Source organism: Lolium rigidum, chromosome 4, assembly GCF_022539505.1.
Source record: "Lolium rigidum isolate FL_2022 chromosome 4, APGP_CSIRO_Lrig_0.1, whole genome shotgun sequence".
In the NCBI taxonomy this organism is placed as follows: domain Eukaryota; kingdom Viridiplantae; phylum Streptophyta; class Magnoliopsida; order Poales; family Poaceae; genus Lolium; species Lolium rigidum.
The window spans coordinates 251,614,645-251,686,733 of NC_061511.1; the positions used below are offsets into that span (position 1 = coordinate 251,614,645).

The 72,089-nt window shown below is 41.4% G+C and overlaps 1 protein-coding gene, 2 long non-coding RNA genes and 1 pseudogene across 7 annotated transcripts in view; 2 read left to right on the forward strand and 2 right to left on the reverse strand.

Annotated features, from left to right (window-relative positions):
- The window catches only part of LOC124650235, a 3,041-nt gene extending 1,547 nt beyond the window's left edge, over positions 1–1,494 (forward strand). Inside the window, exons 4-5 of one of the 2 annotated variants that reach the window (XR_006986922.1) lie at positions 19–155; positions 1,102–1,494. This is a non-coding gene — a long non-coding RNA (uncharacterized LOC124650235). Of the gene's footprint in view, positions 1–18; positions 156–700; positions 735–1,101 lie in introns of those variants that run through there. The other variant, XR_006986923.1, reaches the window with a different exon arrangement.
- Positions 1,495–19,216: 17,722 nt separating this feature from the next.
- Positions 19,217–22,819, reverse strand: LOC124707504 (annotated as a pseudogene).
- Positions 22,820–24,515: 1,696 nt separating this feature from the next.
- Positions 24,516–28,120, forward strand: LOC124707506 (40S ribosomal protein S8-like). Its single transcript, XM_047239164.1, has 5 exons — positions 24,516–24,588; positions 24,681–24,753; positions 25,696–26,032; positions 27,120–27,292; positions 27,850–28,120. Exons 1-5 carry the CDS (start codon positions 24,585–24,587, stop codon positions 27,926–27,928), a joined length of 666 nt encoding a protein of 221 aa, XP_047095120.1. The 5' UTR covers positions 24,516–24,584; the 3' UTR covers positions 27,929–28,120.
- A 17,967-nt stretch (positions 28,121–46,087) lies between these two features.
- LOC124650237 lies at positions 46,088–59,419 on the reverse strand. 4 transcript variants are annotated; one of them, XR_006986927.1, is made up of 7 exons: positions 58,899–59,419; positions 58,654–58,720; positions 48,981–49,390; positions 48,726–48,781; positions 48,131–48,227; positions 47,145–47,281; positions 46,354–46,599 (listed from the first exon to the last, which is right to left on the reverse strand). It is a non-coding gene; the product is annotated as an uncharacterized LOC124650237 (long non-coding RNA). The 4 variants fall into 4 exon arrangements; XR_006986926.1 differs by having other exon boundaries at positions 48,981–49,095; positions 49,272–49,390; positions 58,654–59,419; XR_006986925.1 differs by lacking the exon at positions 46,354–46,599 and adding an exon at positions 46,088–46,197 and having other exon boundaries at positions 58,654–59,419.
- Between the last annotated feature and the right edge of the window lie 12,670 nt (positions 59,420–72,089).

Sequence of the window (72,089 nt, forward strand, 5' to 3'; positions counted from 1 at the left end):
ATTATGTGTACATTGTAGGATCTTCGGTGTATCTTCTATCTTTAGTTAGTGCTGATAAGTATTTGGAGATTTTGCATTTTGTCCCGGTTCATGAAATTGCTGAATTCAGTAAACCTTTTCCTTCTTCTAGCAGAAGCATTTTCAGGCGAGAAGAGGTATCCATCTAACTTATGTGTGAGACTCTACTCATTAGGATTACAAGTTCTCTTGATAACATTCCAAATTTGATCTTTCAGTCTGCACTTCCTTTTTCATATCTTCTCATTCCCTAAAATATCTCGAAAGAGATTCAGACCATTGAACACCTATAGGAGGATAAGAAAATAAAGGGATGTATTGGCATGGATTCTTGGCTAGATGAGATGAAACCCTTCCATGTAGAGCGAAATATGCGAGCTGTATCATAACTCACAAGTTCAAGAATAAAGAAGTAAGAATTGCTACCTTAGGAATTCCACATGTGGGGACAAACTGTTGGGAGCATGACTGAATATAATAATAGGATGCATTGTTTCCTATTAAGATTTTTTGGGTCTATTGGCGATGATGCAAGTATTGTCTTTAGAAATTCATGATAGAGTTCGTTAGGATGGTCATATAGGTCTTTATTTTGCTGTTACAAGTCGTGTGCGCTTTGGATGAAATATGTTACTGCCATATTCATTGGACAAGTGTTCTAACGTGTGTGTATTATCTCCAGGGAACCATAACATGTGATTGTTGTTGTTTATTTTTCCTTCGCTATGGCCAAAAGTGTATCGCAATCAAAGCCTTCCTTGGTGCTTTTAACGCACACAATTCGGAAAAAAAGTTATAGCAAATAATGCTATAGAAACATGTATGACAACAGGCGCGGCGTGCCGCCGCGCCATGGCTTACTAGTATTTATGTATGAATGCTAACATTAGCGGTGATTCTTCTTAAAGCAGCTATGCATTCTGTGGATCGAGCATCGCGTATCGTATAGGGTAGTGACCATGTGATATCTAACTTCATATTTTTTTGAGGAATGATCTGACTTTATTAATCAATTAACTAAAGTATCAGATTGAATAACATAAATACATGTCAATGATAAAGTGCATCTTGATGTTCAATCAGGAACCAGGAGAAAATGTCGCGGAATATCAGACCTGCATGGGTTGTATTAACGTCCGAGATTTTGAAATCCCTCTTAAGTTGCCCACCCAAACAGGTGATCATACCAGATGTTTACATTTTATACCTCCATTTTACAGATGCATTATTCTAAAGGACTTCGAATAAAACAGATAACCATGTTATTTTCCTACAAAACTGTACTTTTTCAATAGTAGAACTATTCCACTACATAAATAGCTAATATGATGTGCAATTATTGATAAATGTGAACCACGTCCATTTGTATGAAGTTAATTTGACAAAGAAATCCAATAGTAAATACGGTTTTCTCATCATGGTTACATCAACATTTCAGTTTTTATATTATTAGATTAATAATTTCTTACCATATATCTTTGAAGCCTAGCTCGTGGCTCGGAGCATGGGTTGAGGACTAGTCAAATATAATTTCTCTTCACATGGGATTCAACTTGGCATGACATCCCTACATATAGGGTTTTTATTCATACTATGCTACAAATTCTAAATAAGACGGGTCAACACTTTGTCGCGGCAGATAGGGCAGCTGGTTCGTAACAAACCAGGAGAGGATGCACTTTCTATGGAACGGATGTTTCCATCCCCGGAGACGCACCGTTGTGCGCTGCGATAGCCCCTGCAAGCTTATGCTGCAGTGGACATCCTCCGGCGCAACTAGGACCCAAGCTGTCTTGCAGGCGCCGACAAGTTGACGGTGAGCCGGTGGTCCACCCTAAGGGTGAGGTCGAAGTGGAGGCCATCGACCCGATGACACGCCTGCTGCCACATCCAGTGCAGAACATCGTAAGGCATGATGACGTCCCACTCCTCCACCGTGAGGTGCAAGTTTTTGAGCAGCCATGCATGGCCAAGAATCTTGCGCATAGTTCGCACGACATTGCCCCCACTACGCAGCTCCCTCGGAGGCAAGTCGAGATCCAGCACCACCTCTTCGCAGCGTGTAGTAGAGACATTGTCCTCATCCAGTGAGGCAGGGAGGGGCCGGCCATCCTCCTGAGTGCGTACATCCTCGAGAAGAATATCGGCACTGTCATAGTGTACGGGGATGCCTCGCCCATGGCCGGCGGCTCGCCGACGGAGAAGTCGGTCATGCTTACCGATACACGGCAGGCACAAAAGACATGAGGGTCAGACTCGATGATGCGCTCGTGTGAGGAGCGCTCTATTACGAGCGTCGCCGCCATTAGAGATTCGTCGGAGGGGTGTAGACTGGAGGCTAGTCGACTGTGAGGTGGTTGGTGTGGGTTCTCTGGGATGAGGCCTGGGGAAGTGGGCGAAGTGCTCGAGACTAGGGGCTGCCCTCAACTTTTTGCAGTAGTAATAGTTGGTGGACGAGGGAGACTAGTCTGGAGACTACCCAAAGTTGAGTAGTAGTAAATCATGTTCGAGGGAAAATTCCCAAGCTTTATTATCAAAATTCAAGTAAATTTCACATATTTAAATAAATACAGTGCCAATTTCCTGAAAGTAGGTCGAATTTAAACTATAAGTGTGTTCTTTCTTCAAAAATAAGGATATGTAATCATTTGATTTAAGATAGTACCAATTAGTCATTATATTGCAGAACTTAAGAGTCTTGAGAGATTCAACTCGTTGCTACTCCATAAGAATGTTCATGTCGACAAATTTGATTCCATATTGAAAACAGCCAGAAACATTTCTAAAACTTGAGCATGGAAGAGGCCAGCGGTAAGTGTCCCAAGGCCAGCCGAGCCGATCCAGAGCGAGACATGCAGACTCTGACATCGTAGGTGCCATGTCGAGGCTGATGTGCTCGTCGCCGATATCTATCTCCACGTAATATGTGCCTTTGGGCCGTACCGCGAGCTCGACCCGCGACGAGGCATGGTGGTGGCGGCAGAAGGTCTGTTGCTGACAAACATATTAGGCGCAAATGGGCATCCTTCAGTAACCCGTGTTCCACTTTTTTTGTCAGGATAACCCCATGTACCACCTTCCCAATAGAAAAAAGTATTGTTCAACCTTCCCCTGTTGGGCCCAATATTTCACTTTTGGGTTGTCAACGGCCATCTACATGGTAATTGCTATTGGGCTACTTACTCCGACGATCGAAGTCCAATAACTACAAATGGGCCTTTCTACTCATGCAGTTTCGGCCCTTTTGCTAATGAAACACAGATCCTATGATTGGCAAAAAAAAATTCATTTAATCCTTGTTCTTGAAAGAGCTGAATTTCTAATGCATCTTTGCTTGATATTATTTATGAGAGAGATCTACTAAGAGTTTTGAAGAACACATCATAAGGAAGAGAAATCTGAAGCCATCTATAAGAGGTATGTCTTATGTATCCCACTTTTGAAGTTTGAATTTTTATGCTAGTCAATAGATTTGTTAAGATATTGTACCAGTGGGAGTGATTTGAAACAATAGGAGAAGAGCTTTATTTGTATGCTTAGTTAATTGTGAAAGTTCTTACTCTAGTTCATCTAGTTAACCGAGTCTTGCCTTGTAAATAATATTGCCAAACAAGTACAACAAGAAAAAGTCTTAAAATTATCACTTGTATGATGAAAAATTGTCTTAAGGGTTTAACTTTGAAGATACTTAACTCCATAGATATTGTGATAGACTTGATAGCACTCTTGATAGGATTTGTTTGATGGAATTGAAGTCTAGTGGTAGTTGAGTTCATGCCAAGATGTAAGGTTGTATATAAATATGAGATATTGCTTTATCGTCGTCAACATATGCTTTAGTGTCTGATATTGCTTGATCGGGTCAACACGACCGTTGCGCAAACTCTTGGGATACTAGCACCACTAACCCCATGATTATCACAATACTATAAAGTCATTCATGATTTTTTACTTGGAAACTGTCAAAGGAATCCAAAAGATATCAATTCCCAAGTTTTGGCATGGACTCGTTACTGTTGGATGACTATATTCTTGAAAGGCAATGAATGGAGAGTAAGTGTTTTGATAGCCTTGATCGATTGATGTGGGCGTAATTAATATACTTCATTGCTTATACCTCTTTAGACATGAATGCTCATACTTAATTTGATGATAATGGACTTCCGGTGTTCCTTGGCAAACTGAGGGTTAACTATTTAAACTAGAGTGATTGTTTCTACAACTAGTTATTCATACTTGTAATCTTTATTGTGATTGTCTCGAGTTACCAATGTTTGTATCATATTCTTGGCACTTCTCTAACTATGCTAAGCTTTCAAATGGAAGAAGTGCTGGACTCACAAGGCTACCACGTGTAAGTGACTTTGCCTTCTCATTGTATTGGTTTAAACGCCAAGTTCCTTATGATTCTTTGTTTCTTGCTCGAGGACGATCAAGTTTAAGCTTGGGGAAGTTAATGGCTGTGAAATACGCCATATTTTCTCGCGTTTAAACCCCTAGCTAAGTCAAGAAATTGACTAAGTTTGCCTCTCATCTCAACTTGCCACTAATGCCTAATCAATGCAAAGATGTGCAATCTCTTCTATTTTTGGATGATGTGCAGGATATCACGTCATAATGGCAAATGGACCTGCAATTACTGAAGAAAACCGCGTCAGGAGCATGGCAAAGTTGCCGCTCGAAAAGGCGGTTCCAGGGGCTTTAACGGGGATCGGTACGGGCAAGCCCCGTCCGTACCGTCTGCCGTTGCGTTCCCCAAGGTCAAACACTATAAAACTTGTGAAGGGACCAATGCTAAAAAGAGATCCATTCGTCTCCAAACAGATCCGCCATCCACCACATCCATCTACAACACACCGAAGGAGATCCATCCCCATAGTTCATCCATTCACCAGATCCATATGTATCGGGTTGGTGTGTGTGTGTGTGTGAGTGAGTTCGTTGTGTTCATCGAGTTCGTCGTGTTCTTCGTGTGTTTCCTCTTTCCCCTCCTCCTCTTTCGGGTCAATTCGTGAGATTGGGCAACCCCTTGACCTTAGGTCACATCATTGTATCCCTCCATTAGCTAGAACTTGAAGAAAACTTATGGGGAAATCGGAGGTGGTATATATGTTAACCTCTCCACCGATGTGCCACCACCTTTTGCTGCTTTAACTGTTGTTGCATCATTAGCTAGGAACCGTTGATGAACTCGATGCGTTTGAAGATGATGAACAGGTGCTTTTTGTGTCCATCATGGTTATGATCATGTACTTGTTGATGATGATGAACTGTTGCTTTTTCATGATGATGAACTGTTGTCTAATTTAGATTTACTACCATGTGCTTCCTTTTCAATTGTTGTTATTTGTGGTTGTGGTGGTAAGGTCACCACTTGGGAGAAGTGATTACATGGGCCATATGCACCAAACACACAAGTTTGTATCACACATGTCAAAAGTATTTCCATGCAACCACCAAATGGGATGCACGATGTGTCCCAACTCATGCTTCACTGAGCTACCAAACGGGCTGCGTAATATGGTCCAGATGCATGTTACTCGTTGTACTCCGTATAAGTTCGAATCATTGGTCAATAAAGGGATAGTTGAATCATTTGTTGTTGTCTTTAGTTTCTCTCTTGATTACCTTTAACACGTTAGCAGCGACGCTTCCGTCGAGAGCGGATTTTAGAAGATTGAGAGCACAAGATGTTATGTCATACTTTCTTTTTTCCCCACCAAGGTTTTTTAGGAAAGTATACACGACATACATTGTTCTCTAAACTCTATGGGTTTTCCCCTTTTACAAGGTTTTTCTCATATCGAGTTAACAAAGAGACAACACCAATTATATGATGAATCATTTCTCCTTATTTTTCCACTAGGTTTGATGGAGTTTTAACATCATATCCTATACCACTTCTCACATTTTTCCCACAAGGTTTTTGGGGGAGATTTAATCAAGATGATGAACTTTAATACAATCAACCAGTGATTAGTGGGGGTGTTAAAATAAATAACCTTTTTTTTTGAACAAGGTGAGGCGCCGGAGGCGCCAAAATATATTCAACTCATAGGCAGTTTACAGCATGTATTACAACATTCCTTGTATTCATCTGTTGAACTGCATAAATAACAGGGCATAGAGAGTTTCTATGAGCTGAACTAGTGCAGATATAGGTAGGATGAGACAAATTATGTCCTAAAGCCTGACAAGCACAATTGTGAGCAACTCTACTAAGATCACTTTTGATGTGGTATGTCGTTGTGGTAGAAGAGTCTGAGAATTGGATGTACTCAGCTATGTATCTTCTGATCTCCCAAGGGACATGTACTTGTGAAGCAGATGTAGCTGATGTAGCTTTGGCTAGAGTGTTGTTATCCGTAAGAAAAGTTGGTTGTTCTAGTTGAAGAGTTGTTGCAAATCTGATTGCAAAAAGAAGAGCTTCGCTCAGCCTTGCGTAACGTAGGAGTCTTCAATGTGGACGCTTGAATCATAACTGTAGCGGTATAATTGTCCTCTTTAATCTGACAATGGACTCCAATTCCTGTAACTGCTTCTATCTCCAAACCTGGCGTATCCTTTGTCTTCCAGGTCGCATCGGTGAAGATCTTGGTTCCCTAAATCAGGTTGTTTGTCTTGAGCGTTTCTCCCAGTTTTGGAAGGCATTTAAGATCACCTTGTCGTGCTCCACCTTGCCCTTCCATGCCCGGTTTCAGCTCGTTGTACTCGTAAAACATCCACCATCTCCGGATTTTGTTTGATTGCATTCGCCATATGGTGAACTTGACTCGGATGCCCCCGTTTCCTGTCAAATAAATTGTTGTTGCGCGACTTCCAACTGCACCACATGAAGGTTAAAATATTTGGTAGAGTGGCATGCGAATGGTTCATATTTAGCAGTTTGAAAAATATTTGTGTAAGAGAGGTTGTGCTCGAAATAAGGATGTCAGATCTAATGTACCGTGGTTCACTAAACCAAGCTGCCCTTGCCAAGTTACATGTGAAAAATAGATGAATGTCGTCCTCTTCTGTACCACATCTCGAGCATAGTTTGATAATATGTTTAGTGTACTTACCTGCTCGAGCACCAGTGTGAATTGCCTTCCTTAGTAACCTCCAACCAAATGCTTGTACTCTTGGTGTTACCTGTTTATTTTTCCAAAAAATTTCCAGCAATTGAATTGTCTCTGGGTGTACATCTCTTGGCTTTGGCTCTCCATTTTCCTGCAAAGTTTGAAGGCAAGCATGGTAGGCACTTTTGGTACTAAACTTACCCGCAGGAGTTAGTTTCCAACAAAGAATGTCTTCATCTTGAGACCATAAGATTGGCGTATTTTTTATTGTGGCAGCCATGTAAGGTTGAAAAAGAGAGTCTATAAGCTGATTGTTCCAAGCTTTTTGATTGGGCATCCACAAATCTTTCACTTTGGCTAGGTAAGAGAAGTTATTGGGTTGAATGATAAGAGCATCATATATGTGAGCCCAATCATTGCACCACGGGGTGCTCCAAAGAGAGATTTGTCCTTGAGTTATTTGGTAGAAGGAGTGTGTCTTGAGAATAGGACGGATTTTTATTATTGATGCCCAGAAGGCTGATTTCGGAGCATTTGAGTTCCGCCGCCAAATGGAAGAATCTGGGAAGTATTTGGATTTGAGAACAGCATGGAGAAAGTCATTAGGTTGATCAGCAATCCTCCAAGCCGCTTTGATTCATGGCTTGGAGATTTCGATTCCTAAACCGCCTTCACTTTTTGGCGCACGAGATGTCCTTCCAAGCTCTCAAGCACATGCTTCTAGTATTTGCTTCCTCTCTAATTCCTGTCCACCAAAAGTTTCTAATGATGGCAGTGAGCTTTGCAATGAATTTTTTAGCTAAAAGGATATTGGACATGTAGTAAAGAGGGATGGAGGAAAAAATATATTTTATGAGTTCAAGTCTTGCAGCATGAGAAAGCTTATCAGCCTTGTAGGTTGTAAGTTTTGATTTGAATTTTTCTAACACAAAGTCATAAGCTGATGTTCTATCTTTACCGCGCAAGAGAAGAGGATGACCGAGATGAATGAAGTTCTTGTCAATATTTGGCACTGGGAATATTTGCTTGATGGATTGGCAAGTAGTGAGAGGGACATGCTTACTGAATATTATACCAGATTTGGCCCAATTCGGAGTCTGGCCCGAGCGGCAACAGAAGTCATGCAGAATTTTTAACTTTGACCTTCATTAGCGAGCTACTAGCATACAAGCGCAGCCTTGCAATATATAAAACCAGGCGGGCTAAGACAACTACTTGAGGCCTAAAGATAGGACTTGCCCGAGGTGGCGACCGTGGCGATTTGCCGATTATCGGCGTGATGCCGTTCCGATCTCCCCGGCTCCTTCTCAAGCTATCTTGATTACTATCCCCGCTTCCTTTCCTCCCCGATTATCCCCTCGCTCCGCAAAATCCCCAATTTCAAGGTTCGTAAACTCACAAGGAAAGAGGAAAAATTAGATAAGCAAGTCAGCTCATTCTCCGCCGCCTTTCATCGTCGTCTCCGATCTTGCCACTCCACCTCTGAATCGCCTTGATCCGCTCCATCCTTCACCTATCAACAACTTCAGCTCCACTCGCTCACCATCTGCCGCTGCGCCCGCAACAACGCCCTCTTTATACTCCTTGCCATTCCTGGACTCTACTCCACCCACTGATTCGGTTCTGATCTTTGGCGTATTCTACCAAATTAGCTCCCATCTCCATCTAATATGTACTAGGCAAAGTTTCCTAACGAAATCTAATTGCGGAACATCCTGTAAGCCGAATTAGGAAAAGAACTCAAATCTCAAATCAGTCTGGGTCGGAACCGTCGAATCTGAACTTGGAGAGTTGAGTTGTCACTAGAAAAGGAGGTCCTCCCCGTGGCGCCAGAACAGAGGAAGGCAAGTAGTTGGTTTTCTCCTTGCTTGCCATGGGCTGTAGCCGAGATCCATGAAGGCGCTCGGATGGAATTGCCAAGGTATGGGTAGAAGCCTTCGCAGTGAGAAGATGACCCATGTTACCAACATGATCCATTCCACGAAACCTTAGGTAATTTTTGTCTTTGAGATCAAATCTTCTAAATTCAAATCATCTGATCTAGTTATTAGATTTAATATGGCCGATGTTGTTGTAGTTCCCTCTCGACGTCGCTCGGGTGGGCTATGGCTAATGTGGAATGATGATTTGCAAGTTCATGTTCATAGTACTAGCTTTCATGTCATCTTAGTGACCGCTATGAATTGTAATACTAGTCAAAAGTTTGGCCTTGCTTGTATATATGGTGACTGATACGTCTCCGACGTATCGATAATTTCTTATGTTCCATGCTACATTATTGATGATATCTACATGTTTTATACACATTATATGTCGTATTTATGCATTTTCCGGCACTAACCTATTAACAAGATGCCGAAGAGCCAGTTGCTGTTTTCTACTGTTTTTGGTTTCAGAAATCCTACAAAGGAAATATTCTCGGAATTGGACGAAATCAACGCCCAGGGTCCTATTTTTGCACGAAGCTTCCAGAAGACCGAGGGGAAAGGAAGTGGGGCCACGAGGCGCCGCCACAACAGCGGCGGCGCGGCCCAGCCCTAGGCCGCGCGGCCCTAGCGTGTGGGGCCCTCGTGTGGCCCCCGCGTTGCCCTTCCGCCTACTTAAAGCCTTCGTCGCGAAACCCCCGAGCACCGAGAGCCACGATACGGAAAACCTTACCGAGACGCCGCCGCCGCCAATCCCATCTCGGGGATTCGGAGATCACCTCCGGCACCCTGCCGGAGAGGGGAATCATCTCCCGGAGGACTCTTCATCGCCATGATCGCCTCCGGAGTGATGAGTGAGTAGTTCACCCCTGGACTATGGGTCCATAGCAGTAGCTAGATGGTCGTCTTCTCCTTATGTGCTTCATTGTTGGATCTTGTGAGCTGCCTAACATGATCAAGATCATCTATCTGTAATACTATATGTTGTGTTTGTCGGGATCCGATGGATAGAGAATACTATGTTATGTTAATTATCAATCTATTACCTATGTGTTGTTTATGATCTTGCATGCTCTCCGTTATTAGTAGAGGCTCTGGCCAAGTTTTTGCTCTTAACTCCAAGAGGGAGTATTTATGCTCGATAGTGGGTTCATGCCTCCATTAAATCGGGACGAGTGACGGAAAGTTCTAAGGTTGTGGATGTGTTGTTGCCACTAGGGATAAAACATTGATGCTATGTCTAAGGATGTAGTTATTGATTACATTACGCACCATACTTAATGCAATTGTCTGTTGTTTGCAACTTAATACCGGAAGGGGTTCGGATGATAACACTGAAGGTGGACTTTTTAGGCATAGATGCATGCTGGATAGCGGTCTATGTACTTTGTCGTAATGCCCAATTAAATCTCACTATATTTATCATATCATGTATGTGCATTGTCATGCCCTCTCTATTTGTCAATTGCCCGACTGTAATTTGTTCACCCAACATGCTATTTATCTTATGGGAGAGACACCTCTAGTGAACTGTGGATCCCGGTCCTATTCTTTACATCGCATACAATCTACTGCAATTGTTCTTTACTGTTTTCTTGCAAACAATCATCTTCCACACAATACGGTTAATCCTTTGTTACAGCAAGCCGGTGAGATTGACAACCTCACTGTTACGTTGGGGCAAAGTACTTTGGTTGTGTTGTGCAGGTTCCACGTTGGCGCCGGAATCCCTGGTGTTGCGCCGCATTACATTCCGCCACCATCAACCTTCAACGTGCTTCTTGGCTCCTCCTGGTTCGATAAACCTTGGTTTCTTTCTGAGGAAAACTTGCTACTGTTCCGCATCACACCTTCCTCTTGGGGTTCCCAACGGACGTGTGTCAACCGCACGCATCAAGCTACTTTTCACGGCGCCGTTGCCGGGGAGATCAAGACACGCTGCAAGGGGAGTCTCCACAATCCAATCTCTTTACTTTGTTTTTGTCTTGCTTTATTTTATTTACTACTTTGTTGCTGCACCTAAACAAAGCACAAAAAAATTAGTTGCTAGCTTTACTTTATTTACTGTCTTGCTTTCTATATCAAAAACACACAAAAAATTAGTTACTTGCATTTACTTTATCTAGTTTGCTTTATTTACTACTGCTAAAATGAATACTCCTGAAAACACTAAGTTGTGTGACTTCACAACCACAAATAATAATGATTTCCTATGCACACCTATTGCTCCACTTGCTACTACGAGCAGAATTCTTTGAAATTAAACCCGCTTTACTCGAATCTTGTCATGAGAGAGCAATTTTCTCGGTATTAGTTACGATGATGCTCGCTGCCCATCTTAATAATTTTGTTGAACTATGTGAAATGCAAAAGTATAAGGATGTAGATGGTGATATTATTAAATTGAAATTGTTTCCTTTCTCATTAAGAGGAAGAGCTAAAGATTGGTTGCTATCTTTGCCTAAGAATAGTATTGATTCATGGACTAAATGTAAGGATGCTTTTATTGGTAGATATTATCCTCCCGCTAAAATTATATCTTTGAGAAGTAGCATAATGAATTTTAAGCAATTAGATAATGAACATGTTGCTCAAGCATGGGAAAGAATGAAATCTTTGGTTAAAAATTTCCCAACCCATGGACTGACTACTTGGATGATCATCCAAACCTTCTATGCAGGACTAAATTTTTCTTCGCGGAATTTATTGGATTCAGCTGCTGGAGGTACCTTTATGTCCATCACTCTTGGGGACGGCTACAAAGCTTCTTGATAATATGATGATAAATTACTACTGAATGGCACACGGAAAGAGCTCCACAAGGTAAGAAGGTAAATTACGTCGAAGAAACCTCCTCCTTGAGTGATAAGATTGATGTGATTATGTCTATGCTTGTGAATGGTAGGATCTAATGTTGATCCAAATAATGTTCCTTTAGCTTCATTGGTTGCTCAAGAAGAAAATGTTGATGTGAATTTCATTAAAAATAATAATTTCAACAACAATGCTTATAGGAACAATTCTAGTAATAACTATAGGCCATATCCTTATGCTAATGGTAATGGTTATGGTAATTCTTATGGGAATTCTTACAACAATAATAGGAGTGTACCCCCTGGTCTTGAAGCTATGCTTAAAGAATTTATTAGTACACAAACTGCTTTTAACAAATCTGTTGAGGAAAAGCTTGATAAAATTGATATTCTTGCTTCTAGAGTTGATAGACTTGCCTCCGATGTTGATCTTTTAAAATTGAAAGTTATGCCTAATAAGGATATTGATAATAAAATTATTACTACAGCAAATGCCATCCAAGTTAGAATTAATGAGAATATAAGATTAATGGCTGAATTACGTACTAGGTGGGATAGAGAAGAAAATGAAAAACTAGCTAAAAAGAATAATGTAGCTAAAGTTTGGACTATTACCACCACAAGTAATGTTGATTCCTCACATGTTGCTGCACCTCCTACTATCAATGGTAAAATAATTGGTGTTGGCAATGTTTCTACTCCTAGTGCAAAGCGTACAAAACTGCCTGAAATTGCTAAAACTGCTGAAACTGCTCGTGATAAAGCTGCTGAAATTTTTTCCAACATTGGGGATGATGATCCCATTGCTGTAGCTCATAATGATTTAGATTTTGATGATTGTCACATCTCTGAAGTTATAAAGTTCTTACAAAAACTTGCTAAGAGTCCTAATGCTAGTGCTATAAATTTGGCTTTCACAAAACATATTACAAATGCTCTCATAAAAGCTAGAGAAGAGAAACTAAAACTTGAAACTTCTATTCCTAGGAAGCTAGAAGATGGTTGGGAGCCCATCATTAAGATGAGGGTCAATGATTTTGATTGTAATGCTTTATGTGATCTTGGTGCAAGTATTTACGTTATGCCTAAGAAAGTCTATGATATGCTTGACTTGCCACCATTGAAGAATTGTTATTTGGATGTTAATCTCGCTGATAATGCTAAAAAGAAACCTTTGGGGAGAGTTGATAATGTTCGTATTATGGTTAACAATAACCTTGTCCCCGTTGATTTTGTTGTCTTGGATATTGAATGCAATGCATCTTGCCCCATTATATTGGGAAGACCTTTTCTTCGAACCGTTGGTGCTACTATTGATATGAAGGAAGGTAATATTAAATATCAATTTCCTCTCAAGAAAGGTATGGAACACTTCCCTAGAAAGAGAATGAAGTTACCTTATGATTCTATTATTAGAACAAATTATGATGTCGATGCTTCATCTCTTGATAATACTTGATTCACACTTTACGCGCCTAGCTGAAAGGCGTTAAAGAAAAGCGCTTATGGGAGACAACCCATGTTTTTACTACAGTATTTTGTTTTATATTTGAGTCTTGGAAGTTGTTTACTACTGTAGCAACCTCTCCTTATCTTAGTTTTATGTTTTGTTGTGCCAAGTAAAGTCTTTGATAGTAAGGTTCATACTAGATTTGGATTACTGCGCAGTTACAGATTTCTTTGCTGTCACGAATTTCGATCTGCCTCTCTGTAGGTAGCTCAGAAAAATATGCCAATTTACGTGCGTGATCCTCAGATATGTACGCAACTTTCATTCAATTTGGGCATTTTCATTTGAGCAAGTCTGGTGCCTCTTTAAAATTCGTCTTTACTGAACGTTACTGCTGTTTGAAAGATTCTGCCTTTTATTTTGCATTGCCTCTTTTGCTATGTTGGATGAATTTCTTTGATCCATTAATGTCCAGTAGCTTTATGCAATGTCCAGAAGTGTTAAGAATGATTATGTCACCTCTGAACATGTAAACTTTTATTGTGCACTAACCCTCTAATGAGTTGTTTTGAGTTTGGTGTGGAGGAAGTTTTCAAGGATCAAGAGAGGAGTATGATACAATATGATCAAGAGGAGTGAAAGCTCTAAGCTTGGGGATGCCCCGTGGTTCACCCCTGCATATTTTAAGAAGACTCAAGCGTCTAAGCTTGGGGATGCCCAAGGCATCCCCTTCTTCATCGACAACATCATCAGGTTCCTCCCTGAAACTATATTTTTATTCAGTCACATCTTATGTACTTTGCTTGGAGCGTCGGTTTGTTTTCGTTTTTGTTTTTGTTTGAATAAAATGGATCCTAGCATTCACTGTGTGGGAGAGAGACACGCTCCGCTGTTGCATATGGACAAATATGTCCTTAGGCTTTACTCATAATGTTCATGGCGAAGGTTGAATCTTCTTCGTTAAATTGTTATATGGTTGGAATCGGGAAATGCTACATGTAGTAATTCTAAAATGTCTTGGATAATTTGATACTTGGCAATTGTTGTGCTCATGTTTAAGCTCTTGCATCATATACTTTGCACCCATTAATGAAGAAATACATAGAGCTTGCTAAAATTTGGTTTGCATATTTGGTCTCTCTAAAGTCTAGATAATTTCTAGTATTGAGTTTTGAACAACAAGGAAGACGGTGTAGAGTCTTATAATGTTTACAATATGTCTTTTATGTGAGTTTTGCTGCACCGGTTCATCCTTGTGTTTGTTTCAAATAACCTTGCTAGCCTAAACCTTGTATCGAGAGGGAATACTTCTCATGCATCCAAAATCCTTGAGCCAACCACTATGCCATTTGTGTCCACCATACCTACCTACTACATGGTATTTCTCCGCCATTCCAAAGTAAATTGCTTGAGTGCTACCTTTAAATTTCCATCATTCGCCTTTGCAATATATAGCTCATGGGACAAAATAGCCTTAAAAACTATTGTGGTATTGAATATGTACTTATGCACTTTATCTCTTATTAAGTTGCTTGTTGTGCGATAACCATGTTCATGGGGACGCCATCAACTACTCTTTGTTGAATATCATGTGAGTTGCTATGCATGTCCGTCTTGTCTGAAGTAAGAGAGATCTACCACTTTAATGGTTAGAGCATGCATATTGTTAGAGAAGAACATTGGGCCGCTAACTAAAGCCATGAATCATGGTGGAAGTTTCAGTTTTGGACATATATCCTCAATCTCATATGAGAACACTAATTGTTGCTACATGCTTATGCATTAAAGAGGAGTCCATTATCTGTTGTCCATGTTGTCCCGGTATGGATGTCTAAGTTGAGAATAATCAAAAGCGAGAAATCCAAAATGCGAGCTTTCTCCTTAGACCTTTGTACAGGCGGCATGGAGGTACCCCTTTGTGACACTTGGTTAAAACATGTGTATTGCGATGATCCGAGTAGTCCAAGCTAATTAGGACAAGGTGCGGGCACTATTAGTATACTATGCATGAGGCTTGCAACTTGTAAGATATAATTTACATAACTCATATGCTTTATTACTACCGTTGACAAAATTGTTTCATGTTTTCAAAATAAAAGCTCTAGCACAAATATAGCAATCGATGCTTTCCTCTTTGAAGGACCTTTCCTTTACTTTTATGTTGAGTCAGTTCACCTATCTCTCTCCACCTCAAGAAGCAAACACTTGTGTGAACTGTGCATTGATTCCTACATACTTGCATATTGCACTTGTTATATTACTTTACATTGACAATATCCATGAGATATACATGTTATAAGTTGAAAGCAACCGCTGAAACTTAGTCTTCCTTTGTGTTGCTTCAATACCTTTACTTTGATTTATTGCTTTATGAGTTAACTCTTATGCAAGACTTATTGATGCTTGTCTTAAAGTACTATTCATGAAAAGTCTTTGCTTTATGATTCATTTGTTTACTCATGTCATTACCATTGTTTTGATCGCTGCATTCATTACATATGCTTACAATAGTATGATCAAGTTTATGATGGCATGTCACTCCAGAAATTATCTTTGTTATCGTTTTACCTGCTCGGGACGAGCAGAACTAAGCTTGGGGATGCTGATACGTCTCCGACGTATCGATAATTTCTTATGTTCCATGCTACATTATTGATGATATCTACATGTTTTATACACATTATATGTCGTATTTATGCATTTTCCGGCACTAACCTATTAACAAGATGCCGAAGAGCCGATTCTGTCGTTTTCTACTGTTTTTGGTTTCAGAAATCCTACAAAGGAAATATTCTCGGAATTGGACGAAATCAACGCCCGGGGTCCTATTTTTGCACGAAGCTTCCGGAAGACCGAGGGGGAAAGGAAGTGGGGCCACGAGGCGCCGCCACAACAGAGGCGGCGCGGCCCAGCCCTAGGCCGCGCGGCCCTGGCGTGTGGGGCCCTCGTGTGGCCCCCGCGTTGCCCTTCCGCCTACTTAAAGCCTTCGTCGCGAAACCCCCAGTACCGAGAGCCACGATACGGAAAACCTTACTGAGACGCCGCCGCCGCCAATCCCATCTCGGGGGATTCGGGAGATCACCTCCGGCACCCTGCCGGAGAGGGGAATCATCTCCCGGAGGACTCTTCATCGCCATGATCGCCTCCGGAGTGATGAGTGAGTAGTTCACCCCTGGACTATGGGTCCATAGCAGTAGCTAGATGGTCGTCTTCTCCTTATGTGCTTCATTGTTGGATCTTGTGAGCTGCCTAACATGATCAAGATCATCTATCCGTAATACTATATGTTGTGTTTGTCGGGATCCGATGGATAGAGAATACTATGTTATGTTAATTATCAATCTATTACCTATGTGTTGTTTATGATCTTGCATGCTCTCCGTTATTAGTAGAGGCTCGGCCAAGTTTTTGCTCTTAACTCCAAGAGGGAGTATTTATGCTCGATAGTGGGTTCATGCCTCCATTAAATGCGGGACGAGTGACGAAAAGTTCTAAGGTTGTGGATGTCTTGTTGCCACTAGGGATAAAACATTGATGCTATGTCTAAGGATGTAGTTATTGATTACATTACGCACCATACTTAATGCAATTGTCTCGTTGTTTGCAACTTAATACTCGGAAGGGGTTCGGATGATAACTCGAAGGTGGACTTTTTAGGCATAGATGCATGTCTGGATAGCGGTCTATGTACTTTGTCGTAATGCCCAATTAAATCTCACTATATTTATCATATCATGTATGTGCATTGTCATGCCCTCTCTATTTGTCAATTGCCCGACTGTAATTTGTTCACCCAACATGCTATTTATCTTATGGGAGAGACACCTCTAGTGAGCTGTGGATCCCGGTCCTATTCTTTACATCGCATACAATCTACTGCAATTGTTCTTTATCTGTTTTCTCGCAAACAATCATCTTCCACACAATACGGTTAATCCTTTGTTACGGCAAGCCGGTGAGATTGACAACCTCAGCTGTTACGTTGGGGCAAAGTACTTTGGTTGTGTTGTGCGGGTTCCACGTTGGCGCCGGAATCCCTGGTGTTGCGCCGCATTACATTCCGCCACCATCAACCTTCAACGTGCTTCTTGGCTCCTCCTGGTTCGATAAACCTTGGTTTCTTTCCGAGGGAAAACTTGCTACTCGTCTCGCATCACACCTTCCTCTTGGGGTTCCCAACGGACGTGTGTCAACCGCACGCATCGATGACCCTTACCATCGCCAAACCAGTATAATATGGAATCAAGTGTCATCTTTTGTGAACAATAATTCCAATTTACCTATATTATGCATAGGGGATATGAATGAGCTTTTGTATGACATAGATAAAAATGCCCCTAATATAAATCGATCCCGTATGAATACTTTTTCGCTCTCTTATCAAACAATGTGGTCTTTTCGACTTGGGTTTTAGTGGACCCGCTTACACCTGGACAAACAAAAGTTTTTCCTCAAAACCCACTTATGAGAGGCTAGATAGATGCTTGGTTAATGCTGAATGGTGTGTGGATTATGCTGGTTCAAATGTTTACAACATGCCGCTTATTTACAACTTTAGTGACCATGCTGCAATCTTACTTTCAAATGAAGGTCCGGTTCATAGATTTAAACGCTCTTTTAAATTTGAAAATTGGTGGCTTAAGGAGCAAGATTTTCAAGGGCATGCCAAAATGGCTTGAGTATCTACAACAAATAAATCTTTTTCGGCCAGAACTAACCAACTTGCAGGTGCACTCAAGATCTGGTGTAAAAAGAAGAAACCTTTGCAACAGGAGTTGAACAATTTGGAAGAGTAGATTAAACAAATTCAAATGCAGCCAATGCAAAACCAGGACCACTCATTGGAAGCCTCGCTAGTCACAAGGTATGAACAAACAATGACAAAACTAACTGATTCTCATGTGCAGCGAGCAAACAAACAGTGGGCGAAGGATGGGGACCGAAATACCTCTTTTTTTTACCATGTCATTGTCAAACGCAGAAGAAGAAATACAATCATTTCCATTAAAGACGAAAATAATGTTACGCAGTTCATGCCTGACCAAATCAGCAATACTTTTGTTAATTACTTCAGGTCAATATTTGCTTCTCCAAATGCTAACAATGGCGAGGCCTTTTCTTCACACACAAGTCCCGAAGAAAGTCAAGATTATACATACTCTATACCAGATTTTGGAAACTCTTAAGGAAATGAAGAGGAATGCATCACCAGGACCGGATGGATTCAATGTCGAATTCTACATTGCTACTTGGGGATGGATTATTAGGGATAATCCCCGCTCTCCTTTTCTCACATGGTCGTGACGGTTCCATGTAGAGGCACCTTATCAAACCATGACATCTCTGTCACGCCTGTTACCATTGTAGTGCATATAAGTTCGAATCATTGATCAACAAAGAGATAGTTGAATCATTTATTGTTGTCTTTATTTTCTCTCTCGATTACTTTTAACAGTTAGCCCTATAGCACCTTGCAGCCAGGGTGCTGCAGGTTGAGTGTGCCCCAGCCGCACTTGGGGTGAAGCTTTTCTTTTCAAGTCAGTATGGGGTGCCCAGAGCAGTCGCAGGTTGAGCCACACTTTGGGTGAAGCTTTTTTTTCAAGACATTAGTATCCCACACCACAAGGTGCCCGGAGCAGCGGCAGGTTGAGCCACGGCTTATGCCGAAGCTCCTCGCCGCTGCTCCCCCAGATCAGGCCGCCTGCAGCCGCTACACCCCTTGTTCAAACGATTTCAGCCGCTTCGCCCTCCACCACACGCTGGAGCCATGCTACACCGGCTACCAGGCCTGCCTGTTTCTAAGGAGCTGACCTTATGCAAGCAGATGTAGAGGAGCCAGATTGCAATATTAAGATTGAACAATCGAGCAAGTGCACTGTTTCCACAAAAAGAGAAGACAAATACATTCTAAGTGCAAAAGATTGCTCATCTGGGAGCAAAACAATTGGCACATGGTGTCAGAATCACATATATAAACTGATAGTTTTACAGTAAATAAACCATATTCAGCTTTTCATGCTTGACAAAGCTCCGTTTGGAGTTTAGACAACCATCCATGAGTCCACAAATACACAAACATAACAAAAGATCCAAAACAGCTAACAATAACCAGCGAGAAAGGAGGAATTCTGAGATGGGCATCCTCTATGCTGCGGCACCCTTGCCCTTCTTCTTCTGAAGTTTTCTCATGTAGAACTCCAACTCCTTGCCCTCAAGGATATAACTGTAGTGAGAAATCAAAAGTTAGAACTTTATGGCTGCTCAGCATAATTCTTCATATGATGCAGTCATGTATTCCAGGAGGCACTAGATGTCAACCATTAACTCGCAATCAAAAACATTAAGTTAATTATTTCATAAGTCAAATAAATATATAAGGTTCCCTCTGTCAATTATTAGAGGGGCACTCTACATTAGGCACTAGTACTTACCAATAGCAATAGATCTCTTAGAATTATAAATAATGTAATACAGAGTAACAATAGAACTTTTTCCTACCCAGTCAACAATATAGTACTAGAAGCTAAATTCGAGCACCCAGTTTAGGTAGAGATTTATTTAGATGCAGAAATAATAGTGTGCTAAGCAATTGTTTAAGAAAACTGTCCATGTCAATACTTAATTACAATTTAAATATTCACAAAATACAAAATAGCAAAGGACTGTAGGTTATGACAAAAAATGCAATTAGGCTAAAACTTAATTTCCTCAACAAAATCTGTCTACGAGCATGGTACTCTACAGTTAAGCAGAAGAATACAAGATAACAAATATTCTTACCCATCAGCTCGTCCACACTGCCCAGGGCGGGAAGAAATGCAGGCTAACAATCTCCCACTGCTGAACTGCTCTTCGATGTGAGAGTCTAGGGTGCGGCCCTGCTGGCGCCTCTCCAACTTCCTCTGAACATTGTTGCTTTTCCTGGTTTCCTCTGCAGGAGAAGCATCACCCTCCTGCCCGTATAGAACAGGTGAAAGATATTATGTTGCAGAGTCACATAGCATGGACGCACAGATACAATGGAAACTTTCTTCACAGTCAAGACATGAGAAAATGGACATGCAACAAAACATAAAGCTCACTAACAATAAATAAAACTAGAAACAATGCACTGCCCATGAGTAAAGTTTTTTATATGCAAGCAAGCCATTCTAAGAATATTAGAATAGTTAGTATAAATAAGATGACTACCCCATGTGATCTCCTGGAAAAGAGATCTTTAACCTAAATAGCCCTTAACCAAAAAAAAAAAAAACAGTTTTGGTCTTTGGAAAAAAAATAACCATTTCCCTTCTGGTGACGCCAATTGGTCTGGGCTTATTTTTGCCACTGCAAACGCCGGTTGGCTGGCTGAACTCAAATTACTTAGCTGTTTTGGCCCGAAAACAACAGCTAGGGCCTTGTAGCTTGGCTAGTTTTCAAATATCTTGCCTCTGCAAATGATATCGTATTCTCTGGGTAAAAAAAAGTAGTCTGGTCACGTCATTTGGTATGGCTGGACTGTCTTAGTCATTTTCCACTGACCTTGAAAACACAAATGGGCATGTATTGTATTTCAGATAAGTCAACAGGGCATGACTATAAGGAGCCTTAGCTGGTTGAATGTTTGCTGAAAGGCCAGAGATGTTTAAAAGTTTGCTTAAGGGCCATTTAGGGCAAATAACTCTTTGAAAAAAGACCATGTAGGCCGCTGATGCCTTGGCATTATTACTAGTAGCAGAGCGTCATTACTAGTACCAGAGGAATTCATCTCAAAAAGAAGTACCAGAGGAATTAAGAAACACATCCATCGGCAGAAATTGTCCAAGCGAAAATCACAAGGACAGCCAAATAATTGTTGTTATCAATATAAAATAGCACAAACATATATATAAGAAAAAGGGGACAGTGGACAGAGACATCAATTCAACAATAAAATATTAATATCTGGCATCAGACCAGAAGATGAACAATATACATTTAGAAAACCTGGTAATGAACAAGACGTTTTGATAATTACACAAAGAATATAACATTCATCAGAAAGAGAAAGAGCTCTACCTCCGTAGCATCCTTCTTGGCAGCAGCAGGGGGCTTCTTCTTCCTACCAATATCCACTCCATAATGAGTGAGATACCACTGTTTGAAGGGGCAGCATCCACTTGCACGATGGCATTTTTCACAAGAGTCTGTGTCCTAACAAGCTCATTATTTGAAGAGTTGTAAACCACATCAAGGAGGCGAGTCTTGCGAGTGACAGCCTCGCTTCCCCAGGAGTAGTTGCCTGTGTCCAAGCGGAGGGCTCTCCACTTCACATTGCCTCCACGGACACGAACCCTCCTTACAGTCTTGTTGCTTGAGAGCTTGGTGTTGGCAGGCTGGCGGCCGAGCTCATACCTTAAGGACAAATGGTAGTGTTAATTAACATCTACTCCCTCCGTCCACAAATAAGTGGACGCGCGAGTTTCCAAGAGACCTTAAGCTTTTTGTTAAAAATTCCTCATTCCTTCAATCAATATGCTCATTAATCAAGAAGATGCTTTGATTTATGCGCTAATAAATGTTGTGCATGCTAGTAACCTATAAAATAACATTGAGAAACCAAAAATGATTAATGGGGGCTGAAATCAAGGCATGCACTAGGGGTCTAAACGTAAAAAATATACCAAGAAGTCTAGATGTACACTTATTTGTGGATTTCTTAGAAGGCTAGATGTGCACTTATTTGTGGATGGAGGGAGTACAGGACAAAAACATTCAGTACATGCTTGCCAACCTCCCTCAAAAAAATACATATTTGCCAACGAAAATAAACTGGTCATCCAAACTACACATTAATTGTTAATAAAAATGCTTCAACAAAATAAGATTTCCCGATCTCATAAACTACTCGTAGCAACAAATAATAAGCATCGAAAGGAAAACGCACTATCCAAATAACATAGTGCAGTTGACTTATTTCAAAACTCATGTGCCTTGCAAAGGCAAGGACAATCAAATCAGCTCGCTACCATACACGCATCACTTATGTTTGCATAATCTAAGTTTGAATCTGAGTGGTAATTTCAAACAACATATGCAACTAAATATTAAGAATGTAGAAATCGGTAAATAGCTGGTTCATTTCTTGCAGCTGAATCCTGGTACGACAAGACTACTAACCGACGGATTTTGACATGAGACTACCGGTGTGTCAATGATGCATCTTTCAAATCTGCACTCACTACTTCACTAGCGCTCTAATAAGATGGGGACACATTAAAAAAACATCCCTCACGCGATCTAGAGAGGTGTGGCCGGGGAGCGGAAGAGATAGGGAGGTCTGGTTGGTCACTCACTTCCTCTTCTTCCTCCAGGCCTTCATCTTGCCGCCAGTGGCGCGGCGCTTGTGCATGGAGTCCCGAGAGATACCTGCGAGGAGTGTAACATCGAACCGATTAGCAGCCAACGACGAAGACAGAGAGAATAATTGGCGGAAGCAGCAGATGTTAAACGGAGCTTACCCATGGCTACGGCCTCCTCGCCAACTCCTGCTGTGGTTTGCTGCGCCGCCGGCTTGCACTGCCTCGCTAAGGTACGCGCGCTTAGGCGTTGAGGTTATATAGGTGCCTCCACTGGCTAGGGTTTATAACCACATCGAACGGCTGCGATGCATCAGCCTGTAATCGGGCCGTTATCTGATCCAAGGGGGCTAATTGGCAACGAGGTGCTCTTATGCGCTTGATTCGGCCCACTACCCAGCTCTCTTAATCTATCTACACTATTTAAAAAGAACGAGCCACTACGACTTCACTTTCGTCGTCAGCTCGTGCCTTTCCTCGCCCACCTCACCGTCGTTCGTCAATTGCCTCGGCTTTTATGGGCCTGGCCCAATTAAACAGGCTCGGTTATCGTTTCTTTATCTCCCCCTAACGAGCAAACAACGAACATAATGGAACCTCCTATACACCGACCGGATCGGTGCGGACGCGGTGCCGCACAACCCTCAACCCAGCGGTTATGTAGTGGGCCGCGGCCCATCAGGTAAGGTCGTTTTTATTTTTCTAATTATTTTTCTTTTTCATTTCTGTTTACATATTTTTGTTTTTTAAAAATAATAATTTTTTAGTCCGTTTTTTAAATTTGGAAGTTTACTTTTTTTGTCTTTTCAAAAATATTTTTTTTCACAAAAAAAAAATTTAGAATATTATTTTTCAAAATTTGAATATTTTTTAGATTGAACATTTTTTAAAAATTCAATTTTTCCCATAATTTGAAATTTTTTGAAAATGAACATATTTTAAATTTGAACATTTTTCGATTATGAACATTTTTCAGATACGAACAATTTTTAGCTTTGAACATTTTTCGTTTGAACACTTTTAAAATTTGAATGTTTTTAGAATTTGAACTATTTTAAATTTTGAACTTTTCAAATTTGAAAATTTTCAAATTTGAAAAGTTCAAAATTTAAAATAGTTCAAATTCTAAAAACATTCAAATTTTAAAAGTGTTCAAACGAAAAATGTTCAAAGCTAAAAATTGTTCGTATCTGAAAAATGTTCAAATTTAAAATATGTTCATTTTCAAAAAATTTCAAATTATGGGAAAAATTGAATTTTAAAAAAAAGTTCAATCTAAAAAATATTCAAATTTTGAAAAATAATATTCTAAAAATTTTTTTTTGTGAAAAAAAATATTTTTGAAAAGACAAAAAAAAGTAAACTTCCAAATTTAAAAAACGGACTAAAAAATTATTATTTTTAAAAAACAAAAATATGTAAACAGAAATGAAAAAGAAAAATAATTAGAAAAATAAAAACGACCTTACCTGATGGGCCGCGGCCACTACATAACCGCTGGGTCGAGGGTTGTGCGGCACCGCGTCCGCACCGATCCGGTCGGTGTATAGAAGGTTCCATTATGTTCGTTGTTTGCTCGTTAGGGGGAGATAAAGAAACGATAACCGAGCCTGTTTAATTGGGCCAGGCCCATAAAAGCCAAGGCAATTGACGAACGACGGCGAGGTGGGCGAGGAAAGGCACGAGCTGACGACGAAAGTGAAGTCGTAGTGGCAGAATAGGGAACACCTTCGTTCTTTTTAAATAGTGTAGATAGATTAAGAGAGCTGGGTAGTGGGCCGAATCAAGCGCATAAGAGCACCTCGTTGCCAATTAGCCCCCTTGGATCAGATAACGGCCCGATTACAGGCTGATGCATCGCAGCCGTTCGATGTGGTTATAAACCCTAGCCAGTGGAGGCACCTATATAACCTCAACGCCTAAGCGCGCGTACCTTAGCGAGGCAGTGCAAGCCGGCGGCGCAGCAAACCACAGCAGGAGTTGGCGAGGAGGCCGTAGCCATGGGTAAGCTCCGTTTAACATCTGCTGCTTCCGCCAATTATTCTCTCTGTCTTCGTCGTTGGCTGCTAATCGGTTCGATGTTACACTCCTCGCAGGTATCTCTCGGGACTCCATGCACAAGCGCCGCGCCACTGGCGGCAAGATGAAGGCCTGGAGGAAGAAGAGGAAGTGAGTGACCAACCAGACCTCCCTATCTCTTCCGCTCCCCCGGCCACACCTCTCTAGATCGCGTGAGGGATGTTTTTTTAATGTGTCCCCATCTTATTAGAGCGCTAGTGAAGTAGTGAGTGCAGATTTGAAAGATGCATCATTGACACACCGGTAGTCTCATGTCAAAATCCGTCGGTTAGTAGTCTTGTCGTACCAGGATTCAGCTGCAAGAAATGAACCAGCTATTTACCGATTTCTACATTCTTAATATTTAGTTGCATATGTTGTTTGAAATTACCACTCAGATTCAAACTTAGATTATGCAAACATAAGTGATGCGTGTATGGTAGCGAGCTGATTTGATTGTCCTTGCCTTTGCAAGGCACATGAGTTTTGAAATAAGTCAACTGCACTATGTTATTTGGATAGTGCGTTTTCCTTTCGATGCTTATTATTTGTTGCTACGAGTAGTTTATGAGATCGGGAAATCTTATTTTGTTGAAGCATTTTTATTAACAATTAATGTGTAGTTTGGATGACCAGTTTATTTTCGTTGGCAAATATGTATTTTTTTGAGGGAGGTTGGCAAGCATGTACTGAATGTTTTTGTCCTGTACTCCCTCCATCCACAAATAAGTGCACATCTAGCCTTCTAAGAAATCCACAAATAAGTGTACATCTAGACTTCTTGGTATATTTTTACGTTTAGACCCCTAGTGCATGCCTTGATTTCAGCCCCCATTAATCATTTTTGGTTTCTCAATGTTATTTTATAGGTTACTAGCATGCACAACATTTATTAGCGCATAAATCAAAGCATCTTCTTGATTAATGAGCATATTGATTGAAGGAATGAGGAATTTTTAACAAAAAGCTTAAGGTCTCTTGGAAACCGCGCGCGTCCACTTATTTGTGGACGGAGGGAGTAGATGTTAATTAACACTACCATTTGTCCTTAAGGTATGAGCTCGGCCGCCAGCCTGCCAACACCAAGCTCTCAAGCAACAAGACTGTAAGGAGGGTTCGTGTCCGTGGAGGCAATGTGAAGTGGAGGGCCCTCCGCTTGGACACAGGCAACTACTCCTGGGGAAGCGAGGCTGTCACTCGCAAGACTCGCCTCCTTGATGTGGTTTACAACTCTTCAAATAATGAGCTTGTTAGGACACAGACTCTTGTGAAAAATGCCATCGTGCAAGTGGATGCTGCCCCCTTCAAACAGTGGTATCTCACTCATTATGGAGTGGATATTGGTAGGAAGAAGAAGCCCCCTGCTGCTGCCAAGAAGGATGCTACGGAGGTAGAGCTCTTTCTCTTTCTGATGAATGTTATATTCTTTGTGTAATTATCAAAACGTCTTGTTCATTACCAGGTTTTCTAAATGTATATTGTTCATCTTCTGGTCTGATGCCAGATATTAATATTTTATTGTTGAATTGATGTCTCTGTCTACTGTCCCCTTTTTCTTATATATATGTTTGTGCTATTTTATATTGATAACAACAATTATTTGGCTGTCCTTGTGATTTTCGCTTGGACAATTTCTGCCGATGGATGTGTTTCTTAATTCCTCTGGTACTTCTTTTGAGATGAATTCCTCTGGTACTAGTAATGACGCTCTGCTACTAGTAATAATGCCAAGGCATCAGCGGCCTACATGGTCTTTTTTCAAAGAGTTATTTGCCCTAAATGGCCCTTAAGCAAACTTTTAAACATCTCTGGCCTTTCAGCAAACATTCAACCAGCTAAGGCTCCTTATAGTCATGCCCTGTTGACTTATCTGAAATACAATACATGCCCATTTGTGTTTTCAAGGTCAGTGGAAAATGACTAAGACAGTCCAGCCATACCAAATGACGTGACCAGACTACTTTTTTTTTTACCCAGAGAATACGATATCATTTGCAGAGGCAAGATATTTGAAAACTAGCCAAGCTACAAGGCCCTAGCTGTTGTTTTCGGGCCAAAACAGCTAAGTAATTTGAGTTCAGCCAGCCAACCGGCGTTTGCAGTGGCAAAAATAAGCCCAGACCAATTGGCGTCACCAGAAGGGAAATGGTTATTTTTTTTCCAAAGACCAAAACTGTTTTTTTTTTTTTGGTTAAGGGCTATTTAGGTTAAAGATCTCTTTTCCAGGAGATCACATGGGGTAGTCATCTTATTTATACTAACTATTCTAATATTCTTAGAATGGCTTGCTTGCATATAAAAAACTTTACTCATGGGCAGTGCATTGTTTCTAGTTTTATTTATTGTTAGTGAGCTTTATGTTTTGTTGCATGTCCATTTTCTCATGTCTTGACTGTGAAGAAAGTTTCCATTGTATCTGTGCGTCCATGCTATGTGACTCTGCAACATAATATCTTTCACCTGTTCTATACGGGCAGGAGGGTGATGCTTCTCCTGCAGAGGAAACCAGGAAAAGCAACAATGTTCAGAGGAAGTTGGAGAGGCGCCAGCAGGGCCGCACCCTAGACTCTCACATCGAAGAGCAGTTCAGCAGTGGGAGATTGTTAGCCTGCATTTCTTCCCGCCCTGGGCAGTGTGGACGAGCTGATGGGTAAGAATATTTGTTATCTTGTATTCTTCTGCTTAACTGTAGAGTACCATGCTCGTAGACAGATTTTGTTGAGGAAATTAAGTTTTAGCCTAATTGCATTTTTTGTCATAACCTACAGTCCTTTGCTATTTTGTATTTTGTGAATATTTAAATTGTAATTAAGTATTGACATGGACAGTTTTCTTAAACAATTGCTTAGCACACTATTATTTCTGCATCTAAATAAATCTCTACCTAAACTGGGTGCTCGAATTTAGCTTCTAGTACTATATTGTTGACTGGGTAGGAAAAAGTTCTATTGTTACTCTGTATTACATTATTTATAATTCTAAGAGATCTATTGCTATTGGTAAGTACTAGTGCCTAATGTAGAGTGCCCCTCTAATAATTGACAGAGGGAACCTTATATATTTATTTGACTTATGAAATAATTAACTTAATGTTTTTGATTGCGAGTTAATGGTTGACATCTAGTGCCTCCTGGAATACATGACTGCATCATATGAAGAATTATGCTGAGCAGCCATAAAGTTCTAACTTTTGATTTCTCACTACAGTTATATCCTTGAGGGCAAGGAGTTGGAGTTCTACATGAGAAAACTTCAGAAGAAGAAGGGCAAGGGTGCCGCAGCATAGAGGATGCCCATCTCAGAATTCCTCCTTTCTCGCTGGTTATTGTTAGCTGTTTTGGATCTTTTGTTATGTTTGTGTATTTGTGGACTCATGGATGGTTGTCTAAACTCCAAACGGAGCTTTGTCAAGCATGAAAAGCTGAATATGGTTTATTTACTGTAAAACTATCAGTTTATATATGTGATTCTGACACCATGTGCCAATTGTTTTGCTCCCAGATGAGCAATCTTTTGCACTTAGAATGTATTTGTCTTCTCTTTTTGTGGAAACAGTGCACTTGCTCGATTGTTCAATCTTAATATTGCAATCTGGCTCCTCTACATCTGCTTGCATAAGGTCAGCTCCTTAGAAACAGGCAGGCCTGGTAGCCGGTGTAGCATGGCTCCAGCGTGTGGTGGAGGGCGAAGCGGCTGAAATCGTTTGAACAAGGGGTGTAGCGGCTGCAGGCGGCCTGATCTGGGGGAGCAGCGGCGAGGAGCTTCGGCATAAGCCGTGGCTCAACCTGCCGCTGCTCCGGGCACCTTGTGGTGTGGGATACTAATGTCTTGAAAAAAAAAGCTTCACCCAAAGTGTGGCTCAACCTGCGACTGCTCTGGGCACCCCATACTGACTTGAAAAGAAAAGCTTCACCCCAAGTGCGGCTGGGGCACACTCAACCTGCAGCACCCTGGCTGCAAGGTGCTATAGGGCTAACTGTTAAAAGTAATCGAGAGAGAAAATAAAGACAACAATAAATGATTCAACTATCTCTTTGTTGATCAATGATTCGAACTTATATGCACTACAATGGTAACAGGCGTGACAGAGATGTCATGGTTTGATAAGGTGCCTCTACATGGAACCGTCACGACCATGTGAGAAAAGGAGAGCGGGGATTATCCCTAATAATCCATCCCCAAGTAGCAATGTAGAATTCGACATTGAATCCATCCGGTCCTGGTGATGCATTCCTCTTCATTTCCTTAAGAGTTTCCAAAATCTGGTATAGAGTATGTATAATCTTGACTTTCTTCTGGGACTTGTGTGTGAAGAAAAGGCCTGCCATTGTTAGCATTTGGAGAAGCAAATATTGACCTGAAGTAATTAACAAAAGTATTGCTGATTTGGTCAGGCATGAACTGCGTAACATTATTTTCGTCTTTAATGGAAATGATTGTATTTCTTCTTCTGCGTTTGACAATGACATGGTAAAAAAAAAGGTATTTCGGTCCCCATCCTTCGCCCACTGTTTGTTTGCTCGCTGCACATAAGAATCAGTTAGTTTTGTCATTGTTTGTTCATACCTTGTGACTAGCGAGGCTTCCAATGAGTGGTCCTGGTTTTGCATTGGCTGCATTTGAATTTGTTTAATCTACTCTTCCAAATTGTTCAACTCCTGTTGCAAAGGTTTCTTCTTTTTACACCAGATCTTGAGTGCACCTGCAAGTTGGTTAGTTCTGGCCGAAAAAGATTTATTTGTTGTAGATACCCAAGCCATTTTGGCATGCGCCTGAAAATCTTGCTCCTTAAGCCACCAATTTTCAAATTTAAAAGAGCGTTTAAATCTACGAACCGGACCTTCATTTGAAAGTAAGATTGCAGCATGGTCACTAAAGTTGTAAATAAGCGGCATGTTGTAAACATTTGAACCAGGATAATCCACACACCATTCAGCATTAACCAAGCATCTATCTAGCCTCTCATAAGTGGGTTTTGAGGAAAAACTTTTGTTTGTCCAGGTGTAAGCGGGTCCACTAAAACCCAAGTCGAAAAGACCACATTGTTTGATAAGAGAGCGAAAAAGTATTCATACGGGATCGATTTATATTAGGGGCATTTTTATCTATGTCATACAAAAGCTCATTCATATCCCCTATGCATAATATAGGTAAATTGGAATTATTGTTCACAAAAGATGACACTTGATTCCATATTATACTGGTTTGGCGATGGTAAGGGTCACTGATGCGTGCAGTTGACACACGTCCGTTGGGAACCCCAAGAGGAAGGTGTGATGCAGACAGTAGCAAGTTTTCCCTCAGAAAGAAACCAAGGTTTATCGAACCAGGAGGAGCCAAGAAGCACGTTGAAGGTTGATGGTGGCGGAATGTAATGCGGCGCAACACCAGGGATTCCGCGCCAACGTGGAACCCTGCACAACACAACCAAAGTACTTTGCCCCAACGTAACGAGTGAGGTTGTCAATCTCACCGGCTTGCTGTAACAAAGGATTAACCGTATTGTGTGGAAGATGATTGTTTGCGAGAAAACAGTAAAGAACAATTGCGATAGATTGTATGCGATGTAAAGAATAGGACCGGGATCCACAGTTCACTAGAGGTGTCTCTCCCATAAGATAAATAGCATGTTGGGTGAACAAATTACAGTCGGGCAATTGACAAATAGAGAGGGCATGACAATGCACATACATGATATGATAAATATAGTGAGATTTAATTGGGCATTACGACAAAGTACATAGACCGCTATCCAAGCATGCATCTATGCCTAAAAAGTCCACCTTCAAGGTTATCATCCGAACCCCTTCCGAGTATTAAGTTGCAAACAACGAGACAATTACATTAAGTATGGTGCGTAATGTAATCAATAACTACATCCTTAGACATAGCATCAATGTTTTATCCCTAGTGGCAACAACGACATCCACAACCTTAGAACTTTCCGTCACCGTCCCGCATTTAATGGAGGCATGAACCCACTATCGAGCATAAATACTCCCTCTTGGAGTTAAGAGCAAAAACTTGGCCGAGCCTCTACTAATAACGGAGAGCATGCAAGATCATAAACAACACATAGGTAATAGATTGATAATTAACATAACATAGTATTCTCTATCCATCGGATCCCGACAAACACAACATATAGTATTACAGATAGATGATCTTGATCATGTTAGGCAGCTAACAAGATCCAACAATGAAGCACATAAGGAGAAGACGACCATCTAGCTACTGCTATGGACCCATAGTCCAGGGGTGAACTACTCACTCATCACTCCGGAGGCGATCATGGCGATGAAGAGTCCTCCGGGAGATGATTCCCCTCTCCGGCAGGTGCCGGAGGTGATCTCCGAATCCCCCGAGATGGGATTGGCGGCGGCGGCGTCTCGGTAAGGTTTTCCGTATCGTGGCTCTCGGTGCGGGGGTTTCGCGACGAAGGCTTTAAGTAGGCGGAAGGGCAACGCGGGGGGCCACACGAGGGCCCCACACGCCGAGGCCGCGCGGCCTAGGGCTGGGCCGCGCCGCCGCCTGTTGTGGCGGCGCCTCGTGGCCCCACTTCCTTTCCCCCTCGGTCTTCCGGAAGCTTCGTGCAAAAATAGGACCCCGGGCGTTGATTTCGTCCAATTCCGAGAATATTTCCTTTGTAGGATTTCTGAAACCAAAAACGATAGAAAACAGCAACTGGCTCTTCGGCATCTTGTTAATAGGTTAGTGCCGGAAAATGCATAAATACGACATATAATGTGTATAAAACATGTAGATATCATCAATAATGTAGCATGGAACATAAGAAATTATCGATACGTCGGAGACGTATCGGCATCCCCAAGCTTAGTTCCGCTCGTCCCGAAGCGGTAAACGATAACAAAGATAATTTCTAGAGTGACATGCCATCATAAACTTGATCATACTATTGTAAGCATATGTAATGAATGCAGCGATCAAAACAATGGTAATGACATGAGTAAACAAATGAATCATAAAGCAAAGACTTTTCATGAATAGTACTTTAATACAAGCATCAATAAGTCTTGCATAAGAGTTAACTCATAAAGCAATAAATCAAAGTAAAGGTATTGAAGCAACACAAAAGAAGACTAAGTTTCAGCGGTTGCTTTCAACTTATAACATGTATATCTCATGGATATTGTCAATGTAAAGTAATATAACAAGTGCAATATGCAAGTATGTAGGAATAAATGCACAGTTCACACAAGTGTTTGCTTCTTGAGGTGGAGAGAGATAGGTGAACTGACTCAACATAAAAGTAAAGGAAAGGTCATTCAAAGAGGAAAGCATCGATTGCTATATTTGCGCTAGAGCTTTTATTTTGAAAACATGAAACAATTTTGTCAACGGTAGTAATAAAGCATATGAGTTATGTAAATTATATCTTACAAGTTGCAAGCCTCATGCATAGTATACTAATAGTGCCCGCACCTTGTCCTAATTAGCTTGGACTACCGGATCATCGCAATACACATGTTTTAACCAAGTGTCACAAAGGGGTACCTCCATGCCGCCTGTACAAAGGTCTAAGGAGAAAGCTCGCATTTTGGATTTCTCGCTTTTGATTATTCTCAACTTAGACATCCATACCGGGACAACATGGACAACAGATAATGGACTCCTCTTTAATGCATAAGCATGTAGCAACAATTAGTGTTCTCATATGAGATTGAGGATATATGTCCAAAACTGAAACTTCCACCATGATTCATGGCTTTAGTTAGCGGCCCAATGTTCTTCTCTAACAATATGCATGCTCTAACCATTAAAGTGGTAGATCTCTCTTACTTCGGACAAGACGGACATGCATAGCAACTCACATGATATTCAACAAAGAGTAGTTGATGGCGTCCCCAGGAACATGGTTATCGCACAACAAGCAACTTAATAAGAGATAAAGTGCATAAGTACATATTCAATACCACAATAGTTTTTAAGGCTATTTTGTCCCATGAGCTATATATTGCAAAGGCGAATGATGGAAATTTAAAGGTAGAACTCAAGCAATTTACTTTGGAATGGCGGAGAAATACCATGTAGTAGGTAGGTATGGTGGACACAAATGGCATAGTGGTTGGCTCAAGGATTTTGGATGCATGAGAAGTATTCCCTCTCGATACAAGGTTTAGGCTAGCAAGGTTATTTGAAACAAACACAAGGATGAACCGGTGCAGCAAAACTCACATAAAAGACATATTGTAAACATTATAAGACTCTACACCGTCTTCCTTGTTGTTCAAAACTCAATACTAGAAATTATCTAGACTTTAGAGAGACCAAATATGCAAACCAAATTTTAGCAAGCTCTATGTATTTCTTCATTAATGGGTGCAAAGTATATGATGCAAGAGCTTAAACATGAGCACAACAATTGCCAAGTATCGAATTATCCAAGACATTTTAGAATTACTACATGTAGCATTTCCCGATTCCAACCATATAACAATTTAACGAAGAAGATTCAACCTTCGCCTTGAACATTATGAGTAAAGCCTAAGGACATATTTGTCCATATGCAACAGCGGAGCGTGTCTCTCTCCCACACGATGAATGCTAGGATCCATTTTATTCAAACAAAAACAAAAACTAAAACAAACCGACGCTCCAAGCAAAGTACATAAGATGTGATCGAATAAAAATATAGTTTCGGGGAGGAACCTGATGATGTTGTCGATGAAGAAGGGGATGCCTTGGGCATCCCCAAGCTTAGACGCTTGAGTCTTCTTAAAATATGCAGGGGTGAACCACGGGGCATCCCCAAGCTTAGAGCTTTCACTCCTCTTGATCATAGTATATCATACTCCTCTCTTGATCCTTGAAAACTTCCTCCACACCAAACTCGAAACAACTCATTAGAGGGTTAGTGCACAATAAAAGTTTACATGTTCAGAGGTGACGTAATCATTCTTAACACTTCTGGACATTGCACAAAGCTACTCGGACATTAATGGATCAAAGAAATTCATCCAACATAGCAAAAGAGGCAATGCGAAATAAAAGGCAGAATCTGTCAAAACAGTAACAGTTCGTAAAGACGAATTTTAAAGTGGCACCAGACTTGCTCAAATGAAAATGCCCAAATTGAATGAAAGTTGCGTACATATCTGAGGATCACGCACGTAAATTGGCATATTTTTCTGAGCTACCTACGGAGAGGCAGGTCGAAATTCGTGACAACAAAGAAATCAGTAACTCGAGCAAGTAATCCAAATCTAGTATGAACCTTACTATCAAAGACTTTACTTGGCACAACAAAATGATAAGGAGAGGTTGCTACAGTAGTAAACAACTTCCAAGACTCAAATATAAAACAAAGTACTGTAGTAAAAACATGGGTTGTCTCCCATAAGCGCTTTTCTTTAACGCCTTTCGGCTAGGCGCGAAAGTGTGAATCAAGTATTATCAAGAGATGAAGCATCGACATCATAATTTGTTCTAATAATAGAATCATAAGGTAACTTCATTCTTTTTCTAGGGAAGTGTTCCATACCTTTCTTGAGAGGAAATTGATATTTAATATTACCTTCCTTCATATCAATAGTAGCACCAACGGTTCGAAGAAAAGGTCTTCCCAATATAATGGGGCAAGATGCATTGCATTCAATATCCAAGACAACAAAATCAACGGGGACAAGGTTATTGTTAACCATAATACGAACATTATCAACTCTCCCCAAAGGTTTCTTTTTAGCATTATCAGCGAGATTAACATCCAAATAACAATTCTTTAGTGGTGGCAAGTCAAGCACATCATAGACTTTCTTAGGCATAACATAAATACTTGCACCAAGATCACATAAAGCATTACAATCAAAATCATTGACCCTCATCTTAATGATGGGCTCCCAACCATCTTCTAACTTCCTAGGAATAGAGGTTTCAAGTTTTAGTTTCTCTTCTCTAGCTTTTATGAGAGCATTTGTAATATGTTTTGTAAAGGCCAAATTTATAGCACTAGCATTAGGACTCTTAGAAAGTTTTTGTAAGAACTTTATAACTTCAGAGATGTGACAATCATCAAAATCTAAATCATTATGAGCTACAGCAATGGGATCATCATCCCCAATGTTGGAAAAAATTTCAGCAGTTTTATCACGAGCAGTTTCAGCAGTTTTAGCAATTTCAGGCAGTTTTGTACGCTTTGCACTAGGAGTAGAAACATTGCCAACACCAATTATTTTACCATTGATAGTAGGAGGTGCAGCAACATGTGAGGAATCAACATTACTTGTGGTGGTAATAGTCCAAACCTTAGCTACATTATTCTTTTTAGCTAGTTTTTCATTTTCTTCTCTATCCCACCTAGCACGCAATTCAACCATTAATCTTATATTCTCATTAATTCTAACTTGGATGGCATTTGCTGTAGTATTAATCTTATTATCAATATCCTTATTAGTCATAACTTTCAATTTTAAAAGATCAACATCAGAGGCAAGTCTATCAACTCTAGAAGCAAGAATATCAATTTTATCAAGCTTTTCCTCAACGTATTTGTTAAAAGCAGTTTGTGTACTAATAAATTCTTTAAGCATAGCTTCAAGACCAGGGGGTACACTCCTATTATTGTTGTAAGAATTCCCATAAGAATTACCATAACCATTACCATTAGCGAAGGATATGGCCTATAGTTATTACCATAATTGTTCCTATAAGCATTGTTGTTGAAATTATTGTTTTTAATGAAATTCACATCAACATTTTCTTCTTGAGCAACCAATGAAGCTAAAGGAACATTATTTGGATCAACATTAGATCTACCATTCACAAGCATAGACATAATCACATCAATCTTATCACTCAAGGAGGAGGTTTCTTCGACAGAATTTACCTTCTTACCTTGTGGAGCTCTTTCCGTGTGCCATTCAGAGTAATTTATCATCATATCATCAAGAAGCTTCGTAGCCGCCCCCAAAGTGATGGACATAAAGGTACCTCCAGCAGCTGAATCCAATAAATTCCGCGAAGAAAAATTTAGTCGTGCATAGAAGGTTTGGATGATCATCCAAGTAGTCAGTCCATGGGTTGGGCAATTCTTTACCAAAGATTTCATTCTCTCCCATGCTTGAGCAACATGTTCATTATCTAATTGCTTAAAATTCATTATGCTACTTCTCAAAGATATAATTTTAGCGGGAGGATAATATCTACCAATAAAAGCATCCTTACATTTAGTCCATGAATCAATACTATTCTTAGGCAAAGATAGCAACCAATCTTTAGCTCTTCCTCTTAATGAGAAAGGAAACAATTTCAATTTAATAATATCACCATCTACATCCTTATACTTTTGCATTTCACATAGTTCAACAAAATTATTAAGATGGGCAGCAGCATCATCAGAACTAATACCAGAAAATTGCTCTCTCATGACAAGATTCAGTAAAGCAGGTTTAATTTCAAAGAATTCTGCTGTAGTAGCACGTGGAGCAATAGGTGTGCATAGGAAATCATTATTATTTGTGGTTGTGAAGTCACACAACTTAGTGTTTTCAGGAGTATTCATTTTAGCAGTAGTAAATAAAGCAAACTAGATAAAGTAAATGCAAGTAACTAATTTTTTTTGTTGTGTTTTTGATATAGAAAGCAAGACAGTAAATAAAGTAAAGCTAGCAACTAATTTTTGTGTGTTTTGTTTAGGTGCAGCAAACAAAGTAGTAAATAAAATAAAGCAAGACAAAAACAAAGTAAAGAGATTGGATTGTGGAGACTCCCCTTGCAGCGTGTCTTGATCTCCCCGGCAACGGCGCCAGAAAAGTAGCTTGATGCGTGCAGTTGACACACGTCCGTTGGGAACCCCAAGAGGAAGGTGTGATGCAGACAGTAGCAAGTTTTCCCTCAGAAAGAAACCAAGGTTTATCGAACCAGGAGGAGCCAAGAAGCACGTTGAAGGTTGATGGTGGAGGAATGTAATGCGGCGCAACACCAGGGATTCCGGCGCCAACGTGGAACCTGCACAACACAACCAAAGTACTTTGCCCCAACGTAACAGTGAGGTTGTCAATCTCACCGGCTTGCTGTAACAAAGGATTAACCGTATTGTGTGGAAGATGATTGTTTGCAGAAAACAGTAAAGAACAATTGCAGTAGATTGTATGCGATGTAAAGAATAGGACCGGGATCCACAGTTCACTAGAGGTGTCTCTCCCATAAGATAAATAGCATGTTGGGTGAACAAATTACAGTCGGGCAATTGACAAATAGAGAGGGCATGACAATGCACATACATGATATGATAAATATTGTGAGATTTAATTGGGCATTACGACAAAGTACATAGACCGCTATCCAAACATGCATCTATGCCTAAAAAGTCCACCTTCGAGGTTATCATCCGAACCCCTTCCAGGTATTAAGTTGCAAACAACGGACAATTGCATTAAGTATGGTGTGTAATGTAATCAATAACTACATCCTTAGACATAGCATCAATGTTTTATCCCTAGTGGCAACAACACATCCACAACCTTAGAACTTTCTATCACCGTCCCGGATTTAATGGAGGCATGAACCCACTATCGAGCATAAATACTCCCTCTTGGAGTTAAGAGCAAAAACTTGGCCGAGCCTCTACTAATAACGGAGAGCATGCAAGATCATAAACAACACATAGGTAATAGATTGATAATTAACATAACATAGTATTCTCTATCCATCGGATCCCGACAAACACAACATATAGTATTATAGATAGATGATCTTGATCATGTTAGGCAGCTCACAAGATCCAACAATGAAGCACATAAGGAGAAGACGACCATCTAGCTACTCGCTATGGACCCATAGTCCAGGGGTGAACTACTCACTCATCACTCCGGAGGCGATCATGGCGATGAAGAGTCCTCCGGGAGATGATTCCCCTCTCCGGCAGGGTGCCGGAGGTGATCTCCAGAATCCCCCGAGATGGGATTGGCGGCGGCGGCGTCTCAGTAAGGTTTTCCGTATCGTGGCTCTCGGTGCTGGGGGTTTCGCGATGAAGGCTGTAAGTAGGCGGAAGGGCAACGCGGGGGGCCACACGAGGGCCCCACACGCTAGGGCCGCGCGGCCTAGGGCTAGGCCGCGCCGCGCCGCCCTGTTGTGGCGGCGCCTCGTGGCCCCACTTCCTTTCCCCCTCGGTCTTCTGGAAGCTTCGTGCAAAAATAGGACCCTGGGCGTTGATTTCGTCCAATTCCGAGAATATTTCCTTTGTAGGATTTACGAAACCAAAAACGAGTAGAAAACAACAACCGGCTCTTCGGCATCTTGTTAATAGGTTAGTGCCGGAAAATGCATAAATACGACATATAATGTGTATAAAACATGTAGATATCATCAATAATGTAGCATGGAACATAAGAAATTATCGATACGTCGGAGACGTATCAGTCACCATATATACAAGCAAGGCCAAACTTTTGACTAGTATTACAATTCATAGCGGTCGCTAAGATGACATGAAAGCTAGTACTATGAACATGAACTTGCAAATCATCATTCCACATTAGCCATAGCCCACCCGAGCGACGTCGAGAGGGAACTACAACAACATCGGCCATATTAAATCTAATAACTAGATCAGATGATTTGAATTTAGAAGATTTGATCTCAAAGACAAAAATTACCTGAGGTTTCGTGGAATGGATCATGTTGGTAACATGGGTCATCTTCTCACTGCGAAGGCTTCTACCCATACCTTGGCAATTCCATCCGAGCGCCTTCATGGATCTCGGCTACAGCCCAGGGCAAGCAAGGAGAAAACCAACTACTTGCCTTCCTATGTTCTGGCGCCACGGGGAGTACCTCCTCTTCTAGTGACAACTCAACTCTCCAAGTTCAGATTCGACGGTTCCGACCCAGACTGATTTGAGATTTGAGTTCTTTTCCTAATTCGGCTCACAGGATGTTCCGCAATTAGATTTCGTTAGGAAACTTTGCCTAGTACATATTAGATGGAGATGGGAGCTAATTTGGTAGAATACGCCAAAGATCAGAACCGAATCGAGTGGGTGGAGTAGAGTCCGGGAATGGCAAGGAGTATAAAGAGGGCGTTGTTGCGGGCGCGATGCGGATGGTGAGCGAGTGGAGCTGAAGTTGTTGATAGGTGAAGGATGGAGCGGATCAAGGCGATTCAGAGGTGGAGTGGCAAGATCGGAGACGACGATGAAAGGCGGCGGAGAATGAGCTGACTTGCTTATCTAATTTTTCCTCTTTCCTTGTGAGTTTCTGAACCTTGAAATTGGGGATTTTGCAGAGCAGGGGATAATCGGGGAGGAAAGGAAACTGGGGATAGGAATCAAGATAGCTTGAGAAGGAACTGGGGAGATCAGAATGGCATCACGCCAGTAACCGGCAAATCGCCACAGTCGCCACCTCGGGCAAGTCCTATCTTTAGGCCTCAAGTTGTTGTCTTAGCCCGCCTGGTTTTATATATTGCAAGGCTGCGCTTGTATGCTAGTAGCTCGCTAATGAAGGTCAAAGTTAAAAATTCTGCATGACTTCTGTTGCCGCTCGGGCCAGACTCCGAATTGGGCCAAATCTGGTATAATATTCAGTAAGCATGTCCCTCTCACTACTTGCCAATCCATCAAGCAAATATTCCCAGTGCCAAATATTGACAAGAACTTCATTCATCTCGGTCATCCTCTTCTCTTGCGCGGTAAAGATAGAACATCAGCCTATGACTTTGTGTTAGAAAAATTCAAATCAAAACTTACAACCTACAAGGCTGATAAGCTTTCTCATGCTGCAAGACTTGAACTCATAAAATATATTTTTCCCCCATCCCTCTTTACTACATGTCCAATATCCTTTTAGCTAAAAAATTCATTGCAAAGCTCACTGCCATCATTAGAAACTTTTGGTGGACAGGAATTAGAGAGGAAGCAAATACTAGAAGCATGTGCTTGAGAGCTTGGAAGGACATCTGTGCGCCAAAAAGTGAAGGCGGTTTAGGAATCAGAAATCTCCAAGCCATGAATCAAAGCGGCTTGGAGGATTGCTGATCAACCTAATGACTTTCTCCATGCTGTTCTCAAATCCAAATACTTCCCAGATTCTTCCATTTGGCGGCCGAACTCAAATGCTCCGAAATCAGCCTTCTGGGCATCAATAATAAAAATCCGTCCTATTCTCAAGACACACTCCTTCTACCAAATAACTCAAGGACAAATCTCTCTTTGGAGCACCCCGTGGTGCAATGATTGGGCTCACATATATGATGCTCTTATCATTCAACCCAATAACTTCTCTTACCTAGCCAAAGTGAAAGATTTGTGGATGCCCAATCAAAAAGCTTGGAACAATCAGCTTATAGACTCTCTTTTTCAACCTTACATGGCTGCCACAATAAAAAATACGCCAATCTTATGGTCTCAAGATGAAGACATTCTTTGTTGGAAACTAACTCCTGCGGGTAAGTTTAGTACCAAAAGTGCCTACCATGCTTGCCTTCAAACTTTGCAGGAAAATGGAGAGCCAAAGCCAAGAGATGTACACCCAGAGACAATTCAATTGCTGGAAAAAATTTGGAAAAATAAGCAGGTAACACCAAGAGTACAAGCATTTGGTTGGAGGTTACTAAGGAAGGCAATTCACACTGGTGCTCGAGCAGGTAAGTACACTAAACATATTATCAAACTATGCTCGAGATGTGGTACAGAAGAGGACGACATTCATCTATTTTTCACATGTAACTTGGCAAGGGCAGCTTGGTTTAGTGAACCCTGGTACATTAGATCTGACATCCTTATTTCGAGCACAACCTCTCTTACACAAATATTTTTCAAACTGCTAAATATGAACCATTCGCATGCCACTCTACCAAATATTTTAACCTTCATGTGGTGCAGTTGGAAGTCGCGCAACAACAATTTATTTGACAGGAAACAGGGGCATCCGAGTCAAGTTCACCATATGGCGAATGCAATCGAACAAAATCTGGAGATGGTGGATGTTTTACAGGTACAACAGCTGAAACCGGGCATGGAAGGGCAAGGTGGAGCACGACAAGGTGATCTTAAATGCCTTCCAAAACTGGGAGAAACGCTCAAGACAAACAACCTGATTTAGGGAACCAAGATCTTCACCGATGCGACCTGGAAGACAAAGGATACGCCAGGTTTGGAGATAGAAGCAGTTACAGGAATTGGAGTCCATTGTCAGATTAAAGAGGACAATTATACCGCTACAGTTATGATTCAAGCGTCCACATTGAAGACTCCTTCTGTTCTGCAAGCTGAAGCAGAAGCTCTTCTTTTTGCAATCAGATTTGCAACAACTCTTCAACTAGAACAACCAACTTTTCTTACGGATAACAACACTCTAGCCAAAGCTACATCAGCTACATCTGCTTCACAAGTACATGTCCCTTGGGAGATCAGAAGATACATAGCTGAGTACATCCAATTCTCAGACTCTTCTACCACAACGACATACCACATCAAAAGTGATCTTAGTAGAGTTGCTCACAATTGTGCTTGTCAGGCTTTAGGACATAATTTGTCTCATCCTACCTATATCTGCACTAGTTCAGCTCATAGAAACTCTCTATGCCCTGTTATTTATGCAGTTCAACAGATGTGTAATACATGCTGTAAACTACCTATGAGTTGAATATATTTTGGCGCCTCCGGCGCCTCACCTTGTTCAAAAAAAGGTTATTTATTTTAACACCCCCACTAATCACTGGTTGATTGTATTAAAGTTCATCATCTTGATTAAATCTCCCCCAAAAACCTTGTGGGAAAAATGTGAGAAGTGGTATAGGATATGATGTTAAAACTCCATCAAACCTAGTGGAAAAATAAGGAGAAATGATTCATCATATAATTGGTGTTGTCTCTTTGTTAACTCGATATGAGAAAAACCTTGTAAAAGGGGAAAACCCATAGAGTTTAGAGAACAATGTATGTCGTGTATACTTTCCTAAAAAACCTTGGTGGGGAAAAAAGAAAGTATGACATAACATCTTGTGCTCTCAATCTTCTAAAATCCGCTCTCGACAGAGCGTGCTGCTAACGTGTTAAAGGTAATCAAGAGAGAAACTAAAGACAACAACAAATGATTCAACTATCCCTTTATTGACCAATGATTCGAACTTATACGGAGTACAACAGTAACATGCACTGGACCATATTCTGCAGCCCGTTTGGTAGCCTGTGAAGCATGAGTTGGGACACATCGTGCATCCCATTTGGTGGTTGCATGGAAATACTTTTGATATGTGTGATACAAACTTGTGTGTTTGGTGCATATGGCCCATGTTTTCTGGTAATCACTTCTCCCAAGTGGTGACCTTACCACCACAACCACAAACAACAACAATTGAAAAGCAAGCACATGGTAGTAAATCTAAATTAGACAACAGTTCATCATCATGAAAAAGCAACAGTTCATCATCATCAACAAGTACATGATCATAACCATGATGGACACAAAAAGCACCAGTTCATCATCTTCAAACGCATCAGTTCATCAACAGTTCCTAGCTAATGATGCAACAACAGTTAAAGCAGCAAAAGGTGGTGGCACATCGGTGGAGAGGTTAACATATATACCACCTCCGATTTCCCCATAAGTTTTCTTCAAGTTCTAGCTAATGGAGGGATACAATGATGAGACCTAAGATCAAGGGGTTGCCCAATCTCACGAATTGACCCGAAAGAGGAGGAGGGGAAAGAGGAAACACACGAAGAACACGACGAACTCGATGAACACAACGAACTCACTCACACACACACACACCAACCCGATACATATGGATCTGGTGAATGGATGAACTATGGGGATGGATCTCCTTCGGTGTGTTGTAGATGGATCTGGTGGATGGCGGATCTGTTTGGAGACGAATGGATCTCTTTTTAGCATCGGTCCCTTCACAACTTTTATAGTGTTTGACCTTGGGGAACGCAACGGCAGACGGTACGGACGGGGCTTGCCCGTACCGATCCCCGTTAAAGCCCCTGGAACCGCCTTTTCGAGCGTAGTCAACTTTGCCATGCTCCTGACGCGGTTTTCTTCAGTAATTGCAGGTCCATTTGCCATTATGACGTGATATCCTGCACATCATCCAAAAATAGAAGAGATTGCACATATTTGCATTGATTAGGCATTAGTGGCAAGTTGAGATGAGAGGCAAACTTAGTCAATTTCTTGACTTAGCTAGGGGTTTAAACGCGAGAAAATATGGCGTATTTCACAGCCATCAACTTCCCCAAGCTTAAACTTGATCGTCCTCGAGCAAGAAACAAAGAATCATAAGGAACTTGGCGTTTAAACCAATACAATGAGAAGGCAAAGTCACTTACACGTGGTAGCCTTGTGAGTCCAACACTTCTTCCATTTGAAAGCTTAGCATAGTTAGAGAAGTGCCAAGAATATGATACAAACATTGGTAACTCGAGACAATCACAATAAAGATTACAAGTATGAATAACTAGTTGTAGAAACAATCACTCTAGTTTAAATAGTTAACCCTCAGTTTGCCAAGGAACACCGGAAGTCCATTATCATCAAATTAAGTATGAGCATTCATGTCTAAAGAGGTATAAGCAATGAAGTATATTAATTACGCCCACATCAATCGATCAAGGCTATCAAAACACTTACTCTCCATTCATTGCCTTTCAAGAATATAGTCATCCAACAATAATCGAGTCCATGCCAAAACTTGGGAATTGATATCTTTTGGATTCCTTTGACAGATTTCCAAGTAAAAAATCATGAATGACTTTATAGTATTGTGATAATCATGGGGTTAGTGGTGCTAGTATCCCAAGAGTTTGCGCAACGGTCGTGTTGACACGATCAAGCAATATCAGACACTAAAGCATATGTTGACAGCATAAAGCAATATCTCATATTTATATACAACCTTACATCTTGGCATGAACTCAACTACCACTAGACTTCAATTCCATCAAACAAATCCTATCAAGAGTGCTATCAAGTCTATCACAATATCTATGGAGTTAAGTATCTTCAAAGTTAAACCCTTAAGACAATTTTTCATCATACAAGTGATAATTTTAAGACTTTTTCTTGTTGTACTTGTTTGGCAATATTATTTCCAAGGCAAGACTCGGTTAACTAGATGAACTAGAGTAAGAACTTTCACAATTAACTAAGCATACAAATAAAGCTCTTCTCCAATTGTTTCAAATCACTCCCACTGGTACAATATCTTAACAAATCTATTGACTAGCATAAAAAATTCAAACTTCAAAAGTGGGATACATAAGACATACCTCTTATAGATGGCTTCAGATTTCTCTTCCTTATGATGTGTTCTTCAAAACTCTTAGTAGATCTCTCTCATAAATAATATCAAGCAAAGATGCATTAGAAATTCAGCTCTTTCAAGAACAAGGATTAAATGATTTTTTTTTTGCCAATCATAGGATCTGTGTTTCATTAGCAAAAGGGCCGAAACTGCATGAGTAGAAAGGCCCATTTGTAGTTATTGGACTTCGATCGTCGGAGTAAGTAGCCCAATAGCAATTACCATGTAGATGGCCGTTGACAACCCAAAAGTGAAATATTGGGCCCAACAGGGGAAGGTTGAACAATACTTTTTTCTATTGGGAAGGTGGTACATGGGGTTATCCTGACAAAAAAAGTGGAACACGGGTTATCGAAGGATGCCCATTTGCGCCTAATATGTTTGTCGACAACGGACCTTCGCCGCCACCACCATGCCTCGTCGCGGGTCGAGCTCACGGTACGGCCCAAAGGCACATATTACGTGGAGATAGATATCGGCGACGAGCACATCAGCCTCAACATGGCACCTACGATGTCAGAGTCTGCATGTCTCGCTCTGGATCGGCTCGGCTGGCCTTGGGACACTTACCGCTGGCCTCTTCCATGCTCAAGTTTTAGAAATGTTTCTGGCTGTTTTCAATACGGAATCAAATTTGTCGACATGAACATTCTTATGGAGTAGCAACGAGTTGAATCTCTCAAGACTCTTAAGTTCTGCAATATAATGACTAATTGGTACTATCTTAAATCAAATGATTACATATCCTTATTTTTGAAGAAAGAACACACTTATAGTTTAAATTCGACCTACTTTCAGGAAATTGACACTGTATTTATTTAAATATGTGAAATTTACTTGAATTTTGATAATAAAGCTTGGGAATTTTCCCTCGAACATGATTTACTACTACTCAACTTTGGGTAGTCTCTAGACTAGTCTCCCTCGTCCACCAACTATTACCACTGCAAAAAGTTGAGGGCAGCCCCTAGTCTCGAGCACTTCGCCCACTTCCCCTGGCCTCATCCCAGAGAACCCACACCAACCACCTCACAGTCGACTAGCCTCCAGTCTACACCCCTCCGACGAATCTCTAATGGCGGCGACGCTCGTAATAGAGCGCTCCTCACACGAGCGCATCATCGAGTCTGACCCTCATGTCTTTTGTGCCTGCCGTGTATCGGTAAGCATGACCGACTTCTCCGTCGGCGAGCCGCCGGCCATGGGCGAGGCATCCCCGTACACTATGACAGTGCCGATATTCTTCTCGAGGATGTACGCACTCAGGAGGATGGCCGGCCCCTCCCTGCCTCACTGGATGAGGACAATGTCTCTACTACACGCCGCGAAGAGGTGGTGCTCGGATCTCGACTTGCCTCCGAGGGAGCTGCGTAGTGGGGGCAATGTCGTGCGAACTATGCGCAAGATTCTTGGCCATGCATGGCTGCTCAAAAACTTGCACCTCACGGTGGAGGAGTGGGACGTCATCATGCCTTACGATGTTCTGCACTGGATGTGGCAGCAGGCGTGTCATCGGGTCGATGGCCTCCACTTCGACCTCACCCTTAGGGTGGATCACCGGCTCACCGTCAACTTGTCGGCGCTGCAAGACAGTTGGGTCCTAGTTGCGCCGGAGGATGTCCACTGCAGCATAAGCTTGCAGGGGCTATCGCAGCGCACAACGGTGCGTCTCCGGGGATGGAAACACCCGTTCCATAGAAAGTGCATCCTCTCCTGGTTTGTTACGAACCAGTCTGCCCTATCTGCCGCGACAAAGTGTTGACCCGTCTTATTTAGAATTTGTAGCATAGTATGAATAAAAACCCTATATGTAGGGATGTCATGCCAAGTTGAATCCCATGTGAAGAGAAATTATATTTGACTAGTCCTCAACCCATGCTCCAGCACAGGCTAGGCTTCAAAGATATATGGTAAGAAATTATTAATCTAATAATATAAAAACTGAAATGTTGATGTAACCATGATGAGAAAACCGTATTTACTATTGGATTTCTTTGTCAAATTAACTTCATACAAATGGACGTGGTTCACATTTATCAATAATTGCACATCATATTAGCTATTTATGTAGTGGAATAGTTCTACTATTGAAAAAGTACAGTTTTGTAGGAAAATAACATGGTTATCTGTTTTATTCGAAGTCCTTTAGAATAATGCATCTGTATAAAATGTAAACATCTGGTATGATCACCTGTTTGGGTGGGCAACTTAAGAGGGATTTCAAAATCTCGGACGTTAATACAACCCATGCAGGTCTGATATTCCGCGACATTTTCTCCTGGTTCCTGATTGAACATCAAGATGCACTTTATCATTGACATGTATTTATGTTATTCAATCTGATACTTTAGTTAATTGATTAATAAAGTCAGATCATTCCTCAAAAAAATATGAAGTTAGATATCACATGGTCACTACCCTATACGATACGCGATGCTCAGTCCACAGAATGCATAGCTGCTTTAAGAAGAATCACCGCTAATGTTAGCATTCATACATAAATACTAGTAAGCCATGGCGCGGCGGCACGCCGCGCCTGTTGTCATACATGTTTCTATAGCATTATTTGCTATAACTTTTTTTCCGAATTGTGTGCGTTAAAAAGCACCAAGGAAGGCTTTGATTGCAGACACTTTTGGCCATAGCAGAAGGAAAAATAAACAACAACAATCACATGTTATGGTTCCCTGGAGATAATACACACACGTTAGAACACTTGTCCAATGAATATGGCAGTAACATATTTCATCCAAAGCGCACACGACTTGTAACAGCAAAATAAAGACCTATATGACCATCCTAACGAACTCTCTCATGAATTTCTAAAGACAATACTTGCATCATCGCCAATAGACCCAAAAAATCTTAATAGGAAACAATGCATCCTATTATTATATTCAGTCATGCTCCCAACAGTTTGTCCCCACATGTGGAATTCCTAAGGTAGCAATTCTTACTTCTTTATTCTTGAACTTGTGAGTTATGATACAGCTCGCATATTTCGCTCTACATGGAAGGGTTTCATCTCATCTAGCCAAGAATCCATGCCAATACATCCCTTTATTTTCTTATCCTCCTATAGGTGTTCAATGGTCTGAATCTCTTTCGAGATATTTTAGGGAATGAGAAGATATGAAAAAGGAAGTGCAGACTGAAAGATCAAATTTGGAATGTTATCAAGAGAACTTGTAATCCTAATGAGTAGAGTCTCACACATAAGTTAGATGGATACCTCTTCTCGCCTGAAAATGCTTCTGCTAGAAGAAGGAAAAGGTTTACTGAATTCAGCAATTTCATGAACCGGGACAAAATGCAAAATCTCCAAATACTTATCAGCACTAACTAAAGATAGAAGATACACCGAAGATCCTACAATGTACACATAATTTCTGTATCAGATCAGAAAAAGGAAAAAAACATCACTTCCATGTCCCCCAAAAGACACATGCACTCACTCACTCATGTAGCAAGTAGTAAGTGGGAGTGGTGTTTTGGAACATGGGAGCATATGCTCCCTTTATTTTAAAATTCATCTTACACATATTTTGAATTTCAAAAAAATTGAAACAAAAAATTCACACGTACATTTTCACGTGCTACGCGCTCACAAAGTTGTTTCATAAAAAATGGACTTGTCATGTAACGTGTGTAAAAAAGACAAAACTCAGTGCTAAAAATAATGTTTTTTACAAGGTAAATTTTCTCTTTTTTACATAGACCACAAAAAATATTGATTTTTCCTGAAACTTGAGGAATGCACATATATTATGGAGATGTACATGTAGAATTTTTTGTCAAAATTTTTCGACAACTCGAAATATAATTTTTCGGTATAGGGAGCATACGCACCCGTGAGCCGAATTGAATCTCCGGTAGTAAGTACCCTAATAAATATAAGGTCATGGTATTTTTCAGTTCAGACTGTTGCTGTAACACTACTATGTGTACTTTCAACCAACTAACAGTGGCACGAGTTTATATTCAAATTAAACGATAATCTGCTATTTAGTTTGAACCATCTATGGATTTCATCCTTCAAAAGATACCATACAATTTCTGTCCAATGTCTAATGTACCTTTTATGTTAATTCTCAATGGTGGCATAGCTTTGATAAATAGTATTTTCTGTATATAAACATATCCTTTGATGTGGCTTTACAAAACATGTGGGAAAATGAAAGTGTGAAAGCAACAGAGAATAAAAATAACAAAAATTACCTGATAGAACATTAGCACCAACAATTTTTCTGAAAATGTGCACACAACACCAGGCAACAATACCGACAGGTTGCCGGAGTGATCAAACCAGGCACACCTGAAAAATAAAAAGAGAGTGAAAACATATACAGGGCAACAGAACCTGAATGACCAGACATACTGAAATGAAATGAGACATAAAAAATCTAACGTATAATACGTACCAGCAAAGTATCCCCAATGTTGATTAGAGACTATAGTGGGATAATAAGAAAAGAAATTTACATATTGGCGACAAATTCAGATAAAGCTAGCAAGCTATCTGAAACAAATCATGTGCTAGACATGAACTCTACGAAGTACAATATAATGGATAGGCAAGAGGCCAAGCTTTTTTCTTCATCATGAACTCTCATTATATATAAAACACAATGAACGGGTTAAGCATTAGTAGTGCATCACAAATTCGTAATACCATTGATGTTATCCTCAGCTGTTTTCATGTGGTAATCATTATCACATAGAAGCATTCGAATGGCTTTTGAATTTCGACCACAGAACTGAAACATCAAAGAATAAAGGTAGAAGAAATTATCAGAGAAATAAGAGTTCATACCTTGAACCTTCATTTAACCACATATACTGTAACTTTTTGGATCTGGACTAACAATACTGCAAGAAAAAAATATAAAAGATAAAGGTTTCCTGTTCCAAAAATCTAGCGACTTCGAGGCAGGTATCAACTAAATAAGCGAAATTTCTTGGAAAAAGTAAATATGATAAAATGTACCCATTCTTGCCGAACATAAGTGAAGTTCTTGGAACAATTAAATATGCAAATAATCAGTAGGTATCACTTGGCATGGGTTACCTAATGGTAATAAAATCTGCATATTGAATTCTCCATATCGCCATTGTCGATCAAATAATCTTAGGCCATTTGTAAACTCCACACAACAATAAACAACCATAAGAAGATGTCTCAGCTGGAATGAAGAAGATCAAAAAAAATTGTTAGCGGAAAAATGATGGCGTGAAAAAATTATTGAAAATATAAATATGCTGAAACTACGCGGCCATGAGCTGGTAAGGATGGAACAATAGCATTCCATATAAATGTACTACTTGTAGGCCTGCACATGGCCTGACATAAAATGAACACCTCCTGCTGAATTAACGATCGCTGATATTAGTTGATTGTAGATGGCAGTGTAAGGCCCTGACTGAAGTACCAAGTGAGAATTGATGTGATGCATGGTCACCTCACTCCTCCAATCAAATCTGCAAGAAACAACATCAACCATTTTAGTGAACAGGAAAAACACTGCATCCAACTATTCAGATCCGAAGCACATTAACAGGAAATCAAGAAATAGCCAATACACCCTGAATTACACAGATCTGCAGTACATGAAAAATGACCCAACGCCAAAAAGAATCAAGGAAGCAGGAAAAAACTCAGCCGTAGACACCTGCTCTACGTCCTAGCCAGGGCAGGTTGCTGCTGCTGCTCGGCCTGCCTGCAGGGCCATGGTGTGCCACCGTGCTGCTCGCCCCGGACCCGCCGCTCCTTACCCCACCCGAAGTTGGAAGAGACAGGGATGGGATGGCGGCCAGCAGATTACGCCAGTACAGGTAGCCGTGGAGTTAAGGACGTGCCGGCGAAGGCAGGGAGGTCAAGATCTTCTCGTGTGTCCGCCATTGCGCTGGTTGCCGTCGACGGAAGCAAAAGAGAGAGAGAGAGAGAGAGAGAGAGAGAGAGAGAGAGAGAGAGAGAGAGAGAGAGAGAGAGAGAGAGAGAGAGAGAGAGAGAGAGAGAGAGAGAGAGAGAGAGAGAAAGAGAGAGAGGAAGAGGAGGGCGCAGTCAGATGATGTACCGCTGATGTACCTCTGGTCGCCGCCGGAGCCGTGGTCGAAGCCGGCATCTCCGTCTCCGTCCTCGTCGCATCCGCTGTTGCCTGCGAGAAAAACGGCGTGGCCGGCCTTCCCTTGAATGGAAGCAGAGGAGGCGGATTGGAAGTGATGAGGACATCCCTACCTCACTACTACCTCCGTCATTAACAAATGAAGATGAACCTGCTGTGAAGCTCAAGTCCAATGAAGTTCGGATTGGACCAATTACAAGAGCTCGTGCGAAGCTACTTAAACAACAGGTGAACTTGTTCCTAAACGATACTTTGATTGATGAGAACTTTATACTCGCCTAAGTCCTATTACTTATGTATCATCGGGTATCAAGAGGAGACAAGCATCGCACGAGGAGAGGAGCAGCTGGACATGAAGACGGACGTCAAGAGGGCCGTGAAGGCTGGACATGGAGCTGGACATGAAGATATCTCATGGACGCGCGAGGAGGAGCGGGAGGAATGCGCGAGATGAGAAGAAGAAGTCCGGGCCGGTCCGAACCCGGTCGGACCGGCCCCTGGACCGGACCGCCCGGTCCCCGGCCCGGCCGACCGGTCGTAAACCGGCCACCAACCGGAGGAAATTTATCGTACCGGGGCGAGACCGGAAACCTCGCAGTTCCCGGCTTCCGACCGGTTGACCAGACCACCGACCGGACCGCCCGGTCCACAGCCCGGTTGACCGGACCACAACCGGACAGCCCGGTCCACAGCCCGGTTGACCGGATCCCAGACCGGACCAGTCCGAGTCTGTCTCGACCAGATCTATTCTGGGTCGGTTATTTTTGTATCTTTTCGACCAGAACTCGTCCCGGACACCTATATAAGTGCCCAGGACGTCCCCCTAGTTGCTTTAGACCACGTTTAAGATAAACCCTAGTTCTTAGTTGTTTACTCTGCAAAACTATTGAATTCCCTACACCATATTGCTTGAATATTGTGTGGATCCTGTTTAAGTCTTGTGTGATCTGCTGTTCCATTGGGAATTAGACGGTTGCAACTTACCGCTTCGTGGTCGGCGGCTACGTGCGCAAGTGTGTGGAGTTGCGAATATCTTGCAGGGTTGAGAGCTGTTGCATTGGCGACAGGGACCAATCGAGAGATCTCGTTGCGTCATACAAGTTATCATCCACTACATCGTCGTGTTTCTCCGCTGCCATCATCCCGTGATCATCATCACCACCGTTGCTTACTGAGAAGATCGGGCCACCCCTTATCATCTTGGTATCAGATTTCCAGTTTTCCTCGGTAAGCCATCCACAATCCACCCCATCGTTGAGTTGTGAGTGTTTTCCTATCCAGAAAAAGCCATAAAAAGTTAGGGTTAGGGTTTGCCATCGCCTTAGATTGCACTAATTTCGAGTTTTAGTTGCTTTTCGTAGTTGTTTTTGCGTACCTTTATCTTTCATCTAGTAGAATTGTTAGGGTTTGTGTTTTCTCTATCATCTAGTTTGTCATCTAGAGTCAGTTTTTGTTTACTCCGAGTCCACATAGCGTACAGTGTGCTTGTTTCCAACCATAGACACAGCCTATCGATATAAAGTGACTAGGAACTTCCCTAGAAGAGACTAGTTTTACCGCTCGACAGGCTGCTCGTTAGGGTTTTGGTGCTTTGCAATTTCTGTTGGCCGTGTTATCAAGGAGTTGTGTCAGAAAATCAAAAAAAAAAAAAGAGAAAATTGAAAAGAAGCAAAAAGAGCTACATAGCTGTGTGTGTTATACAAAAAGAAAAATACAAAAAGAAAAGTGTCGTGCTAGTTGAATCAAGTGAAAGGCCTAAGTTTTCCTTTACTGCACCTGTAGTTGAGCAATCTTGTGCCTGTCTCGTTGAGCTTTGCTAGCGTCTCTCTTGTGCATTGCAACCTTTCCCACATATAGTTGCATTGCCCCATTATATCGCCTTGTGTGAGTATCATTGGTTGTCTACGGTCAGCGCTAGAGCTTGTTATTGGTGCAAATAGGTAGCCTACCTACAGCCCCACATATATCCTGCTTTGTCGTGTGATTGTTCTTATACCCTTGATATTCGCTTCGCTACATCCGTGCACTAGTTGTTACTACAAGTGGTAAGCAACACTAATTTACTTTGGAACGGTAAGATTTCCTTTTCTTATCAGTTTTGAGTGAGTTGTGAGAGTACCACCATATATTTTTGATTTAGTGCACTAACCTACTAATCATGTCTGCTAGTGATACTAAGATTGTTAATTAGGAAAACAAGAATTCGGCAGATATCATTACATGGAGGGAGTATGAAGCTCTTCGTAACGAGATGCGACGTGAATTCCGCACTACGGATGATGAGCTTAAGGGTACAGTTGACGAGATCAAACAGACGTTGGATGCTACTAATGTCACCGTCACTGGTTTGGCTGATCAAATGACTGATATACAGCGCAATCTTGCCGATATGCGCCTCGCTATTGAGAATTTGACTGCACAACAACAACAAGACGATGATGAAGACCCTGAGCTTGAAGATGACGTACACAATGCTCGTGGTGCGCCTCGTGGTCATCGTCCGCGTGGTTGGGCTCCACTTGGCCGTAATGGTCGTGGGCAAGATGAAGAAGATGGATTGGGTAAGCCCAAGTTTTCCATACCCAAGTTTGAAGGAGGAGCTGATGTTGAAGAATATCTCACTTGGGAGCTCAAGATTGAGAAGTTATGGAGCTTACATCCCAACTACTCTGAAGATAAGAAGATCAAGCTTGCTTCGTCTGAATTTGATGGTTATGCATTACGTTGGTGGGATTCTTTGATTCGTAACCGCGATGAAGATGGTGCACAACCTATCCGTACATGGCGTGCTATGAAGGAAGTTATGACTTCTCGTTTTGTGCCTACAAATTACATGCGGAATATATTTGATAAGCTAACACTGTTGAGGCAAGGTGTGAAGACCGTTGATGAGTACTACATGGAGATGGAGATGCTTATGCAGCGTGGTCGTGTCCGTGAGTCTCTAGAGATGACAATGCAGCGTTTTCTCAATGGATTGAAGTATGACGTTAAAGGCATTGTTCGTCATTACACCTACACCGATATGAATCAATTGTTACATCATGCAAGAGAAGCTGAATCACAGTTGGCTGAAGAAGCAAAGGTTAAAGGACGTGCTACGGGAGCTGGGCGTTTTACACCCCGCGCGCCCTCTACGGCGCCGGCACCTTCGACGCGCTCCGTTCCTTACTCTACTCCGCCTAGCAAACCGGTCTCCAATGTATCTAATGCAAAGAAGTCCGAATCGCGGCAAGTACGAGTGGTTCCGGTGTGTCTACAACACGCAACCGCGATATGCTTTGCCATACATGTGGTGGAAGGGTCACTTCAAGAGAGATTGTCCTAACCGCAAAGTCATGTTTATCAATGAGGACAATGAGTATGAGACTGGCGATGATGTTGATCCAAATGCTCCAGACAATGATGACTATGACACTGATGGCGAAGATGCATATCCTTCTGATGCTCGTACCATTGTTGTGTCGCAGCGTGCTCTTAATGTGTTGCCTAGTGCATCTACTCAGCGTTGCAATTTGTTCCAAACCAAAGCTTTGGTTGGTCCTGACAAGGCTTGCAAGGTCATTATTGATGGCGGGAGTTGCCGCAATTTAGCAAGCAAGGAGTTATGCACCAAGCTGAAGTTGAAGTACCTACCGCACCCGCATCCATATTATATTCAGTGGTTGAGCGACAATGGTGAGATGAAGGTAAACCATATGGTGCGTGTTGAGTTTGAGATTGGACCGTATAAGGATTGCATTGATTTTGATGTGGTTCCTATGACGGTTTGTCACCTCTTATTGGGTCGGCCTTGGCTCTATGACCGTTCTGTGCAACACAATGGCCGAGCCAATACATATCACTTGGAGTACAAGGGCAAGAAAATTAACTTACAGCCTATGTCACCACAACAGATTGTCAATGAGTCTCGTCAGAAGATTGAAGTGAATTTGGAGGATGCATCCATAGATAGGCGAGAGAATTGTAATGCCGTGAGTGATATAACGAAAAGTGAGAGAGTGAATTCCTTAGTCTCATTAGCCACCAAAGAAGACATGAGAGAATTTAGTGAGGATCCTACGGCCATGCCTCTTGTGCTTTTGTACAGGGGTACGGTTTTGGTTTCTAACGACATGACCCCTCTTCCTCTTGGTGTTTCTAGTGTTTTGCAGGAATTCGGCGACGTGTTTCCGGAGGAGGTACCCGCAGGACTACCACCATTGCGAGGTATTGAGCATCAAATTGACTTGATTCCCGGAGCATCGCCGCCCAATAGGGCGCCATATCGCACTAATCCCGAAGAGACGAAGGAGATACATAAGCAAGTACAAGCGCTACTCGACAAAGGTTATATCCGCATAAGCCTTAGTCCTTGTGCTGTTCCTGTTATTCTAGTTCCTAAGAAAGATGGTACTTGGCGTATGTGCGTAGATTGTAGAGCTATAAACAACATTACTATTCGATATCGTCATCCTATTCCCCGTTTAGAGGATATGCTAGATGAATTGAGTGGTGCTGCTGTGTTCTCTAAGATTGATTTGCGTAGTGGTTATCATCAAATTAGGATGAAAGAAGGGGATGAGTGGAAGACAGCCTTTAAAACAAAATTTGGTTTATATGAGTGGTTAGTAATGCCTTTTGGGTTAACTAATGCACCTAGCACTTTCATGAGACTCAATGAACCATGTTTTGCGTGATTTTATTGGCAAGTTTGTGGTTGTGTATTTTGATGACATATTAATCTACAGCCGCAATGAATCTGATCATACTATACATATTCGACATGTTTTGCAAGTGTTGCGTGATAATCAACTCTATGGTAATCTTGAGAAGTGCACATTTTGCAAAGATAAGGTCATATTTCGGGTTATGTTGTCTCTAAGCATGGAGTAGAAGTAGATGTGTCTAAAATTGAAGCTATTCAAAATTGGCCTACTCCCATGAATGTGAGTCAAGTTAGAAGTTTTCATGGTCTAGCTGGGTTTTATCGCCGTTTTGTGCCCAATTTTTCTACTATTGCTGCACCTTTGAATGAGTTGACTAAAAAAGGTGTTGCATTTGAGTGGGGCGTTGCCCAAGATCATGCTTTTGATGAACTGAAACGATTGTTAACTTCTGCACCGTTGCTTGCACTTCCTGATTTCAATAAGCAATTTGAGATTGAATGTGATGCTAGTGGTATTGGAATTGGTGGTGTGTTGATGCAAGAGGGTCGCCCAATTGCATATTTTTCTGAGAAATTATCTGGTGCTAAGTTGAACTATCCTATATATGATAAAGAATTGTATGCTTTAATTCGAGTTCTTGAGGTTTGGCAACATTATTTGTGGCCAAAGGAATTTATCATACATTCTGATCATGAAGCTTTAAAATACCTGAAAGCCCAATCTACTTTGCATAAGCGTTTAGCTAAGTGGGTTGAGTTCATTGAGTCTTTTCCATACATCATTAAACATAAGAAGGGAAAAGATAACATTGTTGCTGATGCTCTATCTAGGAAGAATATGCTATTAACTCAACTTGATGTTAAAATTCCTGGTTTAGAGATACTATGTGATTTGTATGCTACTGATCATGATTTTGCTGAACCATATCGCTTATGTGCTCTTGGTAAAGCATGGGAAAAATATCACATACATGATGGGTTCTTGTTTAGAGCTAACAAACTATGTGTTCCGGAATCGTCCGTGCGTTTGCTCTTATTGCGGGAATCACATGCCGGAGGTTTGATGGGTCACTTTGGGCGTGAGAAGACGCTACTCATGCTCGCTGATCATTTTTATTGGCCAAAGATGAGGCGGGACGTGGACAGGTATGTGAAGAGGTGCATTACTTGCAACAAGTCCAAGTCCAAGCTGAAGCCTCACGGTTTGTATACTCCTTTACCGGCACCTACTACACCTTGGGAAGATATTAGTATGGATTTTGTGTTGGGTTTGCCGCGTACTAAGAGAGGCCATGATTCTATATTTGTGGTAGTGGACAGATTTTCTAAGATGTCACACTTTATTGCCTGCCACAAAAGCGACGATGCGTCGCATATTGCTAACCCGTTTTTCGTGGAGATTGTTCGACTACATGGAGTCCCAAAGACTATTGTTTCGATCGTGATGTGAAGTTCATGAGCTACTTCGGAAGACACTTTGGGGAAAGCTGGGGACAAAGCTACTGTTCAGTACTACTTGTCATCCTCAAACTGATGGTCAAACTGAGGTGGTGAATCGAACCTTGTCACAACTGTTGAGATCCATGATCAAGAAGAACCCGAAGGAGTGGGAAGAGTGTTTGCCGCATGTGGAGTTTGCTTACAACAGGGCGGTACATTCTACCACGGAGCTGTGTCCTTTTGAGGTGGTGTATGGTTTCAAACCCATTACTCCACTTGACTTGTTGCCTTTGCCCATACATGAGAGAGTTAATATGGAGGCATCCAAGAGGGCAGATTTTGTGCGTAAGATCCATGTGAAGACTAAAGAGTTGATCGAGAAGAAAGGCAAGAGCAATGCTGCAAGGATGAACAAGAAGCGCAAAGAGATGTTGTTCAAACCTGGTGATATGGTCTGGGTACATTTTCGCAAGGATAGGTTCCCGAAGCTGCGGAAGTCTAAGTTGAAGCCGCGTGGTGCTGGTCCTTACAAAGTGCTTGCCAAGATCAATGATAATGCATACTCGATAGATCTTCCAGTTTGATGAGTTTGGTGTCGATAATTCTTTCAATGTTGCTGATTTGACACCATATGACGGAGAAGACCTTGGAGCGTCGGGGTCGACGCCTTTTGAAGGGGGGAGATGATGAGGACATCCCTACCTCACTACTACCTCCGTCATTAACAAATGAAGATGAACCTCGTCGTGAAGCTCAAGTCCAATGAAGTTCGGATTGGACCAATTACAAGAGCTCGTGCGAAGCTACTTAAACAACAGGTGAACTTGTTCCTAAACGATACTTTGATTGATGAGAACTTTATACCGCCTAAGTCCTATTACTTATGTATCATCAGGTATCAAGAGGAGACAAGCATCGCACGAGGAGAGGAGCGACTGGACATGAAGACGGACGTCAAGAGGGCCGTGAAGCTGGACATGGAGCTGGACATGAAGATATCTCATGGACGCGCGAGGGAGGAGCGGGAGGAATGCGCGAGAGGAGAAGAAGAAGTCCAGGCCGGTCCAGAACCCGGTCAGACCGGCCCCCAGACCGGACCGCCCGATCCCTGGCCCGGTCGACCGGTCGTAAACCGGCCACCAACCGGAGGAAATTTATCGTACCGGGCGAGACCGGAAACCTCGCAGCTTCTCGGTTTCCGACCGGTTGACCGGACCACCGACCGGACCGCCCGGTCCACAGCCCGGTTGACCGGACCACAAACCGGACAGCCCGGTCCACAGCCCGGTTGACCGGATCCCGGACCGGACCAGTCCGAGTCTGCTCTCGACCAGATCTATTCTGGGTCGGTTATTTTTGTATCTTTTCGACCAGAACTCGTCCCGGACACCTATATCAGTGCCCATGACGTCCCCCTAGTTGCTTTAGACCACGTTTAAGATAAACCCTAGTTCTTAGTTGTTTGCTCTGCAAAACTATTGAATTCCCTACACCATATTGCTTGAATATTGTGTGGATCCTGTTTAAGTCTTGTGTGATCTGCTGTTCCATTGGGAATTAGACGGTTGCAACTTACCGCTTCGTGGTCGGCGGCTACGTGCGCAAGTGTGTGGAGTTGCGAATATCTTGCAGGGTTGAGAGCTGTTGCATTGGCGACAAGGACCAATCGAGAGATCTCGTTGCGTCATACAAGTTATCATCCACTACATCGTCGTGTTTCTCCGCTGCCATCATCCCGTGATCATCATCACCACCGTTGCTTACTGAGAAGATCGGGCCACCCCTTATCAGGAAGAGAGGAGGGTACACGAGACTCTTCCAAAAGAAAAATAGGAAGAATTTAGTGGAAGAGATGACAGCGGCAAGAGACTCTTCCAGAAAAAAAACCCGTAGTGCTAGGTTCGACTTAAGCGGTGCCGGTTTCCTATCTACTTCCATGCACCTAACTAATGCAATGACCGGAAGAGTAACCGGTAAATTAAACAAGTGCATAGCGAAAATAAAGGAATATAAATGAAATAAATAGCAGGATTCAAGAAGGAAGGACAAATGGCAGAAAACCACCGCACGAAGGAACTCATAAATAGCCAATCTACAGCTCCCAAAACGCTATTTAGAGCCCTAAAACGTTTAGCTTTTATATAGGGTATAATATGTTCGTGATAAATAGGGCCGCTGAAAAATTATTTTATCATTAGTCCACAATATTATTACTACCTCCATCCCAAAGCTTAAAGCTTATATTATTTTTAGAAAATCAAATTATTTTAAGTTTGACTAAGCTTTTATCAAAAATCATTAACATGCAAAATACAAAATTAATATTATTAAATAGATAATGAAATTTATTTTCGTATGGTATCTACAAAATATTATATTTGTCGATAGATTGTTCTAGAAATTTAGGCAAACTTTACTTGGTTTAACTTAAAAAAATGTAAGCCTTAAGTTTTGAGTTGGAGGTAGTAGCTTTTAAACTATGCATGGCAACAATCAGTCATTCGGGGGAAAAGAACGAAATGAAATATTACCCCATCCAAGTTGTAAATATCCCTCAATCATTCTTAACGACCCGCTTTCCATCACCATCAGAACAACCTGAACACGTTTGAATGTTTGATTACCTTGAAAGGAAGGTGCTGATCACAGGGAAGTAATCTTTCGGCAAGGGTTGAGAAAGGAAACATAATCAAAATAAAGGGGAGATACGGTGGTGCCACTCTACTAATATTTCATAACCGGGAGCCATGCATCCATGTATAAATAACTGACTTACGAATATCCAAGCCTCCACTTATTTCACTGGATATCATAGTATTTCTTGCACAATCTGGCAGCTTTTCATATTGCAGTGTCGGGCACTGAAAAAATATCTAGAAAACACATGCATTATTATACACTATATAAAAGACAATCAATTTAACCTCCTCCTTAGCAATTCAGTTACTGTAGCCGGGCTATTTATCCACTCATTTGTCAAGTCATTGCGTGACACGTACTCTTCTATTTTGCGCTTCGGTGGTTTGGTCATTCTTTGTGGCCTATTTTTCTGGATAGGTGGTTTACCGGCTACCGGTTTGCTATGCCTCTTCCCGGTAAGCGCATCTTCCAGAAATATCTACTCTCACTTTTCACCGCTTTTCACCTCACCTCTTTTTCTCCTCCTGCACCGTCTTCATGGAAAAATCGAGAAGCGAAAAATCGAGAAGCCCTCTCCACCGCTTCTCCCGTGGCGTCCCGGAGCCCTCTCCACACTCACACAACAACAAAAATTTCGGGTCCCGGAGCTGCCGCACCGCCTGCATTGGCCCTCCTATGCCTCATTCCCCCGCAATCCATCAACTCATTTTGTTGGTGGCCAATAAAGCAGCGATGAACGCGTGCAAGGAGAACGTCAGCGAGGAGATGGAGGAGGAGGAGAAGAGGATGGTATGGAGGAGGTCAAGAGGACGACGAGGCCGTCCTGCTGAACGCTGGCAGCGTGACTCGCTGCGGCGGGCAGACCGCTGGACCCACACGGGGCGCCGCCTCTTTCCCTAGGGGAGTTCGCCGGCGTCACGGGCGCCACTGATGCTGATGGGGAGACGCGCCACTGCGCGACATCTTTTGATGCGACCACCGCCCGCCCCTCAGAGCAAGTACAATAGAGTCCAGTCAGCTGACTATAAGACATTAAATAATATATTTTAGATGAGTTGGAGGAGAGAGAAGAGGAGAGAGAAGGGAGGTGGACTACTATGCAATAGTCAGCTCTTACACATGCTCCTAGGCACCTTGTGAGAGTGAAAGGTGGGCCATATATTAGTAAAGTACTACATTCTTATAGCTAACTATTGTACATGTTAGCTATATGATGACTACAAATGATATGACATCTTATTATAACCAACAGTTGGCTATACTATTGGAATTGCTCTCATGGTGTTGTCTGTGCGACGACTGAGCCGCAAGGCCGCCGATCCACTGCGCCCCTGTCCGCCGCGCGGGCCGAGGGACTGCTACGTGCGGATAGGTCCGCACCGTCCTGCGCTCTTCGGGCGCCCCGCCGTCCTGCCCAGCTCGGCCGATTGATGAATGATGAGCCGTGATGCCGCCTTCATCCTGTGTGGTGCCTGCAGATTGGTCTGCGAGCTCTGTTGTTGCGCATCGAGATAGGATTTTCTTTGCACATCGAGATAGGATTTTCTACAGGATAAGAGCCCAACAACGTTTTGTGGGATGTGTCACATCTCGGTGAGTCTCTCTTCCTCCTACATGCCTTCCTCATCTAGCCCAGCTGACAGGTGCGCTCGATCAGCTTCTTTGATAGATCCCAACATTTTATTTTTATCCTCTGTCAACCTAGGTTCTGCCGCCTGCCATGCTGCGTTTCTCGCTTGTGTGGTCTTCATCAATTCTAAAAGTGGTGGCCAGCTAGGAAGTTGTCTGACCAAAATATACGGTGAACTTCTCAATGAAGCACAGGTGCCCAGTCAAGCATTTGCTGAAGTAGTGATGTTGAAGCTGTGCATCCCCTTAACCATATCGACACTTTAAATCTAATATTTGATGACGGCTTACTTCTTACAGGTCTTTTTCTAAGCTTTTACATGATCTTTGATCCTAATTTTATTGGCCCATTTATCTGCACAATAAACTGATACTCATGCCCTTTTAGTCCAATGTAGATGTTGGTACCAGAAGCATGCTATTTAGCGTGTACAAATTTTGATGATTTCAAACATGTTTCTTGGCTTGAAATTTTGAGGATAGACCAGTCATCCTCATTTGTGCACCATTTGCTCATAAAAAACATTACTACAACACTTCGATTATCAATAGGCTGAGTATGTGTACATAGCGATGAGGAGATATGGAGGATTAAATTTGGACCTAAACCCAGGAGGTCTATATAGAGGAAAGAAACGGATAAAAGCTGCCACGCCAAGTTGGTTTACTCCTTCCATTCTTACTGTGCTGAGTAGTTTCTTGGGAAATTACCATGCCGCACTATTGTAGCATATAGTTTGCATTGTCATTAGGCTGTTTTGATCAGGCCTGTCAGGATAGAGGCTGATTTGCTTCGGTAAGGTCTGATGGTAGATATATTTTGTTTCTTCACTAAAGCTTACAATTCAAATCATTTTAGTATTTGGTTAACGTGATTAAAAAACTAAGCGCATATGGATCAAGGAATTGATTATGTGTCGCTTTCACTGATCCTATAACAGTATAGAATATATTGTTGAGAACTATCATTAACCATAACTTAACAGTAATATATTTGCTGGTTTTTAGTTTGCTCGAACTAAATGACAATGGACATACCTACCTTGAGAACAATTTTTGGAGGTAAGTTTGGTCTGTTCTTAGCATGTTTCCTCTTGAAATAGTGAATTTAAGTGATCATAAAAGCAACGACTACAGTATGATTTATGCATTTGCTATAATATTTTGCAGGAAATAAAACACTGGATCTTGGCATATTCAGAAGGTTAGCTTCCGTATTTGCATCTTGCATCTATTGAACATTTCGTATGACAGCAGTTGCACTAACTGAACATATCGTATTTCAAACTCTGAACTAATTGGCTCTACTTCTCTAGCAGTAGCACTATCTTCAGGCAGCAGCACAAAAACCCCGACATACCCATAAAAATCTGCTCTACTGTCCGCCTGAAGAAATGCCAAATGCACCAGAAGATAGCAAAGGTTCAGGAACCACGCCAGCCAGACGACAGCTGCCTCGAATGAAGAAGTAAGTAAAGATTACAGAGTTATTACTCGGATTAAATAGGAATAATGTTTGGCCAGCATATAATTTCTACATAGACACGTCTACTAAACAACAATTTTCTCTTCTAAAGGATGTCAGCTGCACGACTGAAAAAAGGAAGATGAAGGCCAAGGTATCAGCTACTACACAAACCAAGAAGTGCATCAACAAAGAACCCTTCGTACACAAATAAAGAAGTTACCACTTCGAGGTAAGCACTAAATTTAACCACAAGATGAACACATCAAGTAGCATTATTGCAAAACATGCTAGCTTTACCTTTTGATTTATTCTGGCAGCAACAGCGGAGATCTTTCTACAAAAACAGATCAGTTCATCTTGAGAACCTAAAGGAAAAATGTAGTACCGTGAGCGTACCTACCGTCCTAGCCAGCAAGTGCTTTCGACGCACTGTTTGCTAGAGTTGACCACTCTAGCTGTTATGTATAATGTTATGAACCTAATTACGGTCTCTCAGCTAGAAAGATCCTAAGGGATGTCCCAAAACTGGCATTTGCTTCTTATTAAAGCTACAGTATCCTCTGCTATCAGAGGCAAACATTATTGTCTCGACCAAAAAAAAATCTGCTCTACCACACGTCTGAAGCAGTATTCTTCAGATACATCGCTTTGTAGACTATCAAAAGCACTCTCCATACTTAATAACACTAAAAATTTAGAACAACACATTAGTACCAGTGATTATGTATAGCTATATGATCTGCCCCACTTGCATTCACCAATATGACGTAAGAAAACGAGCCAGCTCTGCAGTCAGCATATAATCAATGAAAGAAGCCTGTATAAGCTAACCCTGGTGGATCAATTTGTGTTGATCTCGATTCTGGCGTGTGGTGCCCATCATATTTGGTCCACATCAGTAGCAGTTAAGGAATGGAGCCATATTCACGAAGAGTGCTTAAGTATAAAAATACAAAGACATGAGAACTGAAAGAGTGAGAAGTTGATGTGGACCTTATCTAAAATCCTAACGACGGAGGTGTTACATTCGTTAACTAATAGGAAATCCAACATCTTCATTGTCATACTTCTAGGGAAAAGTTAAAACTAACAATCAAATATGTGATCAAACTGTTTATTTCCTAACATCGCGAAATAATTTTTCTATCATTTTGTTAGTAAACTATATTAAGTTCATCCGACTTTTTTTTAAAAATAGCTAAACTTACATATCCTTTTTATGTGCTTGGTCAACAAAAAACATCATTTCTTTGAAACAGAAGTAACGACTGTAAATTAAATGTTGTAACTGATGCCACAAAGTTTGCTTTCTATTTTGTACTGCCATATATTTGTTATTATAGTTTTGCAGGTAAGAATTTTTTTTCCAGGTTTTTTGCAAATAAGATGAACCTAGGCCTGCCAACTGTGCTGAATATTTGTGTTTAATTAATTAGCGTATGAATCTCATTTAAATTTAATTAAGAATTACATCTGATGCTTGAATCTGCATGTGCATCACCTTAGCTCATAGCGGTCACCTAATTACAGAATTACCTAGAGGGTCAGAGTTCGTTTGTCGCAGTTTGCATGCCACCATGATGAGATTAAACCAACAGTAGAATTCATTTGGAGTAGCATATACGCCGTCCTAGCTGGATATAACCAAGGCCCTATCACTGGTGTGTAGAGCAAGCACCAAACATGTAGCTTCGAGATTAGAGAATTCACTGCACAAAAGCAATAATATTTGTCAATCAAAGTTTTAGGCTTGCATCAACTTGCAGGAAGAAAAGCTGATCCAATTAGCAGCTCTGTATACGCCGGATAGACTAAATAAATTTGGACAGATTAGGGAGAGACAATGCATGGTTTTTACCTTAGATAAGAGCGGCGCATACACTGCATGGTCCCCTACTTCAATTTCATCATCCAATGTTGCTGAGGGTAGAGGCTGCCGGTCATGGAATCTATTTGATGCCAACATCTACCTCGCGCTTTTTTCCGGACCAAATCAACACATGTACCGGACAGACCAACAATAACGCTGCTAGATCAAAGACTTCTTCTCTTTGATCCCTTGTAATCAAGCATAGGAGTTGGAAGCCACGATGGCTTCCCGATTGTACTCGCCGCCACCACGGAAGGATAAAACCCAGTTGTTGGAGACAAATTTTACAACCAAGACTACTTCGTCTCATAAGACATCTTGAGGGCCTCAAGTCCTGCCTCTTAGGTCAGGGATTTGGGAGGCCCGGGGAGGATTTCATACCTTTTCGTAGATTGTTTCCGGTTTGGACCTGATGACGGCCAGAGAGAAGCTAATCATGAGGAGCATCTGCCATCGCCGTGATCAACGATGCCCTGGAGGACCAGCAGCTAAGCAAGGAGGCGGCGGAGATATTTTTCTGTAGAGACCTGTCGTAGGATCTTTATTAGGTTGGACTCTAGAGACATCATTTATTTTCATCTTGCACAGATTATTAATCAAGCGTATAAACTATGTCAAGTCTTCTGCCATTGGGCTTCCCTTGCGTACAATAATTAAATCAATGTGTCTACGTTGCGACAATATAAATAACAACTTTTAAACTAATCTTAGCCATTAATTATAGATCTGATTGTTGTAATTATTCTAGTGATGTGGATTAACGTGGTGTCTCGTATGAGGCCTCTAGTTAGTAATGATATGATATATGATTGTGGTTATAAGGAATATTGCATTAGGTTGATCTATTCTCATTCTATTTTCCTATGGATATGACCCTATGAATCAAACAGTCTGGGATTATTTCCACTCAATTAAGTTTGACCAACTTTTAGTAGGACATCAGACATATAAAATAATTAGTCATGGAATTACAATCCAACAGATAATTATATTCAGGACTGTTATACATTTTTCAAATAGAAAAATCAAAACAAATCATGATTCTTCATCTCACATCATGATACAAAGACAAGAGTCTAATCATCATCATCACCTCCGTCTTTATTTTGATATTCGTGCATGGTCTCATCCTGCTCGTGGTGTCCATCATTCTCCTTCTGAGTTTCACCAGGTAGCTTCAGTTTATCCATCTCTTTGTCGGCTATACTAACCTCAACAGGTGAAATCTACTTCTCCATCATGTGCAGGGATGCATGTATCCAACGAGGTTTCATCAATGTTAGCAACTTTAGTTTGCATACAACCAACGAGATCATCTTGATGCGCACCAATTATTGAATCTGCATTCTCATCCAAATCATATATGTTCCTTGCCACAAACTTTGGCACATACTGCCATCCTTTTCTAGATCTGCCTTCCAAGAAAAGTACCTTGGTTGCTTGAGGTACCAAAATATAAGGATCATCCTTGTACCACTGAGCAGTAGTATTGACTGATATAAAATAACCATCATTTATGGAACCTTTGCCCTTGTTTGGATCTTGGTTATACCAATAACACTTAAATAGAACCACAGATCAGACAGTAACCTTACCACTATAGAACAACTGAATAACCTCTTCTATGTGACCATAATGGTCAAATGACTCTGATCTCTTCTTTCTGGTTGTCAAGTGATCTCCACTAGTTGTGATGAAACTATTTCGTGTCTTCAAATGTTGTTCACGCTCATAGGAGCTGTAATGGACACCATTGGCATTGCAAGCTGCATGGATATGGACTTAGGGTTTCTGGGAAAGGGAGTTGATAACCCTGAAGTGGAGGGGATCACTGTAGTACAATTTGATAATTATTTGAGTGTCGAACCCACGAGGAGCTGAAGGTAAACTATCTATTCTCTAAAGCCCTACTGTAAGGGTATTTTACCCTTATCCATTATTTTGGTAACTATAACACCGTGCTAGAGTATTTGGTCTAATACATGTCTACAATATGATTCCCAGGTATTAGCTAAAGGGGTATAATGGTGTATCAATGGAACAAGAAGGCAATGGGAGACCCCCCACTTCGATGAAAAATCAACAAGGGAGTTTCATCACTTGGCCGGTCAGTGGCCCGGTCAAACCGGCCCTGGCACCGGCCAGCCCGGCGCCGACCGGCCCCTGGACTGGTGCCAACCGGGCGATGTCCAGTAAGCTCGGAGAGCTCGTCCGGTCAAGGTCCGGTCGCCGTCCCGGTTTGGACCGACCGATCCGGTCGCAGGCCCGGTCGGACCAGGTGGTGGACCGGGCGCCCTGGCGCTCAACCGACCACGGCCCTGATGATGTTCTGCGGGACTCCAGTTAAGACCAAGCTCCATCTCCGGTTTGGACAGGCCGGTCCGGTCCAAGGCCCGGTCTGACCGGACCCTGCGCCGGACTCGAGAAAACTGCTGAGGTGGCAAGTCATCAACGGTCATATTTCAAGTGACACTATATTTACCCCTTCTCCTACCTCTGAAGGGGTAGGCACTACACTACAAGCTGTTCTTGAGCTCTCTCTCATACTCCATTGTTAGAAACACCAAAAGCCTCAGATCTCCCTCCTCCTCCACCCAAACTCAAATCCCTCCGGAAGAAGATAGAGGAGGACCCGATCTACCGTTCTACCAAGCCAAATCTTGTTCCCCTTGTATTCATCAAGAAGCTTGCTCTCTAGGGTTCCTGTTGGAGATATGCCCTAGAGGCAATAATAAAGTGGTTATTATTTATATCTTTATGTTTATGATAAATGTTTATATATCATGCTATAATTGTATTAACCGAAACATTAGTACATGTGTGATATGTAGACAACAAAGAAGTCCCTAGTATGCCTCTTAAACTAGCTTGTTGATTAATGGATGATTAGTTTCATAATCATGAACATTGGATGTTATTAATAACAAGGTTATATCATTGTATGAATGATGTAATGGATACACCCAAATTAAGCGTAGCATAAGATCTCGTCATTAAGTTATTTGCTATAAGCTTTCGATACATAGTTACCTAGTCCTTATGACCATGAGATCATATAAATCACTTATACCGGAAAGGTACTTTGATTACACCAAACACCACTCGCGTAAATGGGTGGCTATAAAGGTGGGATTAAGTATCCGGAAAGTATGAGTTGAGGCATATGGATCAACAAGTGGGATTTGTCCATCCCGATGACGGATAGATATACTCCGGGCCCTCTCGGTGGAATGTCGTCTAATGTCTTGCAAGCATATGAATAAGTTCATAAGAGACCACATACCACGGTACGAGTAAAGAGTACTTGTCAGGAGACGAGGTTGAACAAGGTATGGAGTGATACCAAAGATCAAACCTCGGACAAGTAAAATATCGCGTGACAAAGGGAATTGGTATTGTATGTGAATGGTTCATTCGATCACTAAAGTCATCGTTGAATATGTGGGAGCCATTATAGATCTCCAGATCCCGCTATTGGTTATTGGTCGGAGTGAGTACTCAACCATGTCCGCATAGTTCACGAACCGTAGGATGACACACTTAAAGTTGGATGTTGAAATGGTAGTACTTGAATATGGAATGGAGTTCGAATATTTGTTCGGAGTCCCGGATGAGATCCCGGACATCACGAGGAGTTCCGGAATGGTCCGGAGAATAAGATTCATATATAGGATGTCATTTTATGTGAATTAAAATTTCGCGGAAGGTTCTATGGAAGGTTCTAGAAGGTTCTAGAAAAGTCCGGAAGAAACCACCAAGGAAGGTGGAGTCCACATGGGACTCCACCTCCATGGCCGGCCAACCCTAGTGGGGGAGGAGTCCCAAGTGGACTCCCCCTTAGGGGGCCGGCCACCCCCCCATATGGGAGGTGGAACTCCCACCTTTGGTGGGAGTCCTAGCTTGGCTAGGTTTCCCTCTCCTATGGAAGGTTTTTGGTTTGGGTCTTATTCGAAGACTTGGACACCAACTCTTGGGAATCCACCTATATAATGAGGGGCCAAGGGAGGGGGCCGGCCACCCCAAGACTACAAGCTGGCCGCCCCCCTTGAAGTGGCTGGCCACCCCCTCCCAAACCCTAGCCGCCTGTAACAACCCAAAAATTTCAAAACAAACAAATTTAAATTCCCTAGTTCCAAATTTTGGAACCAACAAAAACTTTTATTAAAATAAGATTGATACATTTAGATCTTGTTTAAATCTTGTGTTTTGCCATGATGAGTGTTATTATGCTTATGTGCTAAACCCTAAAACCCTAAAGTGATCAAGTGAAGATCACCAACCCAATAAAATCAAAGAGAAAGAAATCAAATAAGAAACACCTTAAACCCTAATCTTCTCCAGAAACCCATTTGGGTTCTATTTTGAGCAACCCAAAATAAAATAAAAGACATATGGTGGCATATAGCCCTAATAGGTAAATCTTGTAACCCTACCTTTACTAATTATGCTAAAGGGTGGTGAACCATTGTGAACCCCACTAAACCCTAAACCTCACCCCTCTTTTCACCACCCTAGTTAAAATAAAATAAAAGGACAATAAATAAGAAAGAGGTATATGTGCCTAGGGCTATATTTATAAAACTTTACCCTAAGCCTTTCTACTTTGCTTAGAGGTTTGGAAAATCTTCATACACCTTACCTAGTACCTATCAAACCAATTCCAAGTGATTTCCAAAGAAATTAAAAAGAAACTAAAAATGCCATAGAGGCATATGAGAATAAAATAGCAATTGGTGAATTTAAGAATATTGACCCTAGTACTTGTGGGAATGGTTGGATCACTTCCATATACCCTTTCAATACTCAACAACCTCAAATGGGCCAAGAACACTCAAATCAAAAATCAAATGCAACATATGCATAGAGGCATATGAGACACATAGCCATTTCACCAATTTTTGCCCTATGACATTAAACCTTGACCAAATGGTGTGCAACCATTTCTAAACTTCATATAACCCTAAATTGACCCTAACCCATGTCCAAGTGAAGCAAGATCAACACTTTACAAAAATAATAAAAAGTAACACATCACCTCTTATGTGTTATGGCCATTTTTGCAAATCTTTGACCAAGACCATTTGAATTGGTTTCAATGGTTGGAAAATGTTTCTAAACTAATAAGAACCACATTAGAGTCAACCAAAGTCAATTCAAAAATAGAGAAATCACATAGTGAGAAAATCCCCAAAATTCACTCACATACACTTAGCCCAATTTGCAAATCTTCAAGCAAGGCCACCATGGCTTGATCTCTTGCTTGTAGAATACTTATATATGATAAACAAACACATTTGCATCAAAGAAACAAGAATCAAATCAAAGGAAAATTCAAAACTCACATACATGTGATAATGGTCATATCACCCCTTTATAACATCTTCCCTACTTTACACCCCTGCCTTTGACTTTTCTTCAATCAACCTTGGTCAACTATGACCATGTCATCCAAGACCATGTCAAAGTGAACAACTTTCATGTTGACCACCATACCTAATGTTGACTGGGTTGACCAGAATAGAGGAGACAAGAGGAGACATTGAATTAAAGAGAAGATGAACCACTTTTTGAAACTTTGCAAATCTTCACCAAAATGAACACCACCACCACCACTCCATCTCTATGAATATATGAATGAGATCCACCAAAGGAATTTCAAAATTTTTAAAACTTTTCTCTTGCGGCCATTTTCACAAACACCTTGTGGGCGAGTTGAAATTTGAGCCCATGCTAGAAATTTGGCTTGGACCAAGTCCAACCCCGCCCTCTCTGCAGCTCCGGAGATTCACCTCACCCCTCGGGACCCGGTCCCAGACACTGCCAGCCCTCCACTTGCTCACCTTGACCAAGACATGACCATGCCCGTGCTCACCATGTCCTCTCCATGCCATCACCTCCTCCCTTCACCTCAGGTGAGCCGCCCACCTCCGATTAGCGCCGCCAGTAACCCTGCCCCTCGCCGGAGCTCGTCGACGATGAGGACAAACCTCAGCCGCCCGATCTCTTTTAATCCCACGGCCTCCATTCGCGTACCGCTTCGGCGTTTTTAAAAACGCCCTGACAGTGGACCCCACTGACAGGCGGCCCGCTCGCCTCGCCAGCGTAGCCGGGCCGGCCCAATTTAGTTTCCCGCCCCGTTTAAATTTCAAACTGGTTTATTCCTTTTTCATTTATTTTACAATCTGATGCCAGCTTCAAAATTTAATAGATCCAAATCTACTGAGCCAAATTTTACAAATTTTATATATTTAGAAAGCTCATGAAAGGCCCCATCCAACCACACTGGATTCAAATCAAAATATGTTGTAGATTTTGAATAGTAAAAATAATAAAGCAGTAGCTTTTCAAACATCAAACAATTATTAAAAATCAACCCTTTTGAATTTTGAGGTGATTCCACCTCTCAAAATTCACATTTCAAATACTCTAATTGATTATGTGAAAATATGATATGGGTACTGTATATGATCATGGGCTAGAAGCAGAATATTGGCTATGTAGTCAATACTAGCCCACTTAAATTATTTCAAATTTTAGGAATTCAAATCTATGAGGTATAGCACCTCATTTAAATCATCTTTTCAAGATTGTATGAAGTCATGTGATGCCCCTGGTTGCTTGGTCTCATATTTGCTCACTTAAGAATATTAAATGTTTGCCATAGTAGCATTTAAATTGTTTCAACAAATTATTAAATCTTATGGGAGTGTTTCTCTCATTTAAATATTGTCATGAACAATTCAAAATGAGATTGAGACTCTGGTCATTTAAGTCTCACATGAATTGTTGATGATATTAAATCTTTACCATGATAGGATTAAAAGGTATGAGGTGTTCACCTCATTTAAATCATTTTCTTAAATGATAAGTGTGAAGAGGTTGACTTTGGTCAACCTAGGTCATATATTATTCATAAGAGAAATTAAATCTTAATAAGATAATGAGAGGAAATTATTTCTCTAAGTAATTAAAAGTAACACCTTATTTAGTATGAGAGGAAATTATTCTTCGTAAATAAGAAAACAACACATTTACCCACTTAATAGTAATGAGTGATGCTAGTTTAACTTATGTAAATTATATGAGGTGTTTCACTTCATTTAAATCTTGTCCCAAGTGCTTTCATATGAAGTTTGAACCCCTGGTCCAATACTCTCACATGAAATACTTGAAGATATTAAATCATAATAGGCATTATTAAATGGTATGAGGTATCCCTACCTCATTTAAATCATTTTCTCAAATGATGATGATGAATGGTTGACTTAGGTCAACATAAATTCATATGTGATGGTTTGAGAAATTAAATCTTAAAGAAGATTCAATGAGAGGAAATTATTCCTCAAGAACTATATGGAAACTATCATTTACATATAAAATGAGAGAAAATTATTCTTCCTCAAAACAATACCACCAATGCACCAAATTGTATTAATTGTGTGCATAGAATAGTTGGTGTGAATATATGTGATGTTTGGAATAGCCAATGAATTGTTTGGTGATTGTATCCTCGTATTCGTATTTTAGACGCTAGTACCGAGGAGTATCAAGAGGAGGAGGAAGTCTACTTTCAAGGAGAGGAAGACCACTTTGATCGAGTACACCACTCAAGGCAAGGCTGATATTCTTGCAAGCTATTACCAATGCAAGCTAGGCTAATGCAAGCTAATATTCTTGCAAGATAATACTCTTGCAAAGTGCAAAGCTCACCATGAGCAAGGCATTACCCCATTTACTTTATGCTTATGATCCTATTTCCCAGTTTTACTTTACAAGCTTTATTTACCTTTGTTTTATCAAAGTACTTTTGATTTATGATTCACTTGATTAGTCTTGGATTAGTACAAGAGTATCAAAGTTAGCCTAGAAGCAAAGCAAATTACTTAGCACCCCTCATACCTAGATGCTAGTGCCAAATAAAAATTGGCTATTCTAGATGGGAACTTGTGTGTGTGAAATGACTTTGAAAACCTTGGAATGATGAGTCATTCTATTGAAAGATTTTGAAGGTGAATATGACTGGTGAATGACTTGGTGAATTTTACCCAAAGCTGATGGTTGGGTTCGGATGCGATACCATTCCAATTTTACAAGTACCCCCACAATACCTGAAATGGGTAAGGCTTAGGCTGGAAATTTATGTATCTTAGTATGGGTTCCCTCTAAACAAGCGTCATCGGGGTTAGGCTAAAGGCTGCCTCTACAACAAAAGAAATGATGAGAAATGACGTGGAACGAGGTGAATGTCCGGCCCAAGCCACCGTGCGGTTCCGGGTTAACAGTTGGTTTTCACCGGGAGGCCAAGCTCATGGGGAGAGGTGCCTATACTAGGGTTTGTAAGTGAAAGGTTATGGTTGGTA

What these genes read in the sequence shown, in the direction of transcription:
- LOC124707506 (XM_047239164.1), top strand. An exon ending in CCAAGAAGGATGCTACGGAG is followed by an intron (nt 26,033 to 27,119) that starts GTAGAGCTCTTT and finishes CTATACGGGCAG; the next exon opens with GAGGGTGATGCTTCTCCTGC. An exon ending in CAGTGTGGACGAGCTGATGG is followed by an intron (nt 27,293 to 27,849) that starts GTAAGAATATTT and finishes TTCTCACTACAG; the next exon opens with TTATATCCTTGAGGGCAAGG.